The 54,791-nt window shown below is 40.5% G+C and overlaps 1 protein-coding gene across 2 annotated transcripts; it reads left to right on the forward strand.

The window, feature by feature from the left end:
* The first annotated feature begins 7,415 nt into the window (after positions 1 to 7,415).
* Positions 7,416 to 50,008, forward strand: ADGRF5 (adhesion G protein-coupled receptor F5). 2 transcript variants are annotated; one of them, XM_087716731.1, is made up of 21 exons: positions 7,416 to 7,774; positions 19,858 to 19,978; positions 20,713 to 20,782; positions 22,258 to 22,407; positions 23,813 to 23,992; positions 25,163 to 25,281; positions 27,313 to 27,371; positions 28,941 to 29,077; positions 31,205 to 31,408; positions 34,258 to 34,476; positions 37,309 to 37,473; positions 38,591 to 38,809; positions 39,018 to 39,230; positions 40,862 to 41,023; positions 41,874 to 42,073; positions 44,260 to 44,439; positions 45,355 to 46,710; positions 47,636 to 47,677; positions 47,809 to 47,868; positions 48,220 to 48,304; positions 49,175 to 50,008. In XM_087716731.1, the coding sequence occupies exons 2-21, from the start codon at positions 19,877 to 19,879 to the stop codon at positions 49,252 to 49,254; spliced, it is 4,002 nt and encodes a 1,333-aa protein (XP_087572857.1). In that variant the 5' UTR covers positions 7,416 to 7,774; positions 19,858 to 19,876; the 3' UTR covers positions 49,255 to 50,008. The 2 variants fall into 2 exon arrangements, with proteins under 2 accessions (XP_087572857.1, XP_087572858.1); XM_087716732.1 differs by lacking the exon at positions 7,416 to 7,774 and having other exon boundaries at positions 19,879 to 19,982.
* Positions 50,009 to 54,791: the final 4,783 nt, after the last annotated feature.

Here is a 54,791-nt window from a genome sequence, read left to right on the forward strand (position 1 = left end):
CAAAACAATAAGAATGCACTTGTATACTGTTGCTCTTTTTTCTTTTTTTTTCTTTTTCTTTTCTTTTCCCTTTCTTTTCTTTTCTTATAATTTTAGTGTAAAATACAAATTGAATAGATTAATGAATAGTAGAAATACACCGAAGTGAGGAGTAGAGGGAAAGAAGAGGGAGGAGTCAAGAGGGAGTAGAGGGGAATGTAAGGAGGGTGAGATGGAGGGAAGGGTAGAAAGGAATGTCTGAGGGGGAGGGGAAGTAGAAGAGGGGAATGTTGGAGGGGAGAAATGAAAGTTGGAGGGGGAGAAGAAAGGGTGTATGGAGGATTGAAGTGTTATGTTGGTTTTCCATGGTGGTATAAAAGATGAATTGTGTTTATTGCTTTTTCAATTGCACAGTATATAAGTGATTGTATAAAAAGGAAAAGGAAAATGAAATAAAATAGTTTTCACATCAACAATAAAGATACTTGTCATTCTTCCTCTAACTTCAATCCCAACCTAGCATTTGTCTTGTTGGAATGACCCTGACTGAAATCTATCAATCAAAGCCAGTTCTATAAATTAAGCATTTTTATATGATTTGATTTATGTTTTACTTTTAGTCATATTGACCATAAGAAGGAGGGTACTATATGACCAGTTTCATCCTTGGGGTAACCATACTTCCTTGGAAAAAATAAAGAACAAACCTGAAAAAGGAGCAAATCTGAAAGAGGTTCATATGAAAAAAAACCCTCAATTGTTTATGTTTATAACTTTCCTTTACAAATCCAAATTCATGAAAAAAAAACCAAGAAAATCTTTACAAAAATGTATGTTCTAATTAAAATATCTAAATCAAGCATTGCATATTAATATATTTTAAAAAGATAATTCAATCACCATACTTTTTGCATGAATGTGAAAGATTGTGCATTAAATGGTACCATTGTATGATACACATTAAATGACTAAAAGAAAAAAAAATGAAAAAATTAAAGAATAACTATATCTAAAATATAGTTTTCTGAAAAAAAAAAGGACTGTCCTTTATAACAAACGAGGTATAGTCACTGTGGACCAGTGTTTCTCAAACATGGCAAATTAAAAATGTGTGAACTTCAGTCCTCAGAATTCTCAAGATAGTAGCTATGTAGAAAATTCAAGTTGTCAAGGTTAGGAAACACTGCTGTAGACATAGCACAGCATCTGTATTTCTATGGTCAGAGCTTAGGAGAAGGTGGGCTGCATGTAACATTCTGATAAATTCTATGTCAGGCCTGCAGTTATATTCCTTTTAGAACAGTGGTTCTCAACCTGGGGGTCGCAACCCCTTTGGGGGTCGAACGACCCTTTCACAGGGGTCGCCTAAAACCATCCACCTCCACCAGCGTCACCCATGCTCAGGAGCACGTCCTGAAGTGGCAGGTGCATGAAGAGCGCCAGGTGGTGAAGCAGCCTCCTCCCAGCTCCGGACATAACCTAGACGCCGTCCCACCTGGTCTCCATGCCAGGGAAAGGCTGAGGCGCTGAAGGGGGAGAGAGATGGGTTTTTCTGGGTGGTGGATCAGCCTTGGTTCCGACAGACATCCAAAGTGAGCGCGGTTGGTGGTGCTGCTTCAGCCCAGCCGCCTGCACAGGGTCTCGAAGACGCCCAGAGAGCAGGAGACTGGCAGGGCAGTTGGGCCACCCACTTCAGCTGGCGGGATGGGCTCTCACCCAGGCAGGCACATGCCAGGATTCAAGCCACCTTGGGCCTGGATGCTGCCTTCGCCTCCCCCGCCACCGGTCCTGTCCTGCGGGCTAAACTGAGTTCAGAGGCTTTTTGGCCCCCGGGAAGGCCTGGAGGGGAGAGGCCAGAGGGGAGGACAGGCCCCGCCCACCCATTCCTTCCATCCCAAGGAATTCCACTCGGGACGGAAGCACAGTTTGATGTAGCTTAAGCCTCCATTTAAAATCCCATTTAAAGGGCAACTTCTTAATCTGTGTTTAAGAAAAAAAGAAAGAAAGAAAGAAAGAAAGAAAGAAAGAAAGAAAGAAAGAAAGAAAGAAAGAAAAGGGAAGGAGGGAGGAATGGAAAGAAAGAAAGAAAGAGAAAGAAAGAAAGAAAGAAAAGGGAGGGAGGGAGAAATGGAAAGAAAGAAAGAAAAGGGAAGGAGGGAGGAATGGAAAGAAAGAAAGAAAGAAAAAAAGAAGAAAAGGGAGGGGGGAATGGAAAGAAAGAAAGAAGAAAAGGGAGGGGGGAATGGAAAGAAAGAAGAAAAGGGAGGGAGGAATGGAAAGAAAGAAAGAAAGAAAGAAAGAAAGAAAGAAAGAAAGAAAGAAAGAAAGAAAGAAAGAAAGAAAGAAAGAAAGAAAGAAAGAAAGAAGAAAACTGGGTGGGTGAGTGGGGGGAACGGAATGTAAAAAAAGTAAATGTAATAAAGTGAAACTCATGTAAACCACAAACTGCTGCTGGAGGCAGGCAGGAAGATTGTTTTATCCTGGAAAATCCCAGTCTGGCTGATCGTCTCCCAAACCAAGATTGGCAGATTAATCACTATGCTTTAATTATGTTCAATTTGTAATAATGAAAATGCATCCTGCATATCAGATATTTACATTATGATTCATAACAGTAGTAAAATTACAGTTATGAAGTAGCAATGAAAATAATTTTATGGTTGGGGGTCACCACAACATGAGGAACTGTATTAAAGGGTTGCAGCATTGGGAAGGTTGAGAACCACTGTTTTAGAATCTTTGGCCTGCCACACTTTCTCTCTCTCTCTCTTTACTATGCTGTTTCATTAGTGGGCAATTGGGAGGGGGGAATAGTAAAGAGTAGAATTGTGGAATGTGTTGTTATCATTCCTTTCTAGAAATCAAAGTCATCTTTTGTCTCCGCACCTCTGCAACTGACCGGAACTAGATGGGTGGAAATGCCAGCACGGCCAAAGAAGATTGGACCATGTGATGGATTTATGGGTGTGGGGATAAGATCATGAACTTTCAACTGGGTGGAATCCCAGGAAGCTTTTAGATTTGGGATTCCACAGTTCGTGCCAACATGTCTGTCTTATTAAATTGAAACTTTAAGGATAGCTCTGCCTTGGACTCTGATTTAATTCTGCATGATATTTGGAACGCTGACATTCTATATATTTCTTCCTGCAGCAATTGAATGCCAGGATCTGGATAAAGTGAATGTGCTGTATATAATACAGTAGCCATCTAAATTGTAAAGTTCTGTGTGTTCAATTCCTGGTAGAGGATTTCAACCCTATTGAATAACATTTGGCCTCCTCCTTTAAGTCCCAATAAGGATTATTCCTGGTATAAAAACACCACACAGATTATAAATTTGCTTTTAGGAGGGATGTTGGTAGAAGAAATGTGTTTAATTTTAACATTATTGTTGTTGGGGATATTGACAATCCAGACATTATCAGTACAGTGATATTTCCAATTAATGTCTATAATCTCCTTTTAATGTGAAATAAGACTTTCAACAGAGCTGAATTGCCTAAACAAAAATCAAAAGCAGAGCAATTAATTTTACATTCTCTGCTAGTTTATGGCTTCTATTCTACTTCTGAAGTAAAGACAATATAAAAATGATAATAGTCTTTACCTCATTTATACATTCTAGAGGCAATGCCAATGGGTAGGATCCATTATCACTTGAGTTGAGTTGAGTTTATTGGTCTTGTATGCCGCCCACTCCCGAAGGACTCTGGGCGGCTTACAATAAACAAGGGAAGGGGATAAATAAACAAAACAACACTTTAAAATAGACAACATTCACAGTTACTGTGGGGCTGGATATTTCACAAGCCCCCCAGTCTGCTGGAGCAGCCAGGACTTGTGGTTTTGCGGAAGGCCGGGAGGGTAATAAGGGTCCGGATCTCCACGGGGAGGTCGTTCCAAAGGGCTGGAGCTGCAACAGAGAAGGCTCTCCCCTGGGGAGTCGCCAGCCGACATTGGCTGGCAGATGGAATCCAGAGGAGACCTAACCTGTGAGATCTAATCGGTCTATGGGAGGTAATCGGCAGGAGGCCGTCTCTCAGGTACCCAGATCCGATGCCATGTAGGGCTTTATAGGTGACGACCAGGACCTTGAAGCAGGTCCGGAGACTAATGGGTAGCCAGTGCAGCTCACGGACGATAGGTGTGATGTGGGTGTACCTGGGTGCACCCACAATCACTTGCGCGGCTGCGTTCTGGACTAACTGAAGTCTTCGAGCACTCTTCAAGGGCAGCCCCATGTAGAGCGCATTACAGTAGGTCACAAGGGCGTGAGTGACTGTCTGAAGGGCCTCCCTATCCAGGTAGGGTCGCAATTGGTGCACCAGGCGAACCTGGGCAAAGGTCCCCCTGGTCACAGCCGACAAATGGTGTTCTAAAGTCAGCTGGGGATCCAGGAGGACTCCCAAATTGCGGACCCTCTCTGAGGGGCGTATAATTTCACCCCCCAGCCTGAGAGATGGAATACTTGGCCAATCTTTGGGAGGGAACATCAGAAGCCACTCGGTCTTGTCTGGATTGAGTGCCAACTTGTTTACGCCCATCCAGACCCTAACAGCCTCCAGGCACTGGCACATCACTTCTACTGCTTCGCTGAGTTGGCACGGGGCGGACAGATACGACTGCGTATTGTCTGCATATTGGTGGTACTTAATCCCGTGCCGGCATATGATCTCACCCAGCGGCTTCAAGTAGATGTTAAATAGGAGGGGGGATAGGACCGAACCCTGCAGCACCCCATAATTGAGGGGCCTTGGGGTTGACCTCTGCCCTCCGACCAACACCAACTGCAACCTGTCCGAGAGATAGGAGGAGAATCACCGAAGGACGGTGCCTCCCACTCCCACCTCTCGCAACTGTCGCAGAAGGATACCATGGTCGATGGTATCGAAGGCTGCTGAGAGGTCAAGGAGCACAAGGATAGAGGGGTGACCCCTATCCCTGGCTCGCCAGAGATCATCAATCAGCACGACCAAAGCAGTTTCAGTGCTATAACCAGGCCTGAAGCCCGACTGAAAGGGATCCAGATAATCGGTTTCATCCAAGGACCGTCGGAGTTGAGAGGCCACCACTTTCTCAACAACCTTCTCAACAAAAGGCAGGTTGGAGACTGGACGATAGTTGCTCAAGATGGCTGGGTCCATATATGGTTTCTTCAGGAGGGGTCTCACCACCACGTCCTTTAGGAAGAGCAGGAAAATTCCCTCCCGGAGAGAGGTGTTAACTATCGTCCGGATCCAGCCGCGTGTCACCTCCCTGCTAGTCAAGACCAGCCAGGAGGGGCACGGGTCCAGTATACAAGTGAAAGCACTCACCGCTCCCATGGCCTTGTCTACTTCATCAGGAGAAACAAGTTGAACCTCAATCCATAAAGTATGCTCAAGACCTTCCCCCGGTACCTCGGCTGGTACCGTACAATTGGAGTCCAGTTCTGTCCGAATCTGAGCAACTTTATCCATTAAATACTGAACAAATTCCTCAGCTCTACCTTGTAAAGGGTCATCCGCATCCCACCCTTTCAAGAGGGAGCGGGTTATTCTAAACAAGGCGGCTGGGCGCGATTTGGCGGATGCAATAAGAGCGGCAAAATGCAAACATTTCGCCGCCCATATTGCCACGAGATAGGCTCTGATAAAGGCTCTCATCAGTGCTCAGTCTGACTCAGATTTACTCGTCCTCTAGCGGCGCTCTAGGCATCTCTTTTGGCGCTTCATCTCCCGGAGTTCCTCGGTAAACCAAGGGGCCCTCCTGGATCCGCTGCCTCGGAGAGGTCGCAAAGGTGCAATCTGGTTTAGAGCACCCGCTGCCGCTGCATTCCAGGCAGCGACTAAGGACTCCACCGGATTGTGGACGAGAGTGTCAGGTATTTCTTCAAGCGCTGTCTGAAATCCCATAGGGTCCATCAGGCGCCTGGGGCAGAACCACCTAATTGGTTCCCCCTCCCTACAGTGGGAGATTGGTTTCCGAAAGTCAAGCCTCAGTAGGAAGTGATCAGACCATGACAAGGGCAAGGTCTTAATGCTCTTCAACTCTAGATCACATCTCTACTGCTCCGAGAGAAATATGAGGTCAAGCGTGTGACCCGCTGAATGAGTCGAACCCCAAATTACTTGGGTCAAGTCCATGGCTGTCATGGAAGCCATGAACTCCTGCGCCCCGTCAGAGCGTTCACCAAGTGTAGGCAGGTTGAAATCCCCCAGAACCATAAGCGTGGGGAACTCCACCGCCAACTCGGCTACTGACTCGAGAAGCGAGGGGAGGGCTGTTGCAACGCTGTTGGGAGGTAGGTACATTAGCAACAAACCCACTTGACCACCAAGGTCCAACTTCATCAACAGGGACTCACACCTGACAAGCTCCGGAGCAGGGATCCTACGAGGAACTAAAGACCTTCGGACGATGACAGCCACTCCCCCACCCCTTCTCTGAGGCCGCGGCTGATGAAGCACCTGAAATCCTTCTGGGCACATTTCAGTGAGGGGGACTCCTCCCTCCGGGCCCAGCCAGGTTTCAGTAATACATGCCAGATCTGTCCCCTCATCTAAAATTAGGTCCCGGACAAGGGGAGCTTTGTGAACCACAGACCTGGCATTTAGCAACAACAGCCTGAGACCAGGGCCCTGACAGTTCTCGCCATCTGGCCCTGGAGTGGAACTAGCAGGGCCGGAAGGAGGGATCTCTGTGATGTAGTGAACCCTCCTTCCCCGGTAATGGCTAGCCCTGAAGTTCCCGTCGTACCTGCCTCTCCCCATAGTGACCGTAATGCTCCGGCCCACCCCCGCACCTGTAGACCCCATATCCCCTCCCACAGCCTCCGCTCCATCCGGCAGGTGATTTTTGTCACTCATTCTGGGATGGGAGGTAGGCCTGGGCCCCCTACCACTTCTGCAATAGCACTCAGTGGAGGAGGCACCAGGCTGTACTCTCAGTCCTCACATACATACACAGCCACTCATCCATGCAATCCCCACGTTTGTTAATTAAACACAAAAAATACAACAATATGAGGTTAAAAAGGTGGGTACAAACATCAGCCAGGCACACCATTCACACTACATTCCTAAAATGTGCGGAGCACTGCGCAAGTACGGTTAAGATAGTCAATGGTGCGGAAGGAGGAGGGAGAGCTGCTCCGCCCCTCTCCCTTCCTCAGGTCCTGAAAAGCACCCAAAGTCAAGGTCCAAAAGAAAGCCGTGTTGGGTGGGCGATTGTAAAATAGAGGGCAGATGGAGTGATGTCCCTGATAGTTGGAATAATATTCTTGGGGTAGTGGTGGGCAGTCGTAGTCACAACAAAAGGAGCAGAAGTCCGAGAGTCCAAGTTCGTAAACAAAGTAAACAGAGAGAGCCAGATGGTAAAGGGACTTTCCTCCCAATTAGTAGTGCAGTTTTATGAAATTTTAATCAGATATAAACTTCTGTGGTAAAAGAAGGAAGGAGGCTCCGTAGTCGCAGAAGAAAGCAGGGGAGGGTTGCACTGCAAAGAGGCTCTGATCGAGTAGAGCGGATGAACTGAAAGATTTTGATCCGCTGTTGGGAAGGGCAGATTCTTTCTGGTGCAAGTGGCATCAGGAAACTCAGTGTTCTTGCTTTAGGGATAGTGACATTCAGTTTCTTCCATTGTTTAGATTTGTTGTCTAAGCAGCAACGCCCCATTCAGTTTCACGAGCAGGCTATATTTGATGCAACTTCCTTTCAATCTGCAGCAAAACAAGGATCACAGCAGTGAACAGGAGAAGGAATATACAATCACCCCAGCTTTTTTAGAAGAACTGTCCAGGACAAGCTGGCAGGTAAGAACGGAAGTATAGAATTTGTGTATGTACTTAATTTAATTTGTGAAGAAATGAAATTTAAAATAGACTGTCCTTGTTGTAACTTTGCTCTGGTTAGCTCAGGCAAGAATGTGACAAGTTTGAGCAGGAAATAAAGAATGGATTAGGAATTTGTAGGAGGTATGCACCTTAAGAGTCTTCACTCAGGAAATCAAGTTTGCAGATAGCTAAGTGGCTGACATTTGAGGACAAATCAGTAAAGCATATCTCTTCAAAAACATCCAAAAATCAAAGTTACACTGGAAACCAATCATCTGATATAGATACTTTAGAAAAAGAGCTAGATTAGGAACAAAGTAATATTTTTGACCCTTTCGTTGAATCTGAAACTTGATTGCAACTTTTGATTTTTTTTAAAAAGGGACTTTGCTATTCCCGGTGTCCGCATGTGTTTTAAAACTCCAAAATATTTCCAAGTTTTACTGTATTTGGTGCTGCCTTTGAAATTATTGCTTTGATTGTGTTGATCTCTAAAAAATATTGTTATGAGTAGTTCTTGTAGAACGTTGCAATCTAATTCAGTGTTTTTCAACCTTTTTTGTGCAAAGGCACACTTTTTTCATGAAAAAAATCACGAGGCACACCACCATTAGAAAATGTTAAAAAATTTTAACTCTGTGCCTATATTGACTATATATAAAGTGTTTTTCCCACGGCACACCTTACACTATGTCACAGCACACTATTGTGCCGCAGCACAGTGGTTGAAAAACACTGATCTAATTTACTCATAGGTAATAGTGGACTTTCCTCCCAATTAGTAGTTCAGTTTTATCAAATTTTAAAGAGATATAAGCTTCTTTGGTTTTAATGGACGTAACTCACAATGATTAACTATGCTTCAAAGTGCAGCTGGAATAATGCATACAACTGTAGATTAAATAACTAAAAATTACATGATGACTAAAAAATGTTCACCCTAAGCAGCAAAACATTCCTAAGGATTTAGATATTGTTATAGAAATCCAGATGCTTTGCACTGAGTGTGTTGATTGACAGACAGATAGATAGATAAAAAGACCGCATGTTTTTTCTAGTCTCTGTGAGTCAAAGATAGAGTTTTGTTGATGTTCAATGACCATAGTTTCTAATCATATTTTGATGGCCATGTTGCCTTTCCTCCGCCCCTGTAAAATAATTCAGTTGCACAGGCCTAGATTCTAGATGAAAATTATCTGTATTTTTATTGCAAGAAAAAAAATGAAAACAATGACTGGGATGGGAACCCCAGTTATTACTTTCATACTTTATTGACATCCATTCACTTGCACAATTGGTTAACAACTGGGTAAAGACATATGACTATTTGGATTAAAAGGTTAACATTGTGTGAGACACTGGGAAGTTAATCAGGTAAAACTAGAGGAAATGTGACTTATCAGAAAAATTTCCTATTTCCTTTTGAGAAGCATGCCTTTCATTTTAGATGCATAATGCCTAAATGTAATAGCTTTGCAGCTCCCAGTCTGCTTCCTGAGTGTTTGAGGGCAATAGCTTTTTGCTACTCTGCATACTTAAACTGAGGTGACTCTCAGTACAAGATGTGAAAAATCATGGAAATAGGAATAAAAAGAAGACTCTGAAGTGGTAACTTTTGACAATACCAGAGACAGAACAGTATTAAGCATATCTGTGAATTAGCTTTCTCCTTCCAAAATGGCAAATCAGATGCCTATGTGAAGGCTACAAGACCAGAGGTGGTATTCGGCCAGTTCAGAGAACTAGTAGCAGAAATTTTGAGTAGTTCGGAGAACCGGCAAATAGGCCCTGCCCCTGCTGCCTCCCAGCCTCCCAGCTTATCTTCTTCTGTTGCCCTGCACAGGAGAAAGGAGTTGGAAAGCAGGTTAGTGCGGTGGGGAGAGAATGGGGATTTTGCAGAATCCTTCTGCCCCTCCCACAAAGCCACACCACACCCACAAAGCCACGCCCACAGAACCAGTAGTAAAAAAAATTGAACCTCACCACTGTACAAGACCAATGACATTCTCCTATTCCTGAACTAATGGAAACCAGATACTTACTAATTTCCGTACTGGGGTTCATAGCTGAAAAATTCATGAATTTACATTTGAAAGCTACTTTAAATAAAGTTCCAGATTCTGTAAACACTTACGAAAGAACAAGTATGTGACTGTACTCTTTTCCTGACTTCACCTCATTCATCTGAGGCACAAGGAACTCTGGTGGCCCACTGAGCATCATGCAGCCCGTTGCAACTAGTTTATCAGCTGCATACCTTTCCTGAACAGGGTGGCCTGTCTGTGGTGGTTGTGCTCTGACAACATTTAGTATACCAATGCCCCACAACCTTTTGGGCACCATGGACTAGTTCTATAGACAGAGGTTTTTCTATGGACTAGAGTGGATGTAATTTCATGTGATGCCTGCATCACATGGATGAGACTTCGCTAGTTTGCATGGCCTAGTTACTGGCATGCTGCAGACCAATGCCGGTCCACCAATTGGAGGTTGGGGATCCCTATTATATATATTTCTGCAAGGACTTTACCTAGATTTGTTCCTGAAGATGATATAGAGGCTGGATTGATGATTGAAGAATCCTTTAGATGGTTTGGACTTTCATATAAGTAACACTTTTTCTACCCCAATATTAAGATCTATGATGTAGGCAGGGAACTCACCTCAAGGCCTCATGACTGGGCAAAATGCATTATCTGAAAAGGGAAACAAAGCTTTTTCTTTTGAAATACAATGGTTTGAGAAAGCCCTTCTCCCCCAGCACCAGATTGGCCCACACTGTTGTTCAGCAGTTCCAGCTGAATATTTGGTTTTCTCTTTGAGCATTTGTTGAATGTCCCTTGGGAAAATCTTTGTGTTTATATTGTACTAACTGTTTTACTCCTGAACAGTTTTACACCCAATTTTTATTGTGTTGTAAGTATGCAAATCTTATCCCATCCTCAAAAGCTCCCATCTTTGAACACGATGGTTCTCCTTTTTGCATCATTTTCGTTTTCATAACGCTGTTTCCAACAGAGCACAGACCAGGACATAGCCAAAGATCAGTTTGTTCCAAACTTACCTAAGACAATACAAGAGGGTAGACGTCTTTGGGGTGATGCTCTGTTTTCTATAAAAGTCAAACCTTTCAGCTCCTCTGTGCATGGCTCCCATTTGTTCCTGCGTGGAGAAAGGCAGGTCTGCTGTGTCTTGTGTCTTACCCTTTCGTTAGTTGATCTTCACCTTTCTTTATCTGACTAATTGTGCATTTGGAGCAGATGCTATTGAAGAGAAAATTATATCTGTCATCTACTTCGTCACAATTACATCTTTTCATAACATTATGATTTCTTACGTTAAGTCATCACTATTTTATAAATGTACTAAACACCTATTCAGTATTCCTATAGTACCCTTGATATTATTGTTGTAAGCTGCCCAGAGTTATGATCTAAGGTGGGCAGCCATACAAATCTATAAACAAAGAAGCAAGCAAACAAAAGCCAGCTGGGAATATGCTATGTATCATTTTCCCCTTGAAGATGGAAATGAAAAGAGGATCAGACATCAACTGCATTTTAGTTTAAAGCTCTGGATGGCTTTTTCTAGGAGTGTATTTTAACAAGCATGGGAAGAAGATGGAATGCTTAGGCATCCAACATGGCCACAAGGCAACTTTCTGTTTCAAGTCCTTAAGCACCACTTCCTTCCAGGAAAAAGACAAACCATGGAAAACATCCTTTTAAGGCTTATCCAGACAAAACTACTTATTAATCCTCTATGACTTGTAAGCCATAGTGTAGTAGTCAAGCCATGAGGTGACTTGTCTGATCTCTGAGCATGAGCAACTTTGAAGGGCAGAAATGTATACCAATTTAAGAGATTAAAGAAGCAATTAAGAAAGAGATTAAAGAAGAAAATTATAATTGGTAGGGTGACTGGCACAGGTAGGCTGTCAGCACTAAAAAAATACATAGAAGAGAAACTAGCAGTACCATGACTGATGATGAAAGAAATTAAAACAACAAAAGCAATATCAAATATATGGAAGGAGGCATGTATAATAATACAAAAAGGGAATGACCTGAAGAAACCTCAAACATATAAACCAAATTCTTTTTGAATATTGATTTCAAGATTTACACCGTTATATTAGCTGAGTGTATGAGGAAATACATTCCCAAAATTATACACAGGGATCAGATTGTTTTATAAAAAGGAAAATAGCACCTTTTTCATAAATGCACCAGAATTTATCAACATTGGGAGAGAAAAAACAACTACAGTACTATTTCTACAGAAAAAAACTTTTGACAATTTGGAATGATCTTTTTTTTTTAATTTGGAGGTTTTAAACAAAATATATCCCAGAAAAGAATTCAAAACTTGGAACGAGAGTACATGCCAACAATAAACTACGAAGGTTTATTTAAACAAGAACCCTAACTGAAAACTTTTCAATTAGTGTCCACTTGTATTGGTATTTGTAATTGTTCTGCTGAAAAAGATCTGGAAAGATAAATATGCAATTTGGATCAAAATCCAAGGCAAGGAATACAGGATGAAAAGTTATACAGATGATGTGGTATTAACAATTGTAAAACCACAAAGCTCTATACAATAAAACTACTCATATATTTTCTTTGATTTTCCAGATGCAAAATCAATGAAAAAAAAAGCCCACAACAAAATAATAAAGCATCTAACTTCCAAAGGAAAAAATATAAAAAAGTGGCCAATTGTAGAAGAACAATGAATGAATGGTGAAATGTATAGAACTTTACATGACAGGATGCAGTAAAGATGTATTTCAATAACAACGAATTATGGAAGGAAATAAAGTAAGATCTTGAAAGGCAGAAAAACTTAGAATTTTACTGGTTAAAAATGACTGTATTACCCAATATAAACTTTTCAATTCAAATATTAGCAATTCAAGTCCCAAATTAAAATATGGCAAGATTAGCAAAGAACAATTAATATAATTACATGGAGTTGGAAAAAAGGAGACAAGAGTAAATTTCAAAGTTTTGCAAGACGTAAAAAAGAGATGGTATAGTTTTTCCCAATCTCAGATTATATAATAATAATAATAATAATAATAATAAACTGTCTATAATTAAAAACAGAATGGATAAATTTCCCCAAAAGCAGAATATCAACTATAAAAGGAGCAGGTTTTGTGGATGTATTTATGTATATATGTATGTATGTAAAAGAAAGTCTGTTAACATTTGGTAGGATACATACTACCATTTCACCACTAGCATCACTATCAAATCCTTTTTATTTCAAAGACAGTTACAATAAGAAAGATTTGGTAACATATGGCAATATGATACATCTTCTAATTTATGTTAGATTACTCTACAAACTTTCTATCCAATATTTGTGTTTATAATTTCAACATATCTTTCTTTTTTCTCTTTTTTCTTTTTTTATATGAATACTATCTTTAAAAAATGGGAATAGTCAAATAATGAAATCTCAGTCGGAGGCAGAAATGTACAGGTAGTCCTTGACTTGCAACCATTCATTTAGTAATATTCCAAGTTATACCAGCACTGAAAAAAGTGACATGATTGTAAGTTTTTCTCACTTACAACCATTGCAGTATTCCCATGGACCGCTGGCAACTGACATGTATTTATCACATTGCAGTGTCCTGAGTCATGTGCTCACTTTAGGTGACCTTCTGCAAGCAAAGTCAATGGGGAAACCAGATTCACTTACTAATTGTGTTACTAATTTCACAACTGCAACGATTCACTTAACTACTGTGGCAAGAAAAGTTCTAAAATGGGAGAAAACTCACTTAACAACTATTGCTTAGCAACATAAATTGTGGGCATAATTGTGGTCATAAGTTGAGGACTACCTGTAATTTGAGTAAGTGCCTCTCCCTTGTTCAGTAACCTGATAGTAGAAGTAGTATTAGCATTCATAATTCTGGCATACTGGTCTGATCTACCTTGAAAAGCTGATACCAATCATGCATGTTTTAATGTGCTTTCCCCTTCAGCCTCCAACAGCTTCACTCAGTAGGCCAAGGATAGGGTTATAAAGCTAGCCTAGGTATCATCAGCATGCTCACCCATTAGCTCACCCAGCAGCTTTATCTGGATGTTAAACCAGAGAGGATAAAATAACAAACTGTAAAACACTCTGCTAAGTAAAGGCCCAATGTAAGACCTTTCCCAGCCAATCAACAGTGCCTGGAACCATCCCAGCTGAAGGAAGAGAACCAGCACAATAAAGTGTCACCTACACCCTATCCCTGAAACTGTCCTGTTTCAGGCCACAAACTCACATAGTTGCTAGGTGAGGAAAGCAACTTACTTAAGTCTGAGTTGAGAAAGAAGAAAATGTAATCAACAAAGCTTCTTGGTAAGAAAGCTTTCCTGAGTGGTTTTGCTTTCAAAAAAAGCACATTGAAAAGTAGTCAGATCCAGTCCAAATTTCAGAGAGCCAAGTCAGAGTCAGAGATTCACAAGAATGATACACCAGAGCAGGAAATCAGATAGTTGCTTCTAATGGAGAAATGTGTTAGTGTTATATCTGAACTCAGGTTGCAGCCAACTGTCTTTAAGAGAATTACTCCCTTTCTTGGCAAGGAGCCTCATTGAGCTTCTTTGCTCTGCTGTCTGCTCTACTTGCCAACTATGAAAGTTTGGAGACCGTATATCATCAACTGTCTGCTCCAGCTGTTCTGATAGTGTCCGAGTATGATCAGCTTCAGGTTATTCCTGACTTAGTGTCTCCTGAGGATAACATTCCACTGGTTCAGCTGGAATAGCTTCTTCAGAGTCTGAGTCCTGGGCCATGACAAAAACTGATCCAGAAGAATACCATGGTTGATGGTATTGAAAGCTACTGGGATATCAAGGATGTGTACACTTCTTTCAATTTTGTCTACCATCCAAAAATTTGATCAATGCCGTTGCTTTCCATTCTCAGGCCTGGATCCAGATTGAACAGAGTCCAGAAAATTTCTTCATTCAGAATCCTCCGAAGTTGCTGTGCAGGGGTGGGTTCCTGCTAGTTCCTGCCAAATCTACAGTGCCATTTAGAACCGGTTCCAGCTCCCTCCCCCCCCCCTCATCTGCACATCATCAAGATGAAGAGTGAGAGGAGGAATTCTGGGAGTTGAAATCCACAAGTCTTAAATCTGACAAGTCTGAACACCCCTGGGGTTTTTTCCTAAAGGGTTAAGGGTGCAAGGGTCTTGTAACTTGATAGCTTTAAGACTTGGACACTTCAATGCCAGAGTTCCTGAGCCAACATGACTGGAGGAGGAATTCTGGGAGTTGAAGTCTACAAGTCTTAAAGCTGTCAAATTTGAACACCCCTGGGATTTCTTTTCCTAAAAGGTTAGGGTGCAACGGTCTTGTAACTTGACAGCTTTAAGACTTGTGTGCTTCAAATGCCAGAGTTTCTGAGCCAATATTTTGGTTGGTAAGCAAGAGCATTGTTAAGTGAGTTTCACCACATTTTACAAGTTGGCCACGACCACCAAGTCACATGACTGCCAAGCCACTCCCGCCCAGTCACATGGCCGGCAAGCCACTCTCACCCAGTCACATGTCTGGCAAACCACTCCCACAAAGCAGGCCACACCTACAGAAGAGGTTCTAAAAAATTTTGAAACCCACCACTGTTGCTGTGCAGCCAACTTCTCAACAACCTTTCCTAAAAACAAAAGAAAAGAGGACAAAAATGTGCCAAACTGTCTACCATTGGCTTCTTAAGGGCTGAACCACAGGTGGTATTCAGCAGGTTCTGACCAATTCTGGAGAACCGGTAGTGGAAATTTTGAGTAGTTTGGAGAACCGATAAATACCATCTCTGACTGGCTCCACTTCCATCTATTCTCTGCCTCCCGAGTCCCAGCTGATCAGGAGGAAATGGGGATTTTGCAGTAACCTTCCCCTGGAGTGGAGAGAGAATGGAGATTTTACAGTATCCTTCCCCTGCCACGCCCACCAAGCCATGCCCACCAAGCCACGCCCACAGAACCGGTAGTAAAAAAAATTGAATCCCACCACTGGGCTGACCACTGCCTGTTTAAAAGGAGGAAGAATCAGGCCCTTCACTCATGGAAGAATTCAATCACATGTCACATCCCGAGTGGTCTTATCAAGGCAGGTTGGGCATCTACTATATAGCTCCCAGGCAGGAGGATCCCATCTGCTTCCTCAGCTCCAAAAGGACCCAATTTCTCCTGGATAACTAAGCAAGACTATAACTAACTAAGCAAGAAGTATCTCCACTGAACCTACTCCAAGACAGGAATCTAGCTGGGAGCAGATCCGATTTTGTGATTTTGTGTCCAACAGAAGCCAGGCATATTCTTAGCCATAAAAGCCACTAGTTGACCTTTGCTACCATATTCTCTTCAAATAATTGTTTGATGGAGAAAAAAGAGGCTCAAAATATCATGCATTGAGCTCCAATGGCAAAAGCAGGCAATAATAAACATATAATAAATAAATATAGCAAATACAAGGCATTTCAAAACAACAAAGGAGAGTTTCCTATCTCATAGAAAATAGGGAATGGTGTTGACTGTTAGGAAGTTACTTAGGGACTTGGGCCAGTAGTTTATTAATTAACCTTCCCAGCAGGGTTGTACTGAGGATAAATTGGACAATTGTGTGTATTATTTAGTTGCCCTAAAGTTGAAAGGTTTGGGTAAAACAACAAGTTAATAAAAAGTGATTGTATTCATGTTGTTACCTAAGCCAGGATTTGCTTTATTTGGATTTGCTTTATTTGGTTTTGCCTTACTGTGTTGCATGCAAGATATGAATAGTTGAAATATGGAGGTGCTTGCATTTTAATAATCACAGAAAATGTTTGACTATTGAATAATCTGAAACATGCATGTAGAAGGTGGTATGAAAGACAAGTGAGCATTCTTTTTCTGTGAATAAAAAACTTGTCAGGAAACTTCAGAAGCAATCTGGTAGTATTTTTTAAGAGTAATACATTTTATTGTAAGGCGCAAGCTTTCAAGAGCTACAGCTCAGTTCATCACACGCATGGAGTGACTTAAGTGATGTAGGATTTAAATATATTGTGATGAAGTGGAGGGGGAAGAGAGAATAGTTATGCAGATGAAGATAACAATAGCAATAACAGTTAGACTTATGTACCACTTCATAGGGCTTTCAGCCCTCTCTAAGCGGTTTACAAAGTCAGCATATCGCCCCCACAGTCTGTGTCCTCATTTCACTCACCTCGGAAAGATGGAAAGCTGAGTCAACTTTGAGCCGGTGAGATTAGAACCGCTGAATTGCAGATAACAGTCAACTGAAGTGGCCTGCAGTACTGCACCCTAACCACTGCACCACCTCTGCTCTGATTTCAGAACAGACCTCATGTTCCTTACAATTATCAAATATAATGTGCTACAAATCTTATGTGTGTATTTGTTGAGGCCCATACTGATGTTGTTGATGTATAGTAGATGGGGAGGCAGAATAGACATTTGGGGTTTTGGCAGTCTGGTTCCCATGTTGGTGTACCATATTTTTCGGAGTATAAGACACACCAGAGTATAAAATGTACCTTAATTTTGGGGGAGGAAATCAGGAAAAAATATTTCTGCCTCTTTCCCAGCAGCATCCATCAGTATTCATCTGGCTAACATCTTTGCTGCCTCAGTTGGAGCCTGATTCCCAAAGCTACCTGGGGAACTGCAATGAAAGCCTTTTCAATGAAAGAGTTTTGGGGCTGCAGTGTCCCCTCCCCGATTCCAAAAAGGGCGCGTGCAGAGACCAAACAAGTGCATCGTGTTTCAGGTGGCAGGCAGCTATAGCACGCGCTGCCACCTGAAAATGCTTTCCTTCCCAGTTCCCCAGTGCACATCGCAGAGCCACGCACCCTCCTCCTCTTCTACAGACTCACCGCCTGTTTTCTCCTGGCCAGCACTGTCAGATGGGGGAGGCAGGGAGAAAAGCGAGAGGGCAGTGCAGTCGGGTAAAGATGCAGAAGCTGGGCGTGGACACAGGGTAGGCAGATTAGAGGCAGCTGGCCGATTGCCAGCTTAGTGGCTTGGCTGCTGGCCACCTGGAATGTGCAGGCAGCAAAGGAAACCCGCGTCATGGCTCTATTAAGATGCCCATTTCACGATGGGGTACAATTTGGTGTTGGCAGGTGGGACATGGAATGGGGTGGCCTGGCAGCCACTTCTTAGAACCCACATCCTTAAGTGTCGTTGCCAGCGACCATGGTTTCGCATCCCCTCCCCCGGATAACAGCCGACAGGAGAGGAGAGGCAGCGCGCCAGACGAAGTTTCACCATCCCCACCCCAACAAGTGAGGTGGAGGGGAGAGTCCAGCAGCGCCCAGGGCCCTTCTTCGCCACTGGCAGGGATGCCAGGCACCCCATTCGTGGTGGGGCACAATTTGGGGTGGCAGGTGGGGCAGAAGATGGGGTGCCCGGCATCCCTGCCAGGGGCAAAGAAGTACCCCTGGTGCTACTGGACTCTCCCCTCCCCTCGCTTGTTGGGGCTACCTCTAATCTGCCTGCCCTGTGTGTGCACCCAGCTTCTGTGCCTTTGCCCAACTGTGCTGCCCTCTCGCTTTTCTCCCTGCCTCTCCCAGCGGACAGTGCTGGCCAGGAGAAAACAGGTAGTGAGACTGTAGAAGAGGAGGAGGGCGCATGACTCTGCGATGTGCACTGAGGAACTGGGAAGGAAAGCATTTTCAGATGGCGCATGCTGGAATTGCCTGCCACCTGAAACACGATACACTTGTTTGGCCTCTGCATACCCCCTTTTTGGAATCAGGGAGGGGACCCTGCAGCCCAAAAATGCTTTCATTGAAAAGGCTTTCATCACAGTTCCCCAAGCAGCTTCAGGAATCAGGCGCCATGTGAAAGTGAGGATTCCTGCCGCATGGAACCCCCTGAAAATGCGATGCGCGGAGCGGGTGGGTGGAGCTACATTCGGAGTATAAGACGCACCCAGATTTTCACCCTCTTTTGGGGGGTAAAAAGATGTGTCTTATACTCTGACAAATACGGTAGTTGTCCTGTTGTTTCTTGTTGCATGTGACAATTTGCTTCAAATTGGGGTATTGACTGTATGCAAATAAGGACCTGCCAGCCAGTGGCTCCAAAAGTGAAATAACATTGTCCACTGGAGCCTAAATATATATAAATAATGCATTTGAATGACTTGAGTTGTAGATGAAAGCCAATGATGTTCTATTGTTCCATGTTGGTGGTCTGTCTTCTAATAAGTCCTTCCTGAGACTCAGTCTGTCTTTACTGATTTGCTCAGGAAGAGTATATGTTATACCTAAGTGATCAGTCAGTTAGTTTATTTTGGTTACTGACCAGCAAAGCAGATCTAATCTATATACCTGGAAGTTAGCACGAGTTTATTAAAAGATATTTGGGCATGAGATTACTAATCTAACAGAAGAAAAAGCTTTAAGAAAAAGGCACTCATATACCAAAGAGAAGCTGGCATCAGCTGAACAGGATAGGTTTATTTGAGGGATTGATTTCTGATCTGGTCAGTTCCAAGCCACCTTCAGTTAGGAATCCAGAAAAATGCTAGATTGGATACAGGAGGCGGAAGAGGATTTAATATTTAGATATGCTGAAAGAAACATTAGAGGACAAAAGATGTTACTGATGCTCTTTGGAATCAGAGGGAATTTATTTGCAGACCAATAATTGCTATGCATTGCAACTGAACAACTTGCACAAGCGGTTCTCAACTTACAACCACAATTATGCCTAACATTTCTGTTGCTAAGCAACAGTTGTTGTATGTTTTCCTCCATTTTACGACTTTTTTTCAACAATCATTAAGTGAATCACTGTAGTTAAGTTAGTCATCTGGCTTCTTCATTGACATTACTTGTCAGAAGATTGCAAAAGATGATCACATGTCCTCAGAACACTGCAACGTTATAAATACACACCAGATGCTAAGCATCCAAATTTTGATCATGTGACTTAACTTTTAAAAAGTAAGTTTAATTTCTCTGGGTTGACTTTGAGTAAAGAACAAAGTGTTTCTTTTTTTATGAACATAAATAAAACTTGTTTTCCTTTGGTGCAGCAACAAAACACAGGAAATAATGTTTGTTTGGAGGATAGCCGTGTTCAGCGCTCTCATGAGGGTGTACACCTCTTCCCAGATTTCATGGGACTTCATCTTGGACACCTTCATCTATTCATCTGTGAGTACGTATAATGTTCATACTTGCTTTGGCTGCGGATCAGATGTTACATATGACGTAGTAACTTGGAATTCTGAGAATCTATAGTTCTGAACTATCTAGGGACTACAATAAGAGAAAGTGGCATGTGAGTCTCCAAGGAGCAGTCTTGGATATCGCAGTTCAGCAGCACCTTGATTTTATGTCTTTCCAAACACTGTGTGGATCACACTGTCAATAGGGAATGCTGGAAGCTCTAATTGCTGGAGGTAGCAAATTCTCAAAAGTGGAACTTTCTTTTGAGAATTTGCTACCTTCAACAAGTATAGTTTTGCAGGATCCAATCTGGGTTAATCACTTGGACCAGAGCTTCCGAGCTTTTGGACTCAGGCTGGTGCCCATCTTCAGGGAACTCATTTCTAGCCTAGGGAGGGAGGGAGAGAGAGAGAGAGAGAGGGAGAGGGAGAGGGAGAGGGAGAGGGAGAGAGAGAAGTTCCCTGAGGCTGGGCTCGGAAGACAAAACCTCTGGTCCTGATGACCAGCCCAGATTGGGTCCTGTAACTTTATTCTGGGACACGTATATTCACCTTCATTCATTTACTATTATGTAAATGTGGTCTCCAGACAGTTGAGTCATTAGGTAGTTGAAATTCCTGCTGGTTGATTCACCAGGAATGAATATTTATGGTTTTCTTGAAAACCCTCACCCAATGTATAAATCTTTTTTTATAAAGAGGAAAATGCCTATCTTTCAGATTCATAACAAGTGGGGCGAAATAGAGGACAACACCGCACAACTAGAGTTACACAGACAAAAGCGTGAAGGTAGGTGGATATCTTTTAATGTCTTTTGCTAACCAATAGTAACTTCATCTTCGGATACACATCAATTTGAACAATCGCTTTGCTTTGGTAAATAATCTGATTTCTGCGCCTGACAACTCTGCGCCTGACAACTCTGTTTTTAACAGTGTGATCATAAAGTAAAATGTCACTTGACCATGCCTGACTTATGACATCAGTTCCAACTGCAGTTGTGAAGCCAATCTGGTGCAATTGTTAAGCACAATGTTATATACTGATAGAGGAGAATATTTGTAGCTCAGGGTTGAAATGAGGGGTTCTTGGTGTCCTCTGAGCTTGCTTGTTTTCTTGCAGATGTTTTCTTAATAGGAAGAGATGGGATGTCAATTTTGATGGGCATATCAATGTTTGCAATGTTAAAGCACATTGGTAAGAGAGCTTGCCCATTCACAAAAGGATGGCAATAGAGTATAGTCAGTCTCAAGAAAACTGGGAAGAACATCCCAAAGTCATCAAGTAAGATGTCACTGGGATCATTGGGCATCACACTGGGGGATGCAGAGATAGGATGCAGTGTAGCTCAAAAGCACCAATGCTTGTTGTGGTAAACATACAGTATAATGTATTAAATGGAGTCCTCAAGTTACAGTTGCAATTGGGACCAGGACTGCCCTCACTAAGTAAGGGGGCCATAAAGTACAATGTCACATGACTACACCACTTAGCAATAGCAATCCAGGCAGTCCTGGTTGTTGTTGCAACCTAATATGTGTGAGCCATTAAGTGGGGAATGTAGGAAGTTCCAGGTAAGGAATGTGGGGGGTGGGTAGAGAGGTCCTGGGAGCTGATGTGTGTGTGCATGTGTGCAATTGTAGGGAAGCCATTGAAAGAGGACTTGGCGTGCTTGTAATTGCAGAGGTGCTGGGTGAATGCATTTGTGCAATTGCAGGGAGACCAGGGTGTGTGTGCGTGTGCGTGTGTGTGTGTGTTTGCACAATCACAGAAAGACCGAGGAAAGAGGGCACAAGCAGAATTTGCAGCTGATCTAATCTTTTGGGTGAGTGTAGGGGATGATGTTCCAAAGGATAGGAACCATGATAAAAAAGACTCTCTTCTTGGATCCTGGACAAGATCTATAACATGTCAATCTTGATGGGATGGGTAGATGTAACCTGTGAGGAGTGGTCTCTCAAATAACCCAGCCTCATGCCATGGATTTATTACCACCACTTTGAATTCAACCTGGAAGCATATTGGCAACCAGTGTAGCTTCTGGAACAGAGGTAAACAAGCACTGATTGAAAAATGCATGTATTTTCTTACATTTCTGCATTCTGTACTAGATGAAACTTGCAAGGTAGTTGACAAGATTGTGAGAGACTCCTGGGCCTGAGATTTTCTGACATGGACGGTCATTGAGAAAAAGATAGCAGGACATGGCTGAGTCACTCTTATTACATAATTAATTATGACAGATCATTTTTCTCCCTTGTTAGGCATGTCGCCAGAATACACGATTGCTGTTGAGATAAACTTTGTAGACACCTCACTCCAGGAGGACCTCAGAAGGTTTTTCAAAAACCTTAGTCTCCCAGTTTCAGTCCCACATTCAGATATAAGCATTTCACAAATTAATATTACTACTGGTAAGTAGTCTTTTACCATTTGCCTTTATCAACATTTGCTTTTCTATGTTTAATTTAAGGGTGTGTGTGTGTGTGTGTGTGTGTGTGTGTGTGTGTGTGTGTGTGTGTAAAAATAAGTAGCTGGCTCAAAGATCAAAGATCTCTCTCCCTCCCTCCTCTCTCTCTCTCTCCCTCCCTCCCTCCCTCTCTCTCTCTCTCTCTCTCTCTCTCTCTCTCTCTCTCCTGACAAATTTGGGGTTGAAGTACTTCTAAAGTATTTATCTTTGAACCAGGGTTGCTAGATCTGTGGTACAAAACTAAACCAGCAGTTCTTAATTATTTAATCTCAGTACCCCTTTACATTCTTAAAAAGTTATTGAGGATACCAAACAGTTTTGCTTTGTTGGGTTTATTTATTCATTTAAAAATGACAATAATAAACCCATTACATGTTAACTAATTTTAACCCTAAATCTGAGTTATTCTGAAAACACACATATTTATATCCTAAACATGCTACCTTAAAAAACCCTAACAAATATGAGAAAACACAAGTACATATGAGGACTTCATCACTTGTCATGTAGCCCCTAAAAAACTGCAGTCTACATTTATGAGAATAGGAATGGAAAACTTAAATAATATTTTAGTATCATTATAAAAATAGTTTTATAGAATTTTCATATCTCCCCCCTTGAAAAGGTCCCAAAGACCAAGAGTCCACAGAGAACCATTGATTTAAGCAACCACTAAATGTTAGCTCATTTTACCTTTGCTGGCATCTCACAATTTTGGCCCCTGTCCAGGAGCCAAGGGAAAGACTGTCTGTTCAGGAATAGCTATCAAGAGACTTATCTATTCTTTAAAAACAAAACAAAACACTTTCTATAAACATTTGCTAATGCTTGACAGCTCTTCTAATATGAAGAAAGGGAAAGTCTGCTGGGAACACAAGAGCCTCTTTACGGTATAAGGTGGCTCTTTGCAGTTCAACCTAATGGAATTAACTGCTCTCGTGTTCCAGGAAGTTGTAAGCACATTTTGTCCACTTAGTTCCTTTCTCCTTTAATGTCCTGATCAGAGGTTGGAGGGTGAATTTCTTTTGGAAGTCATAAAAGGACTCAGAACTAAAATGTATTAGGGAGAATTAAGATAGGCAGGAATATTTCTAAAATATTTCTAAAAGATTAGCAGTACTTCCTGCAACAGATAAAATTCTATAAAATAATCTGATTTATCAAAAGTTCATATATCTTCAAGTGGCCAAAGTTGAGAAATACTGGATTAGGATCTTGGATATTCAACCTGTCAAGTTTGTATAAGGTTTGAATTGGGCATATAGAGTAAACATAATCAATGAGATGGATAACATCAGCAAGATGCAATGATTTAGATCTTTCTCTCCCTCCCTCTTTTCTCACATTAGTGTGCAACTCAGCTGGCACTAATCTTTCTCATTGTTTCTGTGAACCTGATTATGAATGGTCTGACGAGATCTGTAAAGCATATCCTGTCTGCCATAGTACTACAACTGCAGTGGGAAAGAGCTGCAACTGTATTGCACAGCTTCCTGCTCAAGGGACCTTTTGTCAACTTCAATCAGAAGGTAAGAGAAGGTAGCAAATGGGGATGAATGGTGGTTTATGGGCAACAGCAATTCATTCGTCAAAAAATAACTTTTCATGGGTAATCTGCCAAGATGGAAGCTTAAATTATTTTCAAATCAGAAAATTCTGGTTTTTACATGCTCTAGGATAGCAGCTCATAGCCTTTTCAGCCTATATTTTACACCACTGCTATTTTCCAATTTTTCACTTTCTGGATCTGTCAAATGTCATCTAAATAATGTTTGACTTCTATAATTTATGCAATCAAACAAAATACTGGAATTTCAGATCAGAAATCTGATTCAGATCTTTTAACTTCATGCTATGATTTGCAAAATTTGAAAAGCCATTTTGCAGCTGCATTCATTATATTTTTATTTGACTTTGCCTAAATCCCCAATGTGGGGTGACTATGCACTGTTTGGTGCTTGCGGTGCTACCTCTAATTGTATTGGTTTAGAATATTTTGATTTTGAAAATTGAGTGGGAAGCTAGCTTGTAGCAAATCAAAGCATGGATCTCAAGCATGCTCAAGCATTTCTCATGGCTATGCTCCCAACACAGAAACTGGAGGTATTCTTAGAAATAAAATAAGAGGATGGGTGGCTGCAATCTTCTGGTAAATGGGTTCTTTGTGAATAACCGTATCCACCACCACAACCATGGTGGGAAAGTGCCTATGACATTTGATCAACATTCTAAATATGTCTGCTGATCTCCAAGCATGGCAACCTTAGCTTGGTCTTTCTTGCACATAATTGGCACTACCTAAAAGTTATCTTTTCACAAAAGAGCCCCTTCTTGGTCATTTCATATTGTTTGTGTTCTGTTCCCATCCTCCATATTTATTAGTTATTTTTCATTTGATTTCTTGTTTTAAACTTTTGTTATATTACTGCTCCCACTCCAGTCCCATGATTTCCCCCTCTCTATTGTCAGTATTGTTTCATTTGCTCACACTGCCAGATTTCAGATTATTATTCCCATCTCCTCTTCTCCATGTCCTCCTGCAAGCGCCAATAAAACAATATATAACTAAATTAATGCAAATTTTAAATGAATGAACTATTAAACCTTTAGCCAAGACTGAATTTTATGATTAAAAGATACTTTATTTTCAAATCTCTATTTCAGCTAATAAGATGATTTCTCTTCTTTTTTTACTGCAGATATTCCTTCAGTGCTCATAACAAACATGTCTGTCCGACTTGATATGCCCTTCAAGAATGATCTATGGGATTCATCCTCTGCCTTGTTCAAACAATACAAACATGATCTTGAGACGGCAGTAAGTCTGGTTCTTCAGCTAAAACCTGACCAAGATATTTTGAAACTCTTATTATTTAGCTGAAAATGGTTTCTTTTGAAGGTGTCTAGATATTTTATGTGATTAAAACAAATGCAAGTCCCATTTTATTAATCTGGATGTAATCTAAAACCACTAAGCTCAGGGTACTGCCAATGACTTGCGTCTTTGTAGTCTTTTTAGTGCTTCAGCTAAACTCTTAACTGAAGCCAGCCAAATAAGCTTTCTGTAGGCCTTTCATATGGCACGTTTTCACTTCATGTCCATTTACAATCTATACTGTTACAAAAGAATTTGAAACTGGCCTTGGATTATCTTCATTTCTAGTGGCTCAGAACAGGCAATAAGCCAATGTGTTCTCTTTCCAGATGACCAATAGGAGGATTAAAAATTGTTATTGAAATAGCCCTGAAGTGCCACAGCTCCTGAAGCAACAAACATTGGCTTTCTTCCACAACACTATTGGTTGTTGGGTTTTTATTATTGTAAGTGTATATAACTATACTGAAGGTGAAAATGGTCTGTAGTTGTCTATGGAGAGTCATAGCAATAGCACTAGCACTAGCAGTTAGACTTATATACCGCTTCATAGGGCTTTCAGCCCTCTCTAAGTGGTTTACAGAGTCAGCATATCGCCCCCACAGTCTGGGTCCTCATTTCACCCACCTCGGAAGGATGGAAGGCTGAGTCAACCTTGAGCCGGTGAGATTAGAACCGCTGAACTGCAGATAACAGTCAGCTGAAGTGGCCTGCAGTACTGCACCCTAACCACTGCGCCACCTCGGTCATAGTTATCCCAGAGGTGCTTTTCAAAAGGCAACTGGACTGCCTTAGGTTTTTTTCCGCTTGAAAATATTTTACTTCTCATCCAAGAAGCATCTTGAATGGAAAGAAAAAGTTTTCAAGGGAAAATATTAAATAAATCCTGTTGCTTTTTGTGTGTAGTTGGGAATGGAGCTGATACTTTAAGTGATCTATGAAGGATGATGTATTTTGATGGGACTGATAGTATCAAAGTTACAAAAACACAAACATATTTTTAATTGAAACACCTATATAACAGAAAGTATTAAATGCTTGCTGATATATGTGGGTCCCAAGTTCCTAATATGGAAGATAATACATACATATATTCAACTGGGGATTATCTGTCAATAGCATGGTGGAAGAGTAGAAGAAGCATTCCATATGCAATATATATTCTTTAATCTAATAAAGGAAAATATTTGTAGCTCAGAGTTGAAATGAGGGGTCCTTAGTACTCTTTGATATTGGTTGTTTCCTTGCAGGAATTTCATTATCCAAGCTAGGTAACAACATTTGTGCTAGTAGGGAATGGAGTTTGCCCTGTCAGTTTATGTTCTAGTGGCTTGCCCTGTCAGTGTTGTTGGGTCTTAAAGGTTCTTTGGTTGAGCTGTTTACCATCACCTTGTTTGGCAAGGAACTGCCAAAGCCTGTGAAACTATTAAGCCTGGGAAAGTATTTATTTCATCTTGTTATGACAGGAATGAATGGACTTACTTTGATTAAACTCTGGCTTTGAATTAAGATTCAGGGTAAACTAACCTTTTATCTAATACCTTTCAGATGTTTTAGAACAACATTCCCCAATCTTTTCAGCTTGACAGACAGTGGAGGTAGCAGGGGTGGGCGTTGGGAAAAGGGATGGTTTTGCATGCACTTCCTCGCCACTTTCATAAATGAAGCTTCCCAGTCGCCCACCACTTCCACAGTCTGGGGAGCCCTGTTTTAGATAACAGTGTTCTTAATTGATAAGCATGCTGATTGGGTGTTATGGGTATTGTAATTTAATGTATCTCTTCATACACTTTTAGTAGATTATTTCTATATTAGATTCTGCAAAGGAGTCTCAGCCCATGTGACCAGGATTGTGAAAATCATGGTCTTTGTTTGATGTTTCATGAAAGTATGCAGGATGTCTGTAATAGTAAGTGAAGTAATGTGGCCTTAATTAATAATAAATACTCTGCAAAATGTATTGCTTTCTTTCAGTTTATTGAGGGCTATTCAACTTTACCGGGTTTCATAAATGCAACAGTTACAGGATTCAGGTATGAAAACCTTTTTGTTTCACTTGAAAAAATGATTTGTTTTGACTTGGTATAATGATCCAACTGATAAATGCTAAGCATAAAATGAAAATTAGTTTCAAGTAGTGCAAACTTATAATGCAGAGATAAGCTTTTCTGCAGTAAAATCAGCAAATACTCCCACTCTATAGATAATACAATCTCTATAAACATAATCTACAGATAATTGAAAGACAGGTTTGTCATAGTTAAATATATTGTATTAGGAACAGAAAGCCCCTTGGCATGGAAACCAAGTGGTGACTTTGGGCTAATCACTGTGTCAGCCAGAATTAGAAAGTTGAAAAACATCCATGAACAAGGTACTAACTAACCACTTTTTTAAAAATGTCCTAGAAAACTATATAGATCTGTTCATGTAGTCACCTGGAGAGTCAAAACTCACTCAGATAATCATCACACCTGCATAGATATTAGAAGAAAGCAAAATAAATTATATTGGCCATGATAAAAATCCTCAAATCTATTCTAGAGCTATATCTTTGTCATCTGTGTTATAATATCTATTCTAAGTTGAAGAGCTTGTTCCTATCATGATCACACATCAAAGATTATGTTTTGGTTCCTATACAATATGTTTTCCCCAATCCTAATGCCAAATCTTGAACTAGCAAGGGATTGTTAAGGGCATTTTCATTATATTCTAGAGTGTCCAATCAGAAAAAAAAAACTTTTCTTCCAGTTTGAAATTCCCATTGCTCTGATTATATAATTAAGAAATAGCATATAGATGCATAGGCGTTATAATATAGGTACAGTAATTGAGTTTGATAGTTTTATATTTCTCCTCATAATAGAAATGCAGAGATATACATGCAAACACAATGTAAGCACTTAAAACAAAGCAGTCAATATTTTAATTCATCTTTACTGTCCATTATACAATTCTAGCAGTTAAGATACTTTGGGTTACCCTCAGTAATGGTTTTTTTGGTGGGGAGAGGTTGAAGGACAGCATTTTCTAGAAGAAACAAACAAACAAACAAACAAACAATTGTCAGGAAGATTGATGGGCCATCTGAAGTAGATTCTGGTGACTGAGGAAGATGGAAAATCTACTGCAGAAGCAGGAGTTCACCATGGAATATGCCTTTGTCCTGTTAGCCATAAACTATCACATTGGATTATACTGCTTTTTGAGTAGATAAGGCAGAATTGTAGAAGAGAATGATGAGGCAATCCACGTCTGGTTTTCTTTTCCTCCAGCTACCATGAAAATATAGCTTTAAAAGCCATTTAAAAAGGTAAAAGTTTCCCCTGTCCAGTCATCTCTGACCCTAGGGAGGCAGTGCATATCTTTGATTCCTAACTGAGGGAATCAGTATCGTCTGAAGATGCTTTTGTGGTCATGTGATCAACATGACTATATGCTGAAGGTGCAGGAATGCTATTACTTCTCATTGAAGTGGTGCCTATTTATCTACTCATATTTGCATGCTTTCAAACTGCTATTTTGGCAGGAGAATGATATTGTGTATCATTTATTACATAATGAGCTTGAAGTTACTGGACAATATTCTTTTTACATAGGCCTGGAAGCATCATGGTTGGCTATGAAGTAACCTCAGCAAGGCAGATCCCGCTTGAAAATGCACATCCCAAGATAGCTGCTCTTTTAAATCACCAATACAACTTAGCAGCTTCCACATTTGCAACAGAAATCTTTGGTAATGTTTTAAAATATCTTTTATTAAAATGTGTATTTCTGTTTTGGTGAATATAGTTGCTGTCCTTGGTGGTGAGAAAATATCTTTAGAGTTTTAATATAATTTTACATCCACAGGCCAAGCTATGGTAGTGAAGAATCAAATTTGGAGATTCAGCCTTTACCATGGATTTGTGAAAAACTGGCCATTGATTGGCATCGCTTTGTTTGAAAATGATGTTTGTATTCTTTAAGCTAAATTATTGTTAATCACCTTGGAAAATCCCACATGCAAAATTATCTCATTTCCTGAACCAGAACTCCTTTGAACTGAAGACATCAATGTTTAAGGCAATTAAGATATCCATGCCAATGTCTTAATTTTGCTAGGTAGTTTTAGTAGATTTCCAAAACATGTTCAGAAGAGTACAAAATAATACTATGAAGTAGCTGAGCATTATACAAGCAATACTCTATATCAGTGGTCCCCAACCCCCGGTCCACGGACCGGTGCCGGGCCGTGGAGTACCTGGCACCGGGCCGCGCAGCGGCCGGGGGCCATGATCGCTGCAGCGGCCGGGGGCCATGCAACGGCCGACTCGTCACTCATGCAGCGCCGTCGCCGGAGGGGGGGAGCTGCGCGGAAGCACAGGAGCAAGTGAGGCGAGGAGGAAGAATCCCCCGCTACTACACCACCTCCGCCCCCTCCCCGAGTCAGCCGTCCCCTCAGTGAACGCCTCCGCCTCTTTCTCCTTTCTCGCCTCAGTCGGCTCGCCTGGAAGCGAGGCGAGGAGGGGGCGGACCATGCGCTGGAAGCGGAGCCCTTGGAGGCCCTGGTGGCTTCCCCGCCCGGCCTTGGCTTGTGAGAAGGAACGGCGGGAGAGGTAGAGAGAGAGAGAGAGAGAGAACGTCGGGCAGCCGAGGGCGGGGGGGTGTCTTTTGAGGGGAGATGGGGGCAGCGCACGGTGGAAAAGCGGCGGTCTTGCCCACCCCTTCCCTGCCTCCTGCCCGCTCCAGTTGCCGCAGCCAGGGGTGGGGGCTCGGTGCCTGAAGTCTCTTGCCTCTCTTCCAAAATTTCGCCAACGGGCATCGGTGAAGCGCGCTCTTTCTCTTCCTCACAAAACACATTTCCTTTCCCCTCACGCGTAGTTATTGGCGATATGGACTCTTGGAGGCTGCGCTCCCGGGTCGTGTTTCCTTTTTGCAGCCCACGAGAATGTCTGGTTCTGAGCCTCAAAAAACGAGAGTTCTCTTAAGGCTGCAAAAAAGGAATATACTTTGGTCCTTGAAGCGCTTTTCCTGTTATTTGGACATTATATATATATATATACGTACGTACATACGTACGGTATGTATATATGCATGTATGTGTGTGTGTGTGTATATATATATATATATATATATATATATATATATATATATATATATATATATATATATACACACATATATATATATACATACATACATACATACATACATACATACATACATACATATATATATATATATGTCTGTAGTCCATAATATAGTGATGATTTTAAAAAAAATTAGTTGAGCACATGGAATCTTTTTTCTTTTAGTATATTTTGGAGGTGGGGGCCCACTTTGTTATTTAAGATAGTATCTCCTTTTATATATGGTAGTGAAGATACCTAATACTCCCACCCCCTATTTCCCCCACGACAATCAATGTGTCGTCGCGAACAACGCCCCCCCACCCCTGCGCGCGCTCAGCGGGCCACGGTAAAATTATCAAAGGCTGACTGGTCCGCGGCGATAAAAAGGTTGGGGACCACTGCTCTATATTATATGTTAGTTCACATATGAATATGAATTTTAGAATTCATATTTTGAAAAGTTAATATTTTTTCATGCTGAAACAGTGTGTCTATATGTGTGTGCTATGTGTATATGAATGAAAGATTAACTATATATTGAATTATAGGATGACATATTTATTTATTTTTGCTCCCCAAAAGATAGTTCGGAGTCCAGAGTCCATCTGTGTGTTATATCTTAAAATAGCTGCAACTTTCCTTAGACTGAACACCAATTATTAAATTGTACATTTCACTAAATATATAATGGTGATAATAAACATTTCGATTTCCACTAGTTTTGAAGAATTCTCTTTATGCCATGCTAGGTAAAGTAAACATCTCTATTTCTCCTGAACACGTTTTCGAGGGAGATACAGTAAAAATAACCTGCACGACAGAAGATACTTCAAGAAAGGTGTCCTGGAGTTATAATGTCATCATGTCTGACAGGTTTACATTGACAGAAGAGATTAAAATGGGAAGCAAGATAGCAACCCTGACAATAATAGACATCAAGCTGAACGAAGCAGGTAATTCTGAATTCTAAATAGAAGAGTGCTGGAGCTGTTTGTTTGTGTTGCCTGATAATCAGCAGTCAAAGGGTCAGAAACAATTCTTATAAACACCCCTACCAACATTAGCAGGGTAAGCCATTGTATATAAACAGGGAACAAGCCCCACACTTCCTCGCACTGGTGATATTTCCTAGTAAGGGAACAAAATGTCTGCAATCAAAAAATCAAGTCCAGAGAGCATCAAAAACAGTTCACCCCGAGCTACAGATACTCTTTTCTTATAAACAGTGCAGTACAAAGGCAGCATCAGACAGAAGATACAAATAGATCCAAAAGTTTGTGGTCCTTGCAGTCCATTATTGGAGCCAACAATGTACCTTTTAAAACCAGGATTGTTTGAAAATAATATTCCTCATAGATCTAAAATTTGGGCAAGTATAACCAAACACACACAATCTATTATGATGGGGAAACTATATGCTATCACTATCTCTAGGCACACGTACTGAAGTGTGTCATAAAAAATGTTACTGTCCCTTGAACACTGCTGGTCTCCCAACTGTAGCCAGACTATACTAAAAGATTGGATTAATGCTGGCAATATCATGGAACCTGCTCTGATCTATTCCCAATAATAATCCTGCTTCAGCAAATTTCCCTCCATCAGTGGTGAGATTAGCAGCAGGCCTAATCTCAAATCAGAATATCAGCCCAAGCTGTGTGCTGAATTGAAATCAACAAGCAGGAATTCAGGGCAGTGTGTGTTCTGGTCACCATTCCAGGCATTCCTACCCTCCTCTAGTCATTTCCATTTCCATCAGGATCTGCATTTTTCCTACCAATCATTAGTCAGATTCCATGCCTTCAACAACTCCTCCTTGAATTCCCTTTTCCCTTTCCCAAATATATTTTGCCCTTTTGCAAACTTTGAAGGAGCCAAGGTGGCGCAGTGGTTAAATGCAGCACTGCAGGCTACTGCTAGATCAGCAGTTCAGCGGTTCAAATCTCACCGGCTCAGGGTTGACTCAGCCTTCCATCCTTCCGAGGTGGGTAAAATGAGGACCCAGATTGTTGGGGGCAATATGCTGACTCTCTGTAAACCGCTTAGAGAGGCCTGAAAGGCCTATGAAGCGGTATATAAGTCTACTGCTATTGCTATTGCTATTGAGATGTTGATTGTATGGCAGACACATGGCATTGATTGTGTTGTGCTGGCAAAAGTCAGAAAACAGCAGTCTGGAGAAAAAGCAAGGAAAGATGGGTAGAGATGGCCTTGGTAATAATGGTCTGGGGTGTGGCTGAAGATTATTTTATGAGTTTCTGTCCTCAAAAAAAAAAACAGTGAATGGGCCATCCTTGTGCCAGGGCAAGCAGCACGTATGGATGAGCTGACAGCTACCTAATACCATGTTTTCCCGAAAATAAGACAGGGCCTTATTTTCTTTTGACCCCCCGAAATAAGCACTTGGCCTTATTTTTGGGGAGGCCTTACTATTTTTGAGGTGTGGAAGGCGGTAAGCATGGTCACCTCATGGCTGCTGCTGTGTTGTAATATTTTGGAGAGGGCTTATTTTGGGGGGAAGGCTTATTTTAGCGCATGCACTCAAAAGCATGATTGGGTTTATTATCTGGGGAGGTCTTATTTTTGGGGAAACAGGATAGTATCAGCATGTTCTCTCCAGTATATCAAAAGCCTTAGTCAGTCATTCCAGCAAATGTCTCCATTTTGTGGTGGGAGACTGTGGAGGTTTTGTTGGGAAACAGTGTTAACTTTAACATGAGTCCTTTTGTTTATGGAACTAGCAAAGACCAGAAAGAAAGTTATTACAGGCCATCATGGAGAACTCCCTTCTCAGAGCAGGAGATATAGAACTTAGATCATTCCCAACAAATAGCTGGGAATCCCTATTTGGGTTTCCAGTGGGGAAAAGCTTACCACTCCTCTGGCCAATTGGCTCCACCTACACTTATTCTTAAAAGGTGCTTCCTAATTTTCTCTCAAAAACTTCATTGTATCTTAAGTCTTCAGAATTATTGGTTTGATTTATGGATTTCTTCAGATAACCTGTAAAGTGCTGACACATTCTCTCTCAACCTTCTCCTGTCAAGTGTCAATAGACTCAATCATAAGCATCACAGCAGTGTAAGGTTACATCAAAATGACAGCAGGCACATAATGAAGACATGTGAAATTTGCCCTTACATTTTTGTTTCTCAGTGGTGAATACAAATGTGTACGTCATAGGCTTTGTGTGCTCTGACACTTGTCTGCCCTCTGCAGTTGCCTATGGATCCTGTTTTTGTCCAGTTTTCCACACAGCACTTATTTGAATGGTCATTTGGTGGCCTTCTTTGAACCAATGCTAATTTTCCTATCTCATTTGTAAGGTGCGGTGCCTGAAATGATGAAGGCAAAGTATGTTTTGTCACTGTTACATGATTTTTATTGAATAACTTTTTTTACCAAAATTACCAAAAATTATCCTGCCAGCCTATATTATTGCTGCACTCTCAAATTTGAACAAGATGGTTGGGAAACTCTCAAGAGCAGATTTAGGATGGAAAACAAATTCCTGTTGCACAACTAGAGGTCTGCTGACTGGTATGATGTTACCTGAACTGTTATTCTATTAAAGCAAAATAATACTGCATTATACTTTGTCAACTCACCTTTCTGGCTCATGCGCAGTCTGGGACTGATTATTTCTCTGAGATATGTCTTCATGTATTAGAACTGCAACATAGATTTATTTTATTAGAGAACTGTGATAAGCTTGTTGTATTTCAAAAGTGGCTTTTGTGCCTAACAAGTGTGTTATTTTAGGAAACTATGTTTGCCCTTAACATATTTGTCTTTTTTGCAGATAATTTTACTTGCAATTTTAAAGACAACTCAGAGAAATTGCCCTCAATATACAGAGGTGAAGTTAATGTAGTGGTCTCTCAAATTAAACTTGTGCCATCAGAAAATGTTTCTATTATCTGTGATGGTACAGATATAAAAGAACTGAGCTGCTGCACAGATAGAGACATACAACTTTTCTCTATAAATTGGAGACCCAACGGAGCAATAAATATTTCAGGTATGTAGCAATATCATCTATACTAAGTGCTGATTATAGCTGATCAGTTTTTACTTTCCAGCACTCTTTATATAGAAAGTGTAGCTGTCTTGTGTTGCTTTGTGGGTTACAGTAAGCTGGACAAAAACATGGGCTCGGAATCTGACTTTCATACTTTCCTCCATCAAAACAAAATCAAGACCTGAACTGAAATTCTGTAACTCTTGCTCCACCATTGCCTAACTTGCACCAGCCAATGTGTTAAGCAAATTCACTGTTTGCTGCCTTTGCAGACTAAAAAGATAATAATATTTGGTCATGGAGAGCTCCAATCTCTTGATCTCAGTTGGAAAAGTGGGGCAGAAAGTTATGTGCTTTCCTATTTCTGTTTTCTCTTCTCCTTCACAAAACCTAGAGTTCCGAATTTGCCTGCAAAGGGGAGAATGAAAGTAGTTGACCTGTCAATGCGATATGTAGCATTCCTTATCAGAAAATTTGAGATTGAAAAATTGAGTGGCTGCCACAAAGAAGAGGGAGTCAGTTTATTTTCCAAAGCACCAGAAGGCAGGACAAGAAACAATGGATGGAAACTAATCAAGGAGAGAAGCAGCTTGGAATTAAGGAGAAACCTCCTAGCAGTGATGACAATTAACCAATGGAAGAGCTTGCCTTCAGACATTGTGGGCACTTCATCGCTGAAGGTTTTAAGAAGAGATTGGAGAGTCACTTGTCTGAAATGGTATAGGATCTCCTGCTAGAGCAGGGGACTGGACTAGAAGACCTCCAAGGTTCCTTCCAGCTCTATTCTGATTCTGATTCTGAAATCAAAAAGACCTGAATGGTAATGGAGATACATTGCATAGAGATTCACACCCATTCTGGTGCAAATCCCAATATGTATTTTCAGAGGATTGGTCACCTAGGGGCAACTAGTTAACCATAAAGTAGTTATGGCTATGAAGAGGGGAAGAAGATGTGCCCCGTACTACCTCCTTATGACATCCCCCCACCCTTAACACACACAAGGAAATAATAGCTCAAATATCTCCCTGCAAAAGGAAAACCTTTAAAAGAAAATGAGAAGACTAGACACAGGCAGGTAATGTTTTCAGTTGATGCACCCGGTCTGTGGAATTGGCTGTACCAGAGTTTCAATTTCTCCTTCTGCAGACTGTTAAAATTGAAGCCCTGGGGTTTGAATAATTAATTATAAAGTACCACACACTAGGATTTACTTGACTGTCTGGTTTATTTTTACCACTTTTTAAACTCTGGATTGATGGATGTTGTAGACTGCCACAAGGCTCTTTGTAGTGGAGATAAATTCTATCAATCAGTAAATTTATATGCTTGCGATTGTAGGAGAAGCATGAAAATATTTTCCATATTACTAGCACACTCAAAGTCAATTGTAGTCAAACACGCACTTTCAATATCTGTATGTCTGGGGTACTTCAGTCATAACCCTGTTTCTAGAGCTCCTCTTATTTTAATTCTAGGCCTTCCTGCATGCATCTAATCCAATGCATTCATCAGAGAACCAGTGTGGGGGCAAGAGTTAACAGTGAGAAGCAGGGAAATTTAGTTTCTGCTTCCTCCTCGGGCATTGAAGCTCTCTAGGTTGCTTTGATCCAACAACTCTTTCTCAGTCAGTGTTCCTTCCAATTTCTTATATGCCATGTGCGGAAATATATATTTTGACTAGTTTTCTCCCAACCAGGGACATATTTATGTGCCAGAATATATGAATAAATTGTAAATACATGCAATAGTGACATGTTAAAATGTTCACATATTTCTTAGTTAAAATATATAAAGTAAAAGGTATAATAATATATCACACACATCCTTCAAGGCATTGTCTCATAGTGTCTAGATCAGTGTTTCTCAACCTTGGTAACTTGAAGATGTCCGGAATTCCCCAGCCAGCAAATGCTGGCTGGGGAATTCTAGGAGTTGAAGTCCGGACATCTTCAAGTTGCCAAGGTTGAGAAACACTGATCTAGATGCAAAGGAAGGAACAAAGGAACAAAGGAAGGAATGAAGGGAGGGAGGGAGGAACACATTACATGAAAAGCTTTTAGATAGACACCACTCTTTCTTCCCCTTCTTTCCCTCTTCTTTGGATGTATTCTGACCTTTCTTGAACTTTAATTATTATTAATTTAAAATTTGAAATGTTTATAAAGTTAACAATGACCCTGGACTTTATCTGCTCAGAATGCCACACATACTAATTAAACTTTGTTTTGGAGGAAGGAGGCTCCTCATGTACAGGAGACTCTGAACTCATGTCAATGTGCCTCCACTTAGACCTGATCTAGAACTGTAATTGTGAGGCTAAAAAAGGATCCCCTGCCTACTGTCCCACAGCTTAGCAACACCAATCAGCCTTTGCTGCTGCAGTCATGAGCCCACAGTTTATTTATTTATTTATTATATTTATATGCTGCCTATCCCACTATCTAAAGCAGCAATGTTTTCGGGTGGCTAAATTTGTTACTATTATTTTGGGTAACTTAGGTTGGGTTACTATTATTTTGCATGCATTCAACCTTTTCCTGTTTATGCATGTTCAGTAAAGGGAACACAATTCTCAGCTCAACTCATCTCACAGGTTTTTGTTGGGGGAAAATGGAGGGGTGAGGACTGTGTATACTGCCTTGAGCTTTTGTAAGAAAGGTGGGATATAAATTTAACCATCACAACAACTTACAAATTCCTTTTCCATTCTTCTTCCAATGCATGCAATGTATAAGTACTATAGGAGGCAGAAACTCAGATACTACATAGCTTTATTTCAAGCATCAGCCTTTCTTCAATCTTTTTCAGATTGATTGCTTTTCTTTGCAGGAAGCACTAATTCAATGAACAACTGTACCATCTACTTGCTGAAGGCTAGTGAATCTCAATGTCCAGCAGATAAGTCTGGTACCAGCACTGATTACACATGTGAGCTAAATACCACCTATGGTGCTCGTGCCAATAGAATAATCAAAGTGACATTTTTTCGTGTGGGTAAGCATTTCTTTGGATATTGCACCTGTTTTCTGGCTATTGTGGATAGATTCAGTAATCATCTGAGAAAATCTGTACTACTAGATTTAGAATACAGTATTGAAGTTAGCACTTTTGCATAAATGCTTCTAGCTAAGATGCAGTTTAAGGGATTGACTATAAATGAATGTGGACAAAATCATGTATAAAGTTTGTGGCAAGAGACCAGGATCTTGAGAAAGCAAGAAGGGGATTTTTTGTGACACAGTACAGCAAGACTTTGACCCATGGAAAGCTTGTTTAGTTCCTCCACTGGATTCTAAAAGTTTTTCAAACATTAACTGCTTATTTTAGACTTTGCTCTTAAATTTTTGATATAGGCTTGACTCAGTAGTGGGTTTCAATTTTGTTTACTACCGGTTCACTCGTGCACACGTGCACGCTTGTGCATGTGCAGAAGCGTCCAGGTGGGTGGGTGGAGCCTCCTGCTGCCGCCACTACTGTTTCGCCTGATCTGAGCCAAACCGGGAGCATCCCACCACTGGCTTGACTCATACAATTCTCCATACAACCTTTCATCTCACTTCACATTGCTTTTCTGGCCACACATTGTTTGTAAATATGTGTTGTATTCTTTTTGTCCTTCTGATATTATAGAATGGAGGTGGGGATTCTGCTTTTTTTTTAAAGAGATTGAGACAGAGTTGAAGGGGCGGGGTGATTTCCAATTTTTCTGCTATTGAATCTTTGCTAGAGTATGCCTGCCAACTAATGGGCAATCTTCATAGGCTATGGTGAAACATTCTGGAGATATCAAAAACCACCCACAGCAATTAACAAGATGATGTAAACATATATTTTTGTGCCAGCTGTTTTAAAAATACAAGGAGAAATACTTTATTAAACCATGCTAAGGAACACAACAAATGATGGAAGCAAAACATTTTAGGACTGAGGATCTAGAATGGTCAATAAAAGATTAGAACATGTATTGTATGGTAGAACTAATGTCTTAATATATGAGAACTAATCTTCGTATTAGGAAGGCAAATCACACAATTCTCCAATAAGTCTCTTTTGTAATGCTGGTCTCTTAATGAAATACTAAATAATGTCTTTTTATTTTGTGTTTCACCAGCAAAAATAACCCTTTCTAGTTCAAAGGACATTGTTTCCGAGGGAGATGCTTTCTTTTTAACATGCCAGAGTGATGTGAGCAATTATGACACAATTGTTTGGAAAATTCAGAATGGCAGGACTATTAAGGAAATAGGTAGCATGTGGTACACCACCACGAAGAGCTCCACAGGTGCCACATCTGTGCTAACTGTACCTAGGGCAAACCAGGACTGGACTGGTGAGTCAAAACATGAATCATTTCATTCAGCCATCTCATTCATGAAAAAAATAATTTTATCAATGAAATAATGTGTTCACTAAAGTGCCTTTTAATTCGTTTCTACTCCTTGATTTTAGAGGACTTGAATGATAGTTGCTGCTGCTTTAAACCTGTCTGTTTTTAATTTCTTTTGCATTTGTTAAACCTGCTGGTTTTATTTTTCTAGGCATCTATACATGCAACTTTTCCCAAAGTTTTTTGAGCAGCTTTGGAAATATAACAATTAAAGTTATTCCGTTGCTCCGGCCTCAAGAGATCATAAGAGATCCCATAGAGACAGTAGTTTCCTGTCCAGAAACAAGACGTCTGGAATGTTGTACACACCGGATGGAAAATTACACTGTTTCTTTTTTTTCTCAGGATCGCAATATTAGGGCAGGTAAGTAATCATAGGCTGGGTGGAAGTAGAGCTGTTGATGAATAGCTAGATATCCATTTCTCTTGAAAACATAATGGGGGTTTGGCAAGGTCAAATGCAACCATGAAAATCACCGTGACCCGTCAAAAGCGCGGAGGACAAAATCGCGCTCGCCGAAAGCGCGCATGTGACGTCATCACAGCGCGACGAAAAAAATTAAAAATTGAAATAAAATTAAAATTAAACCAACCCCATTCACATAAAGGTAAGCGTTAGGGTTAGGGTTAGGGTTAGGTTAAGGGTTAGGTTAGGGTTAGAGCGTTAGCGTTAGGTTTAGCGTTAGGTTAAGGGTTAGTGTTAGGTTTAGCGTTACGTTAACGGTTAGGTTTAGGGTTAGATTTAGGGTTAGGTTAAGGGTTAGGGTTAGGGTTAGGTTTAGGGGTAGGTTTGGGGGGGTTAGGGGAAGGTTTTAGCTTTATTTTTACATTTTTCGATCACAGCGCGATGTTTTCGTCGCGCTGTGATGACGTCAAATGCGCGCTTTCGTCGAGCGCGATTTTGTCCTCCGCGATTTTGTGGTGGAACCGAAAATCACAGTTTGCTTCTACATCAGTGTTTCTCAACCTTTGCAGCTTTGAGATGTGTGCACCTCAATTTTTGCTGGCTGAGAAATGCTGGGAGTTGACATCCACACATCTTAAAAGTTAGTAAGGGTGAGAAACACTGTCCTGGAGCTTTCATTTCATTTCATTTATTGAGCATTTATAGGCCGCCCTTTTCCCTGAGGGGACTCAGGGCGGCTTACAATCACAAAGGAAAGGGTTGAATAATCTGAGATTCAGCACCAGTTCCCTTAGTGATTTCCATATACTTAATTCCCTAATGTTGATTAGTATTCAAGGAAAAACCTGTATCAAGTGTCTATGTGAAGGGCTCCTTGGTGCTCTCTGAGCTTGGTTTTTCTTTTTGCAGATGTTTCATTATCCAAACTAAGTAACATCATCCATACTAGTAAACATTCCCATTCCTTAGTCTCACTGATGATGTTACTTACTTTGGGTAATGAAATGTCTGCAAAAAAACAACCAAGCTCAGAGAGTACCAAGGACCCCTCATTTCATCCCTGAGCTATAAATATTTTCCATTTTCAGGAGTCTAAGTTATAGATGGTAACTGGATGAAAACAGGGCCTAAGCCCTCAGAGTCTCGACTGAAACTGTCAAACAGTTAAAAAGTTGTTTTCTCAGAGATTTAACACAAAATGTCTTCACCTAACTACTGTGTTTCCCCGAAAATAAGACAGGGACTTATTTTCTTCTGATCCACGAAATAAGCGCTTGGTCTTATTTCCAGGAGGTCTTATTATTTTTGAGGTGCAGAAAGCAGCGAGTGTGGTCACCTCATGGCTGCTGCTGTGTTGCAATATTTTCAGGGAGGGCTTATTTTGGGGGGAGGGTTTATTTTAGTGTATGCACTCAAAAGCCCAATTGGGCTTATTATCCGAGGAGGTTTTATTTTGGGGAGAACAGGGCATATATGAATACATCTATTTTAATAAACCTGACTAATATCTAGGTTAAGAGTGGGAGACTAGCTTCTTACTCTGGATGTTGAAACCTTAACCCCACATTAAATAATTTGTTCCTTTACAGAAAAAAGAAGAATAAATAATCTCAATTGCTACTATTCCATACAAAGTTTCACAGACATACACTGCAATTCAGAAGGATATGCACTCCAGATGCATTGTATGTTTATGAATGAAATCAATCAAAATGTGACAAGTCCAGCTATGGTCCTACGTTTTATACCAGGTAAGAGAGAATGCTGAGGTAGCACAGTGGTTAAATGCAGCACTGCAGGCTACTTCAGCTGACTGCAGTTCTGCAGTTCGGCTGTTCAAATCTCACCGGCTCAAGGTTGACTCAGCCTTCCATCCTTCCGAGGTGGGTAAAATGAGGACCCGGATTGTTGTTGTGGGCAATATGCTGACTCTGTAAACCGCTTAGAGAGGGCTGAAAGCCCTATGAAGCGGTATATAAGTCTAACTGCTATTGCTATTGCATTGCATAAATCAGTCACTAATGCATGCAAATCAATCTTAATATAATATAGGATTATCTGCTTTATCTCTAGTACAAACAGGTTTGCTTGAAAAATATCTGGAGTACGCTAAGAGATAATTTGTTTATGTTGGGTCTTTTACATCTTGCATTTTTTTCTGAAGGCTCTGCCTTTCCCACTGTAGAAAAATGAGGGGGGGGGGTATTTTTTCCATTCCAAAAATATCTTGTTTGATGCTTCCTCATTGGAAAACAGGAATTTTAATGTGAAGACATACTTTCCTTTTCCTTCCAAATTAAAGATCTACATAACTGTGTCCTTTAAAAGCCATCTTCCTTTAACATCTAAAAATTAGGCTTATTTGGGGAGGGGGGAAAATCTCCTTCATCAATTATTCACACACTTTCACTGGAATAAACTACAGGATTTTTCAGTTAAAAAGAGTTTCTTTGTAATGTTGTAAGAAATAGATGCTTTGTTCATATGTGCAATGGAAGAGTTCTTATTCCTGATGAACTGTAGCTAGCTTTATAAATATGTAAGTAGACATGTGACTCAGAAAGCAAGATGTAACTTTTAAAAACCTTTCTTTCCCCACAGCAAAGAATGTAGTGTGCAATTCCTCAGACATTGGTGTGGGAGCAAATGAAGCACAGATCATAAAGCCTTGCTTAAATTTGCAGGGGACAAGTAACTCTGTGAGAGGAAACATCATTTATAGATGTGATCGTACTAAATGGATTGTTCATAGAAACAACTGCCTGGCTGGTCCCATCAATGACCTTTTGAATTCTGCTGAGGTAATCATGCTCCAGTCTCCATAGTAAATCCAGGCCAAGTCAGAGGAATTGAGGTCTATTGAAACAAAGTGCTCTGAGAATTGAGATCAATGGAAGAGGTCTGAGTGAGCTTCCCTTTAATTCTTCAACCTGATTGTTACAACCAAGGGTTTTCTGCCTCATAGGGAGGACCAATTCTCTCTTTTACTGATGTTGTCTAGGAAGAAGGAGGTCCCAGTAGTTTTGATTAATGGTCAAGAACATAGATTCATTTTTCCATCTCATTCCAAAGTCTTTGAACAGCTGGACAGCACAGGTGGCCCTTAGTTTCTGAATGGGACTGAATTGCTAACAACATGGCCGTAAAGTGTTGCATTGCATATGCTGCAACAGTTTAAGGTTCCTTCGAATGGCTACTAAACAAATGGCTGTAATTCAAGGACTACCTGTACTTCAACAAACTACATGTCAGGCTTCCAAATAGCATCCAAAATTAAATCAGAGTCCAAGGCAAAGTATTGCTCAAAGTTCCAATTTATTAAGAGAGCCATGTTGGCACATCTGTGGAAACCCGTATCTGAAAGCTTCCTGGTTTCCCCACCCAGTTAAAAGTTTATGATCTTGCCCCCACCCACCCACCCACCCACAAACCCATCACAAGGCCCAATCTTCCACTGCCATGCTGGCAGTTCCACCCATCTACTTCTGGTCAGGTGCAGAGGTGTAGAGAGAAAGGATGACCTTGGATTCTAGAAATGCTACATAGCATTTAACTCCATACCATCCCCCCTCCCATTTTCCCACAATAGAAACAGCATAGTAGAATAATAGAAAGTGTGGCAGGCCAAAGATCCAAAAGGAATATGGCTGCAGGCCTGACACTACACACCAAACTATCTGTGTGTGTGTGTGTGTGTGTGTGTGTGTGTGTGTAGATATAGATATAAATAAAGATTAGATATAGATACATATTTTATTAATTTGGCTTTACACATAGACACACAAAGACACACACAAGAATACATACATGCATACAAATATTTACAGTATATCAGTAATATATTTACATATCTATTTGCATATGTCAAGAAATATCACCACTCTCTTGAAGAATATTCTGGAATTCTATCCTAGATTAGACTATTGTCTGTGTCTTGTTGATCAGGTGAGCTCAGCTTTTTCCTTCTGACTCTCTGTGGAATTATTAAAGTTAAAAAACATAGTTCCACTTCCACACTCTCTCAAAGGGTTAATTAATGATATTTTTTATTTACATAACCTATATAACTGCCTATCTCTTTAAATGATCCAAATGTCTCAAAACAAGAAAATAGATATTAAAAACAAAAACATCCATCTCTGCAGTTGACAGACCAAACAGCCTCCTGGGGTAACCCTCATTCTAACTCAATATTGGAGGAAAGCTAAAAGGATAGGGATCCTTCAGATTGTAGGCACTAGCCTTTTAGAATTGGGGTGACCATTGAGAAGGCATATCGTATCAGATGACAACATTTAAGGACCTCAAGCATGCCCTTCCTATCTAACCTAGTAAGATACTGTAGATATATACCTTCAGGATGAGGTACCCCCATAAATAATCTGCCCCTGTGTCATGCAAGGCTTTAGAGATAATAACCAGCACTTTGAATTGCACCCAGAAGCAACTGAGAGTCAGTGAAGCTCACACAGTACTGGTGAATTTTCAGGCGAACTATCTGGCATCCGAAACTATGTGCTGCCACATTCTGGATCTGTTGCAGGTTCTGGATAGTCCTCAAGGGCAACCCCATGTAGAATGCATTGCAATAAACAAATGGGAGGTGACTAAGGCAGAAATGACCATCAGCAAAATCTCCCAGTCCAGGAATGGGTGAAATTGGTGGGCACTATGAATTTGTGCAAGGGTTTCCCTGGCCCCAGCTGCTACCTGCTCTTCTAGCAGAAGGTCTTTAGCCCCAAAAGGGAAAACGGTAAATTAATATGGTGTCTTCTTCAAAGTGGAATGTCTCTTCATCCCATTGAGTGGCAACTGGACATTGTTAACTTGTGAAAAAACTTAAGTGATGTGTCTTCATTGCCATGTCACAAGCAGAGTTCCCAACATTCAGCACTTTTTTTTCAAGCAGCCAAAACTGTTCAGTTTAGCTGATGATCCAGCCATGCCATCTAATTTATCTTTAACATGTCTTTAATTCAAATTCTAGTCTTTGGCCTCCAGTCCAGACTCCCAGGAGAAGTTGCCCTCATTCCTTAAAAAAATGAAAGAAACCACCGAGCAGACACAGGCGGAAATAAACAAGTCTGCTGCAAACCTAAATGCTGTTCTTGAAACCCTGACTTTGGTATCAACCATACCAGTAGAGGCGAATGAAGAGAATATGGGAGTAAGTAGCAAACGGCTTGGGGGTACTTTACTTGCTATCTACTCGAACGGTGTTAGTGTCAGTATCGAAAGCAGAATAAGAAACACAATAGCACCCTTTTTTTTAACTTGAAAAGTCTTAAGTTGTCTACAGAAGGAGCTAATCCTCATGACCTTTTAAACCAACTTTTCCCACCCAGGACTCCTGAACTTCTTTTCAGTATTGTAGCCAAAATTTCCCAACTGCCCAGTTGGTCTCTGCCAACACTACTAAAACCCAAACTGATTTAATATAATTTCTTTCTCTTTTTTTCTGGCCATTTCCTTTTTGGGAGTGCTATTTCTGGTGGTTACATATGGACACATATACGTGAATATAGATATAGTATAGATGGGCCATATAGTACAGATGCCTAAACACGTTTTCTTGGGTGGGTCAAAGCTCCCTGACTGAGACTGACTGATGACAAAGTAAGAGCACTCTATAGGATTTTTGTGCTTATAATTCTTTCTATTTAATATTCCTTTTTGAAATATTGTAGGGCATTTGAAATTACAATAACTATGACACAATGATGGGGAGGATCATGTTACATTCATGATGAGTTTGGTGATAACCTGAAAATTAGAGCAAAGTTCCAATTTTGATGGAGAAATGATTAAATATCACTATTTAGACCCTTACTCATAAGATCCCTAGCTGATGCTAGTAGAAGTTAATGACTAATCCTTTGTATAATTCCACACTGTTATAATGTACTATCATATCTGAACTTAATAACATATTTCAAGTGTTAGAAGAATTTTAGACTTTAACACTAGGATCTTTGTGTTGGAAGTTGGTAAGTGGATTGAGATACACTGACAGGAAGAGGATTTTCTAATGCAACCTGGTAATTAAAAAGAGTTATTATCCCCCCCCCTACTTTTTTTCCAGAACTTTGGGTCTACTGTAGAATCTATTATCACCAGTCCAACAGAAACTTGGAAATATGTACAGAATGGGAGTTCTCAATTACTTGGTTCGGTAGAACAATTTTTAGGATCACTCCAACCAATTAATCAATCTATTCCTTCAATCATACAGAAAAGTCTTCAAATCAAAGGAACTGTTATTGGCGAAAGCAATCCCTCCAGTTATAACAGCAGCTTTGCTTTTTCACAGTCTGCAGGCCTCATGGGAAGTGTGCTTATTGAGGGTGCATATTTTGATACTGAGAAATCAATCACGATCGTCAGTGTGGCTTATTCAACACTTGAACGTATCATTCCACAGTATAGAAAGGAAATGGTAAATAGTTTGGTAATGTCGACAGTAATAAATCCCCAAATAAATGAGGATTTCCAGATCAAAATGGCTTTTGGAAAGCGTGAAAAGTCCACGAACAATCCACAATGTGTCTTTTGGAATTTCAGTTTGGCAGAAGAAGGAGACTGGGATGATACGGGCTGTGAAACTAAGGATGACGGGGACAGTGTCATTTGCTCTTGCAATCACACAACTTCCTTTGCCATGCTCATGTCTCCCGATGAGGAAACGTCACTGGATGAACTGACTTATATCACTTACATTGGCCTGAGCCTTTCTATAGTCAGCCTGATTATTTGCCTTGGAATAGAACTGGTTGTGTGGAAATCAGTCACTAAAACAAGAATTGCATACATGCGCCATGTTTGTATTCTGAACATTGCAGTTTCTCTCTTGAGTGCAGATATCTGCTTCATTGTTGTTGCTGCAACACATGACCAAAATTATGCAGTGGAGGGGAATCTTTGCATAGTGGCAACTTTTTTCGTTCACTATTTCTACCTCTGTGTCTTCTTTTGGATGCTTGCTTTGGGACTGATGCTCTTCTATCACTTGGTCTTTCTTCTACACAATGCAAGCAAAACCATCATGAAAACCCTTGGCTTCTGCTTGGGATACATCTGTCCTCTAATAATAGCAGCCATCACAATAGCCAGCACCCTTCCATATTCTTCTTACACAAGGAAAAAGAGCTGCTTTCTCAACTGGGAGGAAAGCAAAGCCGTCTTAGCCTTAGTGATTCCTGCCATGATCGTTGTTGCTATTAATGCTATTGTTACTGTTGTGGTTATAGCAAAAATATCAAGACGTTCAATTGGGGAAAAGTCCATCAATGAAGAAAAGAGTTCTTTGTATCGAATTGCCAAGAGCATTGGTGTACTGACACCACTGTTAGGTCTTACTTGGGGATTTGGACTGGCCACAGTTGTTCCAGGAAGTCCCAAAATATTCCATATGTTATTTACTATTTTCAATGCCTTTCAGGTAAGTGGATTGATAATATCAGCTGTTTGGAATAGTTAGATGTCAAAAACATCAGCGATATTTTCTTTGGGTATCTCTTTGTGTTATAATACATACTTAATCTAAACTGAGGGGTGATTCAAGCAGCTCTTTCCATAACATGCAATCTAATGATGTCATTGATATCAGCATCCTATAATAAACCACGAGTTTCTGGAAAATCACATTGTTCTTGAAAATGGCAACGCTAATAGTAGTTTTTGCCATCGGGGTTATTTTATTAGTGAGATAGGTGGCATAAAATTTTAATAAATTTAATAAATGAATAAATTGAATGAATGAGTTCAGTTATCTGCTTCTTGAATTTTGGTTTAGCATAGAAATAAGCCAAACTACCTTGTGCAAAATAAATTATCATAATTACCTCTGTGGATTTTAATTGGCATATACTTTGCCAAACTAAACAAATCAGTGACGGAACTACATGGTATCCAGAATGTGTAAAGTTAAATAAACAAATAAAGTAGCATTTCTGATCTCTGAATCTTGAGAACTGTGGGGAATCGTGTTCTCTTTCCTGATTCCTAGCTATGTGTCCTGAGACAGTTTGTTGTTTCTGAATATTCCAGGGAGGGATCACTCCCTGGAATATTCCAGGGAGGGATCAGGGATCACTCCCTGATCACAGGGAGTGATCAGAACACCCATTTCTTTTTTGAAAATTTGTTTCTAGTATGAATCAATCTTTTGGTTATCAGTCCTTTAAAACTTTGTCTTAGATTGTTTGCAATTTCTGTACACTGAAATGGGCTATTTTTGTTCATAATCTTCATATTTCATACTTTTTCCTCTGTAATAATACTCGTGGGAAATCAGTCGTATTGAATACTTTGTATAGTAGTGTGAGAGCTGAAAGATGTAATTTCAATCTTTGAATATTTTTCAGGGATTATTCATTCTGTTGGGTGGAACTCTCTGGGATAAGAAGGTAAGAACACAATTTTAGGATATTTACTGTTTTGGTTTATTGTTTTATTGTGTAATAAAATTACGCAATAAAATTACATGCAACTACATACATGATTAAGCATTAAGATTCATTTTCTATGAAACACACAGGTACGAGAAGCTATACGGAATAAATATTCTTGGTGCAGGTGGAGTTCACAACACTCAAAGGTAATATTCATTCTAAATAAAGGGTGGAATCAAATACTCCTACATGGAGAAAATGACTTGTGTTGATAAAGGGGCCATGCTATACAGTATCTGGCTTTAGCTCGAGCAGTGCATGGTGGATTTAGATTCAAAGATAGCATTCCACCTCGGCAAGTGAATCATGAGAAGATTTTGTCACTTTATTTCTGTAGTTGGGAGATGAAGAAAACTAATTAATCCATGCTGATTTGAAAATAAAAGCAGTTGTTTTGAGAGAGATTTATTTCTAATTGTGTATATGGTTGGCAAAATAAAAATGTACAAGCACATGTTTTGATATCTTTTTTATTAGTATATGTTTCCCTTTTACAGTCAACATCACAAGGCATGTCGGCTCCTGCACTTTCTATCAATTCAACTGTTTCAAGAAGTTTAAATAATTTGTTTGGTAAAACAGGTATGTGATGAAAAAATGTGACATTTCCCATTGTTGCTATTCTGTATTTTTTTTTTTATCAGCTCAACCTCCAAATATATATTTTATAAGCCAGTCAAATTCCTCTTATACTGTTAAAGGATTCTTAGACTGTTTATGGAATTGCCTTTAAAAACATAAACACTTCATTAAATCATTAAAGATCCAATTAGTCCAATTTTTAGGCTTGGTAACCTTGAAATGTACATACAATTTGCCTTCTCAGTTATTTATGTAAATACATTCAATATAAATGTTCCTTTTAAATGTTCCTTTTAAATGTTCCTTTTAAATGTACAATCTATTCAGGATCTCTGAGGTGTCAGGGGTCTTATGACTGCAGTCATCATGTCTGGAAAACGGCTAAAGATAATAAAATAAAACTCTGGTCTGACTCCTTGACATGAGGGGTCCTTGGTGCTTTCTGAACTTGGTTGTTTGCTTGCAGATGTTTTGCTACCCAACCAGGTAACTTCTTCAATGATAACTCTTCCATTGGTCCTGGTGTGTGGCCAATAAGGCAAGCGATGTGGATATTTTCATTATCTTTGAGCATTTTCTAGATATGGTTGATACTGTCACACTCGAAAGGCAGGCAGTGACACTGGAATGCAATTTGAAAAGGGTTGTTAATTGTAACTGACAGGTTAAGAATTGAAGAGGACTATTTACAATTTACTATGAATCTGCATATTTTAATTTTGATGGTCTTATGCAGGCTTATTCTTGTTTTCTTTGGTTTCCTCTTAAGCTCAAAGAACAGTTTAAAGGCAACTAGGCTTAGGAACTCTTTTGTGCTTTATACTGTATCTAATAACTAAGCAAGACTTTTACCATTTTACTTCTCTACAGGAAAATACCAAGTCTCTTCTACGGAATCATCATCTATATTGTCTGAAAGCACTTCGAAGGCACATACTACACTGACATGACTTCTAAAATGCCTGCATATTTGAAAGAGCTCAAATATTTTTCAAATGATAACTACAGAATAAATAGTGAATAGTAGAATGTTGACTTTACAGATTGTGGAAAGGAAGTAGCTTTTTAGTTAACATTTTTTTTTCTGGTATACTACATAATGAACGGACAAATAATTGAAATCTTTTAAGCTAGACATTCTGTGACACAGGCTCTAATGCTATTTTACAGAATTATTTATTTTACAGTATCGTTCAATGTAGCCATATTTGTTCCAATCCAGTGTTAAAAATGGATCAGTGGGAAAGGCATATCACAGCCAAGAGCAAACATACTTCCCAAAAGTTATGTGTGCTCATATAAATTGTAGGAGCATTTGTTTATTATTTTCCTGAAAGTGAAAAAATCGCTAGTGCAATCCTAGAGATGTCAGTTCAGAAGTAAGTATAATTTTCAGTGGCTCTCTTCATACCCTGGTACATCCTTTTCTAGGACAAAATCCAGTATAAACTCACCTGGGAAGAACCCCATTGAATTGAGCAAGACTGGCTTCTGAGTTAAAGCAATGAAATTGCGCCGATCACCTTGTAAATAAACTGAAACATTTGTGCTATCAGCCTCTACAGAAAGAGAAGCACTTTATTTTTATATTATAGAAACATTTCCAGTTCTATTACTTGTTTTACTAGGAAAAAACAAAGGGGACCTTTCTATGTAAATATATATTTATGAGGATATGACTTAATAAAACCTGCTTGTCCAGAATTTCTTAAAGTGTCTTGCTTGTCTTTGCATGACTATCTTTGTGGGCTTCTGCAAGAAATTTCTAGCAAGAGGAAAAGGAGGAAATCTGCAACATGGGATATAATTATAAGGGGGGGGGGAGCCACTTTTTCTTCTGGCCATGCTTTGTTAGTGACTATTGACTTGATGTAATCTCTTTATCGCAAGACAAAATCCAAATCACAAAATCCATCATAAGACTCACTGATGACTCACAGCTGACCCATCACTAAACCCTCACTTGATATACCTATACCTGAAGCCCTTATAAACAGAGAACACTGACACTGACATCCCTTAAACTCTGCTGAAGATGTTACCTATCCTGGTAATGAAACGTTTGGAAACTAACCCACAAGCTCATAGAACAAACCTTCACCCTCTTCCTACATCCAAGCTACAAATATTCACCATTATTGCACAGTACAGAAGACTTAGGGAATGCTGGACATTTTTTTTTCATGTCCACTGACAATTGTCCATCTGACAATTCACTTGTTTGTTCCAAAAAAAAAAAGGGTTCCATGTTGTAGACTTGTTGTCTTTCTCAGTCCCATTTGGAGTGGCCGGAACTTAATCTCAAACTTTTTGTATTCAAACCGAATCTTTCTAAGGTGAGTTTCAGAAACTTGATCTTGAAGCATTGGAGAGCATTCTAGAGAATCTAGAATCTGCCTTTTGCAACAGGGATGAGGCCAGGATTTGTAGGTAAGCCCGTGCAAATTTTCCAAACTACAAAAGAGCTTCCATATTTTAAAACAATATCTCTACACCGGTTTGCTACTAAAAAGAAGCAAACAAATATATTTTTAGAATATAAAAAAACCTAAAGAGCAGATTTTTTAAATTTTATTTTTAGACACTCAAATACAAAGACATAGACATAGACTACATTTATACAACACACTTGAGCTTCTTGTAATAGCAGTTTTAGTGGTACATTCTTATTTACAATGTTTTCCCTCCTAATATATTTCACTTAAATTTCACAATTTTTAACTTTCTTGTTTCATTATCTTTTACTTATCTATCTATATTTTGGCTGTCTGCCTCTGGCAGACTTTGTTCCTCTTATGTATATGTAACATTTTCCTTGGTTTATAATTATTATCTTTCTTAGGTTCTTGTCATTAATCTTTATTTCTTTCCTCCAACCACCTGTACCATTTTCCCCATACCAGATAATATTCTGCCTCTTCCTTTCCCTGAATTTCTTTTGTTAACTTGTCCATCTCAGCACAGTCCAGAATCTTTCTTATTATTTCACATTCATTTGATGTTGACTTGTTTGTCCATCTCTGAGCGAATGCAATCCTAGATGCAGTCATTATATGTAAAATTAGATATAGAGTCTCTTTTTTATATTTAGTCGTCGTCATTATACCTAACAGGAATGCCTCCGGTTTCTAGTCAATTTGGTTTCCTGTTATGATTCCAGCCAAAAGAGCAGATTGTTAAAAGCTCCACTTGTGACAGCACTTAGTAAACCTTGTATGATCTCAAAAAGCTAAGTAGTCAGCAGGGGTGGGTTTCTCGCCCCGTTCCAACCGGTTCGGTTGGAACGGGGCCGGCGGCGTCCTCGTGCACGCGCGCAGTGCATGCATGCGTACTAGCATCTGCACGACGCTCCAGCTGCTCCTGGACGATCGCGCAGGCGCTGTATGTGTCCTGCGCATGCGTGGAAGTGCAGAACTCGTCAAAACCGGGTAAGGACCGCGGGCGGGTGGGCGCACCCTTCGCCGTTCCCGGAAGTTACTTATTTCCAGGTTCGGCGACCAACCGGTTCACAGGGACCGCCGCGAACTGGTTGAAACCCACCCCTGGTAGTCAGGCCAGGTTAATCCTTGAATGGGATATTAGCAAGGCTATAGGCTAATCTGGAAAGTTGAAAATAAATGTCCCAAGAAGAAGGCAATGTCAGATCATTTCTGTCAACTACTCAGAGATGCATGTCCATGAGTTCAGTGATACTTTATCTGTATATTTAAGAAAAGAAAGGATTTATGTAACACATTTTTTTCTCATTCACTTCTAAATAATTAAGATGTTATGAGATGAGATTAAAAGAAAAGCATTTCTTGTACCACACATTCTAACCTCTTGGCAGAAAAGACCAAAGCAGATCTAGTGGCTTTTTATACAGCAAACAATCTACTGATTATTATATAACTCAACCTCTTGATTTTCATGCAAGCCTCTGTGCTACCTATTAATAATGCATCTTCCTGCTCTTCGTTGATGAGAATGTTTTGCCTCCAAAGAACAGCAGCAGAACAATGAAGTTGAAAGTATACTCATTGAAATAGCACAGCAGCCTGCTCTTTAGAACACAATTAAACAGAGGACGTAGCTCTGCACTTAATGCCAGGGAAGTAGGCCCTGGGAAATTAAATATAATTTATTCTCCACATCCATAGGACTGCAGGATACAAATGGGGGATGGAGTTGGAGAGGACAGTATAGGAATGGTACACCAGATACCACTTATCCATCAAAAGGAATATAAAACAGATCCATCAGCTCCATACTATATATTGATGAGGTGATATATGATGACAATCCCAAAATGTTTCTTGGAGAAGCATTTCCTCCTTCTACTATAGAAACAATGATGATGGTTATTGCAAGATTTCCAGCAACTCCACAGCCAGCAGAAGATTCCAGTGGATGGGTGCTTCCTGGCATTTCACACTGTCATTAAGGAAGATTTTGCTTGGGGTGCATCGGGATAAAAATATTTTTAAAAAGGGAGAGAGACAGATTTTACAAGCAAACCTGAATATCTAGTCAATGGTTTGTTTTTTATTGCATGTACTGCTCAAAATCTTTCTCTATCTTTCCCTTAAAATTTTTAAAAAAAGGAGTAAGATAAGGATTATGTTTATGAACACAGCATACACTGTTCCTCCAGAAACACAAAATTAAAACTTGCACTGGTAAACAATCTGGGGAAAACCACTAGAGTTAATATTTCACATGTCACGAGCACACATTGTATTCTATAATCTACTTTATGGCATATAGTTAACTTTATGGCAGCATATTAAACAATTAATTCTGTTAATTCAGACCTCTCTCTAACCAAACAAAAATCATATCCTGTCATTCTGGGCCTACCAACATGGTATATGAAATAAATTTCCCTGGTAATTTAAAGGTACACAAACGTGAAAGAAAAGAAAAGCTGATGTGAAAAGCTGAAGGTAGCTGATTTCGTAACATTCAGAATATTACCGTATATACTCGAGTATAAGCCGAGTTTTTCAGCCCACTTTTTGGGCTGAAAAAAGCCGGCTCGGCTTATACTCGAGTCTACAACTGGATCCGGCAGTGCTGTTGCCTGTTGGAGGAGGAGGGGATTCCTTCCTGCGAGACGCCGTCCAGAAAAATGCGGGGAGCGGCAGCGGAGCCCCGGGGCTGCTTCTGCTCCATCCGCTGGACTGTTTCCTCGCCTGCCCGCCCGCCCGCTCATTCATTCCGTTTCCTCCCCTGCCTGCCCGCTCGTTCATTCCGTTTCCTAGCCTGCCTGGCCACTTATTCATTCCGTTTCCCTCCCCTGCCTGCCCCCTCGTTCATTCCATTTCCTAGCCTGCCTGGCCACTTATTCGTTCCGTTTCCCTCCCCTGCCTGCCCCCTCGTTCATTCCATTTCCTAGCCTGCCTGGCCACTTATTCATTCCGTTTCCCTCCCCTGCCTGCCCCCTCGTTCATTCCATTTCCTAGCCTGCCAGGGGAAGGATACTATGAAATCCACATTTCCTCCCCACTCCAGGGGTAGGATACTATGAAATCCCCAAATCTCCCCACTCCAGGGGAAGGATACTATGAAATCCCCCAAATCCTCCCCACTCCAGGGGTAGGATACTATGAAATCCACATTCCCTCCCCACTACAGGGGTAGGATACTATGAAATCCCCCAAATCCTCCCCACTCCAGGGGTAGGATACTATGAAATCCACATTCCCTCCCCACTACAGGGGTAGGATACTATGAAATCCCCCAAATCCTCCCCACTCCAGGGGAAGGATACTATGAAATCTACATTTCCTCCCCACTCCAGGGGAAGGATACTATGAAATCCCCCAAATCCTCCCCACTCCAGGGGTAGGATACTATGAAATCCACATTTCCTCCCCACTACAGGGGTAGGATACTGCAAAATCCCCAATTCCTCCCCACTCCAGGGGAAGGATACTATGAAATCCCCAAATCCTCCCCACTCCAGGGGAAGGATACTATGAAATCCACATTCCCTCCCCACTACAGGGGTAGGATACTATGAAATCCCCCAAATCCTCCCCACTCCAGGGGTAGGATACTATGAAATCCACATTCCCTCCCCACTACAGGGGTAGGATACTATGAAATCCCCCAAATCCTCCCCACTCCAGGGGAAGGATACTATGAAATCTACATTTCCTCCCCACTCCAGGGGAAGGATACTATGAAATCCCCCAAATCCTCCCCACTCCAGGGGTAGGATACTATGAAATCCACATTTCCTCCCCACTACAGGGGTAGGATACTGCAAAATCCCCAATTCCTCCCCACTCCAGGGGAAGGATACTATGAAATCCACATTCCCTCCCCACTACAGGGGTAGGATACTGCAAAATCCCCAATTCCTCCCCACTCCAGGGGAAGGATACTATGAAATCTACATTTCCTCCCCACTCCAGGGGAAGGATACTATGAAATCCCCCAAATCCTCCCCACTCCAGGGGTAGGATACTATGAAATCCACATTCCCTCCCCACTACAGGGG

This window comes from Thamnophis sirtalis, unplaced genomic scaffold (assembly GCF_051295495.1).
Source record: "Thamnophis sirtalis isolate CommonGarterSnake01/CBP01778 unplaced genomic scaffold, rThaSir2_p1.2 scaffold_5, whole genome shotgun sequence".
NCBI classification, from domain to species: domain Eukaryota; kingdom Metazoa; phylum Chordata; class Lepidosauria; order Squamata; family Natricidae; genus Thamnophis; species Thamnophis sirtalis.

Excerpts from the sequence above, each read along its gene's own strand:
- ADGRF5 (XM_087716731.1), top strand. The coding sequence starts at position 19,877 with ATGTTTGTTTGGAGGATAGCCGTGTTCAGCGCTCTCATGAGGGTGTAC. Across the intron at positions 44,440-45,354 it reads CGAATGAAGAGAATATGGGA|AACTTTGGGTCTACTGTAGA; the intron begins GTAAGTAGCAAA and ends CTTTTTTTCCAG. Across the intron at positions 47,869-48,219 it reads GGAGTTCACAACACTCAAAG|TCAACATCACAAGGCATGTC; the intron begins GTAATATTCATT and ends TCCCTTTTACAG.